We start from the raw sequence: 60948 nt of genomic DNA, 5'->3' as shown, positions 1-60948 counted from the left end.
AGCTGTTCAGATAATAAAAGTCTCTTGGGGTTGCTGTCTGCATGCACTGGAACTCTCTTCCTGAATCCCTCTAAAGGATGACATATGGGCAGGCATCCAGTTGGGGACAGACATAAGGCAGAATTGTTTCAATGAACCTTCAAACTTTGTTAAATTGCTATTTCATTATGTATTGAACAATTATGCAGTTAAACATTATGTGGTAAAGTATATAAATTGGAACTGTTCAGTGGGTTTGTGGTCGTTTTTAATTCCAATTATGTTCTTACTGCTTCAGTGGTGAATTGTTTTGGTATTAGATTGCTATATTTTATACTATGTATAAAAGTTGTTGAATTAAACTGTAACACTGTGCTGAGTGCCTTTGGTCAGAGGAATGACATATAAATGGAAATAATTGTTAAGCATACACTCGATGATCAGTGGCATAAAATACATTTTACACACACACACAATATAATTAATGAAGCTTCCTGTCAGATGCATGCACATTTGCTTTAAAAAAATCTGTACCATTGAAATGGATACTATAGCAATTTCTACATTAAATGATCCTAGTTGTTTATACTAGGACATTGTTCTTTTGTTTTTGTTTGAATCCCAGTTTCTACTGGTAGGTAAGCAGGAGTGGAGGAGAACGGTTGGCCTTGCAGATGCGTTATCCTGCAATTGCCACCAGCCCCACTAAAGCTGGGCAATAGAGGTTGGAGCTGTAGACAGCCTGTCGTCCAAAATTCTAAACAACCAGATGTCTTGCCCTCACCCTTCATATACAGAATCTAATTCATTTTCATGTGCTGTCAATTTCAGACTTCCATAGGTGGCTGCATTGGCTGTCAGTCATGGGCATCTCTCTGTCTTACTGCTGTTCCTATTAGCTGTCTTCACCTGCTCTTCATCTGCCTTTGCTGAACAAACAGGCAGATAGCATGATGAGCAGGAACAGTAGGAATCTTCACACAGCTCTAACATTCAGGACATAATGTGTCCAGGGCCCTAAACAAAGAGACAAGCAAGTAGTCATTGTTCACCCTGGTAAGGAGAGAGCAATGAAGGTGAGTCACATGTAACACAACCAGCACCACATCTGAGTGTGTCACATGGCTGTGACATGGCTGTGCTTGATCAACTGGAGCCACATCCAAAAAATATTAAACTTTTAAAAATGTTTTAAAAGCCTTCACAGATTTCTCCACTATGCTTAGTGCCTGAGTAATTCATAGATCTTTTTGACAGTGTTAGTGGGATAGGTTAAAAATGGGAATCAAGCACCATTGATTTATGTTTGAACTTTAGCCATCCTGGTATCTTAAAATGGTTGAAAGGCGTAAGTAGGGTGCTACCCCTTCCATCTCAACCACAGGCCAGTGGTTGATAGTTTTTTCCCGTCTTTGTTGGCCACTCTTAGTCCTAATAATTTAAGGAATAGCACTGTAGGAAATAGTAGCAAAAATAATGTCTGCATATACACATGGATGCCATCATGACCAACCAGAGTGACCATTTGGCCAGATCGGTGAACTAGAAGTCTAAAAATTAAAATAAAATAAATACATCCTGCCCTTTGTTCCATGAGTAAGAGCAAATGTAATAGATTGGACTGAAAAACAGGCTAGGAAGTTCCGGACTCAAATCACCTTTCATTTATGAATGAGATAAGTGTCTTTCAGCAAAATGCTGCCTTTCAGCCTCAGCCTTCTTTTATTGGTCTGTAATATGGGGATAATAGCAATGGCATGTTGTGGAGGTTTGTTTTAATGATTAATTAGATAATGGATATAAATTACAGTAGTCTCCTTAAAGGCCTAAAGGTAATTTGTTGACTGCTCCTTACATTTCTCGCCTGCTTCTGATGGAGAAAAGCCTTTTAAAGCATAACGTTCTGGATAGATTTGCCATCAGGAGGCACCTGTTTTAGACAGCAACTGGGGCCTAAAATGTTACTAAGGGAGGGAGAGAGATAATTATATACATAATTATATGCTGCATTTCTCCTCACAGAGGACCTAAGGCCACTCACAACAACTAAAATGATAAAACAAACAATATCATATTTCAAACAATTAAACATATATTACATACAAGATTGAAAACCAAGGTTAGGCCAGTTTTGTTAGGAACTTCAAGCAGGATGATCTTTGCAATACTCTTGAGTTCCTTCCATTTACTGGTCTTAAATGAAGACAACTTCAGTTGTTCTACTTGCACATGGATCATTGCATAAGAAGAGTAACAATCAGGGTGCTTCTGCAAGGAATGATCCAGTATGTGCTTACATCAACAGGGGTCCTATTGTCCATGGGCATGCTCTGCAGTCTGACAGATTCAGCAGAACTAAGCATAATTGCATAATTATGCTCCACAGATAGTCAGAAGGATTCTAGTTGTATTCGCAAAGGCTTTCACGGCCGGGATCTAACAGTTGTTGTGGGTTTTTCGGGATCTTTGGCCATATTCTGAAGGTTGTTCTTCCTAACATTTCACCAGTCTTTGTGGGCGGCATCTTCAGAGGACTGGAGTAAGAGCAGAGCACAGACAGAGTTCTGACTCCTGTCCTCTGAAGATGCCAGCCACAGAGATTGGCGAAACGTTAGGAAGAACAACCTTCAGAACATGGCCAAAGAGCCCAAAAAACCCACAACAGCCATTTGATTCTAGTTGTGTTTAGCAGCAGGTTGCAGCTCTATAGAGTACAGGATTGTGATTCAAAGAGATCTACTGTAGATTAGACACAATGGAACACTGGGTCACAACTTACAAGGTGCAAAAGTGAAGGTAAATGTTGGGTCTTTCATTTAGGTCCATGAGAGGTGGAAGAAAAAGTGCAGGATGAAAAGAGATCTAGCTTAGTAACAATACATGTAAAAAGGACCTAAATGTTTTCATTAGGAAAAAGTGGATTGCAAAATCAATAAGGTTCTCCAGTGCTGCATAGCACTTAGGAAAGCAAATCCAATCATGGGTTGCATTTTAGAAAATTACAGCATCCAAAACATAGGAAGTCATAGTTCCACTATATTCTGCACAACTGGAGATATCAATGGGTTAAAAAGCACTTCTAGGCAAGAGCACCAAAGAAGGCAAAGAATTGCCAAAGCAGGTCATGTGAGGAGAAGCAGAAACACCTTGGGATCCTTTTGCCTAGAATAAAGAAGATAAATAGAAGACATAATTAGAGTCTTCAAATATTTGAAAGACTGTCCTGTCAAAGACGGAGAGGACGTAGTCTCTGTTGCTCCAGAAGGCATGAGTGAAAACTGCAAGAAAGAACACTTTCTCCAATGTAAGAAGAAGATTCCTGAGAGCAGAGCTGTTCAGCAGTAGAAAAGAATGACTTGAACGTTGGTGAATTCTTCTTGGTGGAGGTATAGAAGTATAAATCAGATGACGGTCCGTCAGGGATACGGCAGTGAGTATGAGGTTAGGCTAGAGCATCTCAAAGGTCCAAGTTCTTACAATTTTCTTATAATAATATTTGTTCTTGCTTGCCTAAGACGTACTACAGCCCTGGATTTCTTCCTCCCCTCCAGGGCCCAAACAATTTCTATTGAGAACTGCCAAGTCCTTGGGTGCTGGTTAAAGTCTCATAGAACTGCTAGGTTTCTCTGTGTTTCCAGGCAGGGAGAAAATGTTAGAGTGAATCATGTTGGAGGAGGAGAGCGAAGAAGAAAAAAACTGTTTGTTTATGTCTGAGAGGTGTCTTTGAAGCCTGAATGCCTGTCACCACCCATTCCAAGCTGCCCCCAGGATTCACTGGCTCAATGCAAAGATGGTTCTATATGTGCTGCTTTTGTTCCGGTGTGGCATGCCAGAAAACAAGGAGCAGGAAGAAAGGACTTGGGAGTGTGTTGGCATGGGGTGCAGTGGGATAACTGACATCACAGGAGCCAACTCCTTAGTCAGAAGTTTTGGCCCTAAGATCTCAGGAACTCCTGCTAGAGTTGGTCAACTTATATCTATTCCAATACCAAGATATTCTGCCATCTGAAGTGAACAAGATGGTGTGCTTTTCCATTCCATATATAAAAGACAGCTGAGGGACTGGTCATGTGTTAAGGCAAGTGCCTATTTTGAGACATGCAAATCTTTTAGTGCCATGTACCTGAGAATCAGATGTGACAACAAAGCTGTGCTTTCTCTTATTTAACCAAATAGAAACCAAAAGCAAACTACATGTTCCAGATGGGGATGGAGACAAGTTCCTTTTGGAATAAATGAGACATTCCCTTTCTCATACGGGCACACTGCTTCCTGATAGAAGATCAGCATATTTTCTAGTGAGGTCTTGAACCGACAGCTGGATCTTTCTTCAATGTGGTCAATGGGACAATGTCCCTCATTACACATGAATAACAGCAGGCCAGCTTAGGATAGACATAACAAGCAGCGTAATACACAGCTATTTCCACCAGTATTTCTCAGCATCTGCCTCCTGAAGCAACTGCCTTGTTTTGCCCAGTGATTTGGTAATTAAATTGATTATTTCTTGGTGTTCAGTCTTTCAGCCAGTTTTGATCTTATCTTACCTTGAAAATGTTTCAAATTATTTAAAACTGCCACACCTAAACCTTGATGCCATACTCTTAGCGGTGGCCTGGAGTGTATTTGCTTTTATTAAAACTAGTGCACCAGCTACATCCGTTTCTTGAGAGATATTATCTGGCCACTGTATAAGTAACATGGCCCTAGTTATTTCCCAACTGGATTACTGTAATGCGCTCTATGTGGGGCTGCTGATGGAAAGTGTCAGGAAGCTTCAATGGGTCCAAAATGCAGCAGCCAGAGCTGACTAGGGCTGGTTACAGGGATCACATAACTTCCCTGTTACAGCAGCTCCACTGTTTGCTGATCAGTTACCAGGCACAATTTAAAGTGTTGGTTTTATATCCCTAAAAAGCCCTAAATGGCCTTGGTTGAAACTATTTCAGAGACCGTATCTTCCATTATGAGCTGGCTTGGGTGTTAAGATCATCAGGAGAGGCCTTGCTCTCAGTCCCGCCACCTTCATAGGTACATCTGATGGAGACCCAGGAGAGTCTTCTCTGTTGTTGCTCCCAGACTTCAGAATTCCCTCCCACAGGAGGCCAGAGTGGCCCCATCTTTGCTCTCCTTCCTCAAACAGGCAAAGACCTTTCCCTTCATGCAAGCCTTCCCTCAGAAACCAGCTACTGGTGTGTGATTTTTATACAGAATGTTATGCATTACTGCTTTGACTGGCTTTTTAGCATTATTTGTGTTCTCCATTACTTAGGGAGACATTTTTAAAATTTTTGTATACTTATTGATCTTTGCCTTAATATTGCCTGTTAATGATGTAAGATTCCTCCTTATTCATTATTTGTCGTTTTTAAATATCATTTTTAATTATGTTAACCACCATTGTATAATCATTGTTTTCAACTTTAAATATTGTCTTTCATTGTTATAAGCTGCCTTGAGTCCTTTTCAAGGAGAAAGGCAGGGAATAAATAAACAAACAAACAAACAAACAAACATTTCTACTGATTGTACTATGCACCAAGATCTATCAGTATAGGGGAACTTTGAAAGTATAACTTATAAGGAAATAGATAAATAATAGTGGGGTTTACCGTGATCCTGCTTCCCATACTAGCCATCCAGATATTCCTGGGAAATCTACAGGCAAGATATGCAAGAGCCTTCCTCCACTGTTTTCCAACCACTAGCTGGTATTCAGTGCTGTGCTTACTCTGCAACATGCATTCTAATAGACAGATTTCACTTTCTTGGGCTCCATGATCACTGCAGATGGTGACAGCAGCCACGAAATTAAAAGACGCCTCCTTCTTGTGAGGAAAGCGATGGCAAACCTTTACAGCATCTTAAAAAGCAGAGACATCACCTTGCCAACAAAAGTCCACATAGTCAAATGGTTTTTCCTGTAGTGATGTATGGAAGTGAGAGCTGGACCATAAAGAGAGCAGACCGCCAAAGAATTGATGCTTTTGAATTGTGGTGATGGAGGAGGCTCTTGAGAGTCCCCTGGACTGCAAGGAGAACAAATCTATCCATTCTAAATGAAATCAACCCTGAGTGCTCACTGGAAGGACAGATCCTGAAGCTGAGGCTCCAATACTTTGGCCATCTCATGAGAAAAGAAGACTCCCTGGAAAAGACCCTGATGTTAGGAAAGTGTGAAGGCAAGAGGAGAAGGGGACGACAGAGGATGAGATGGTTGGACAGTGTCAGCAAAGCTACCAACATGAATTTGACCCAACTCTGGGAGGCAGTGGAAGACAGGAGGGCCTGGCATGCGCTTGTCCATGGGGTTATGAAGAGTCGGACACAACTAAATGACTAAACAACAACAACCCAGATTGAAAGGAAAAACAGAGTCCATTTGCCCTGGCTCCTACAAAGCTAGGGATGTTGTTCTTCAGCTCCTGAGTATATCCTGCCATAATACTCATGAAAGCACCAGCACCACTCGAAATGTACAGATCCTTGCAGGAAGCAGTGTTCTTAGCATCAAATTTATCTTGAGCTCCATAAGCCATGTGGGCTGGTCTGATAACAGCCATTAGTAGACTCATCTTTTCACATTCTAATCCCCACTGAAAACAATCTCTGTTTGTGTCTCCACAATCCCATGTATGCTGTGAACCCCACAAGTTAATCATGCATTGTGCCAACATTGAACAGCTTGTATCACAGAAGTATTGACCCCTTTAACAGCAAATTCCTATGCATGTGTAATTGGTTTTGTGAATGGAATCGAAAAGTTCTTCTGAACTTAATGGGATCCATTACAAGGCATGGAGCTATTGAGACTGCAGTCTGTACTCTGTTGATATCAGCGAACAAGATTTTGCAAAAAAATAAAAATAAAAATAAAAATGTATGAAATAAACTGATTGGCCTCTTTCACTTACTGGAGATTAAGTGCTTTTTACTTGAAACTACCAAAATATTATTAAAATCATTTCAGTCAGTTTCCATTTGAACTGCTAGCACATGAGTCTCCCATCCATAATTCCATGGGCTCCAGGTTGAGAGAATGAGCAAGAACAGGCTTTATTGTAATGGAGAAACCAACATAACATGAACACTGTCTTAAACTCCCACTGGGAGCTTCCTTGGAGGTAGAGCTCCCTGCAGTAACCCCCTCCCCCATGAATGTCCTTTCAAAAGGGTCCCCTGTTAAAGCCACAGGGTGCCCTTAGAGTCCTGGTCTCTGAAAGAGGGAGGGGAGGAGGAGTTCCAGTCCTGGTTGGAAACTTTTCAAGGATAGCTAGTAGAACTGGGTGGGTGATATTGGGGCCAGCTTCTCTGCTGCTCCTGGAGCCCCCTCTGTCTCTCACACAGGCACTTTTGTCACCAGCACTGCAGCTGGGTCAGAGTGGGCACTACTGCTTCTGTTGGACAATGTGGCACCAAGGCCATGTCAGACGGTTCTCTTGTCCATGGCCACTTCCTTACCCAACATGGTGAGTTTGGGGACTTCAGCCTCGGATCTCTCTTCCCAAGCACTCTCCACCTCAGCTGAGGCACAGAACCAGGGATCCCCAGCCTCAATGGCCTCTCCTCATGTCTCCTCTTCCTTTGAAGTCTTTGTCTCTCCTTCTCCCTCAATTTCCCTGAAGGAAGCCCCTAGGTTCTCCCAGTTTCCTCCTTTATCCCGGCCTCTGCTTCCCCTTCTCCCACACAGGTGGCCCTCATCAGCCAGCTCCTTGCTGCCACCTCTTGTCCCTCCCCCTTGTCTACTTGTACCCCAGGAGCTATGGCCTCAGATGGGCCACCCAGGGCACCAGTAGTGAACCCCCTCTCGCAACACTGTTAAAATGTCCTCACGAATCACAACTTCAAAGTTCCAAACAGCTGTTGGGATGACCTGTCCCTGGAGAACCAACCCGAGGTGCCAATCCTTAAAGGATTCACAGCCAGGAAGGGTTTTTCCCTCACCCCTGTTTGCAGATTTTCTCCTCTCAGTCCTAATTTTCCACTCCTGGAGAATTCCTGTCCCTACTAGAAATCACATACAGTAGCCAGAGCACAAGCCTCATTTGTACTATCAGAGGGGGGAGAATTAATGCACATATTAAATAAATATTAGCAACCATGTCATTTTTAATTTTGTATACAGTAAAAGTATACAAAGGAGACAAAGACTCTTAGAAGATAATGTGTCCTTTGATAGCAAGCCAGTTCAAAGTTTTAATACCCTGAATTATTAGGAAGGAAAAGGAGGAAGGAATCAAGCAACCAAGGAAGCTGGCTGTACGGTCCATGTGCAAAATCCAAAACTAGTAACACTTTTACTAGACCACTAAACTACACTAAAAAGTGAGTTTTCAAGTTCCATAAAGGTGCTACCCAACCTTTAATTTGCTTTCAGTACTGTTACAGTGGTGCCTCGCTAGATGATGATAATCCGTTCCACTGAAATTGCTGTTTAGCGAAATCATTGTCTAGCGAAAAGCATTTCCCCATTGGAATGCATTGAAACCTGTTTAATGCATTCCAATGGGGAAGAATCATCATTGTCTAGCGAAGATCGGCCATAGGAAAGCCGCTTTGCGAACCACCGATCAGCTGTTTAAATCGCTGTCTTGCGAAGCTTAGGTCCCGAAAACACCTGTTTTGCAAGCGCGGAGGAAGCTGTCAAAATCGTCGTCTAGTGAAAATTGGTTTGCGAAGCAGGGACCAAATATTGTCCAGCGGAATTCCCCCCTAGGAATCACTGTTTTGCGAATTGGTTTTAGCGATTGCAAAAAGTCAATGTCTAGCGAAATAACTATCATGCGGGGTAAGTGTCTAGTGAGGCACCACTGTATTTTAAATACTCCTTTAAAAACAAATCCTTTCCAATCAAGTGCCCAATGCAGGATCTTTCACTTCCTCCTCTCTCACTCTTAGGGGTATTAGTCAAGCCTTCTGCAGTTCTCGTTTTGACAATCCATTATCAGCTTGTGTTGCTGGATCTATTCTAGCACATGCACACCCGGCAGAGAAACAGACTGAGATGGAATGAGTAAGCAAACAATATTTTCCATGGGATTAAAAGCCAATATCAGAACTCTGTATTCAGCCATAAAGAACAAAATAAGGCAGTGGCAATTTGCCTGGTAAGAGTAAGGCGACAGAAGATGATTACTGATTGGCCCTTTGCACTGGTCAGTAGTGATTTTTCCTGAAAAATTCATAACAACAAATGGTGATCTGAAAGCAAGGTTGCAATCTTTATGCTGGTAGGGTCACCAGCTGCATCGCTTGTCAGATGGATTTGGACTACAAGGTTCCCAACTGCCAGCATCTACACCAGTGGGAGCATCAGGGGCAGCCCAAACATTGGGCAAGGTGAGGCAGCAGGCTGACATGAAGGGGCAGCAAGTTGTCAGTTACATAATGTATTATGACTTGATTCTTGTACTCCATTGAAATAGGGAAGTGCTTGTGGGGTTTTATGCTCCAGCCATCAGATTTATTTGGCTCGTCCAGAATGCTATGAAACCTGACTTCACGAGTGAGGGACATAACCAGCTTTTCTGCCTCAAACAGCAAAATAGCTGAAGTTGGAACCCAAAGCATGGCTTCCTTTCTTAAACTCTTAGTGAAAAAAGAACATTTCAGCTTCTCTACATTTAGGGTGTGCTCAGGAATTCTGCTTGGTTTCATGGAAATCTTCATGGGGGGAAAAGAAGTACTGTACTTTAAAAACTGAGGTGTAATGGGGAAAATGTCAGTGTGAATTCAGTGGCACTTTATTGTCAAAACAAATGGTACAAAAAAGGTCTACAGTAATTAAAGAAAAATGCAGATCTCTGGACAGATTATTACCTTTGATAGGAAAAACAAATCAAAAATAATGGTCCTCATCTTAGTACCACGCAGAGTTTGGAAAAGTTACTTTTAGAATTAAACTCCCAGAACTCCACAGCCAGTCATGGCTGACTATATGTTTCTATGTCAGGGTGGCAAAATTTAATGTTTCCATGCTGTAGTACCACCTTGATAGTGGTAGTCATTCTTTCTTCTCTCTTAATCCCAAATGGAAACAATACCTGCAAATTGCAACTAGTGAGTGCCTAGAAGTCTCATTGGTTTCAAAAGGACTCGAGCAAATCCAATTTCAACCAACTTTGAAGTCTGAAAATATTGGGAAGAGATCCACAGAAATAAAGAGGAGTTCCATTAATTTATTTGTTTTATCTGAGGTAGACACTTGGTCCCAAATTGATTTATACATTTGGAGAGGGCACAGTCTATTTTTAACCCTAGGTCAACTACCTCCTACCCACCCCCTCCCCCTATTAAAAGCATTCTATTAAAAACATAACACATCCCCCCCTCCCAATGGACTCAAAATATTTCTAAGTGAAGAGCATCCCTCCACGAGTCATTGAACATTACATTGCTTATTTTTTAAAAAAGCAATAACGTTGGAATACAAAAATAGAGCCTCTTTTATGTTTTTTAAAAAACACAGAACAAACAATTATAAACAACTAGGTCAAGTTTTCTTTTCCTTCCCCTCCTCTTCTTCCATTCCCCTTTTAATTATCACAGGTAAGTCTCTAGTCATTGTCCATCATTTAAGTCTCTACACACCGTCCTCCAAGGAAGGGAAAGGAGGGCAGGAGTGGCACTAGTAGGGAGTGGGCAGGCAGGTCAAGGGGTTGGTTTAGGGCTAGAGTTCCGAGTCCTTTTACTCCTCCGGTTGAAAGGGTAATTGAGAAATTCAAAGCGTCTGTGAGGCTCTGTCGTTTGGTGGCCCTTGGGCAGCCTCTTCATGAAGTGCACCTCGCGTTGATGCTGACGGGTCTTGGACCCCTTGCGGGGGCGCCCCTTTCGAGTGAAGGCCATGTACCATCCTTCATACTTGGCATTCTGCAATGCTGTGTAGTTGTTCTCTAACACAATTTCTGTAAAGACACAGTCCTTGCCTTTGCCATTGCTCTGCAGATTGGAACAAGAGGAGAGAAGAAAATGTGTTTTAAAATGGGATATGTAGACAATTTGTAAGATCAAACTTAACACAGATATTTAAGATATGCCAACATAATTACATGTTGGCACATCTTAAATATGCCTATCTCTTTTTCCATGGGTTGCAATCCATTAACAGTCAAGAAATCAAATTCAAAGTTTGTAGGAATATGACTTAACACTAGGGAACATATTTACTAGCAGCGTAACATAACAGTCCAATATAAGATGAGATATGTAAGTCCCATTTGGCTTTCTGAACATTCTGTTCAACAAAAAAATCTTTCCAGAAATCTCTGATTCCATCGAAGCTGAGAAAGACATCTCATCTGGTACCTGTTCCTCCACACACTGCATAGCCCACATCTGTCTAGTTTCTCTGGCTGTTTATCAGCTGATAATGTTGTGTCAGGCTGGAGTAGGTTTTACTGTCCTAATGAGTAGATCTGAAGTGATAGAGAAGATAGCACCTCCTGAAGGTGCAAAATATCCTTAGCATTTATGAGAAAACCTGCCAGACGTGGGATATTGCTAATAAGTGTCACTTTGTTTGAATGCAGCCCAGCTCATTAGAGATTCAAATAGGAGTCCATCTTCAACTCCATCCTGCCACTTTGCACCAGCTAGCAAAGTCACAGGGAATCCAAGAGGAAATGTGAACTCCTAAGTTCCCACTTTCTACCACAATAAAGAGTGTAAGACAAACTACTAAGTGGATGTGGCAACAAATACTGTAGCAAAGAATATTGTTGGTTTAAATGAAAATGTCCCCTTGGAAGCATGGCATGGATCCATTCAGGAAGCAACAGAGAAGCCTAGGATCAGCCACTGTTATGGTATAATGAAGATATTTTACATTCCTAAGTGGATACCTGAAGTACAAGGCCATCCATTCTCATCAGTAGCTGAGGAATGAAAACAAAACCAGCTTATATTTAAACAGACATCAACACAGAATCAGCCCATTCCACTGTCCCCTACTGGTTCTGATTCTGAACAAACCAAAGATTTACCACTCAATGTAAAATCAAAAGAAATGAGAAGGCAACTGGATGAAAAAGATTGCTCGGTTTATGGAAGGCAATATAACTAATTATTCACTGGTAACCCGGTAATTCTAGAGAAAACAGCAGCAATTTGCTGCTCAGTATGAATACAATTCATCTGATTTTAGAAACTAAGGGTGGCCAGGCCTGGTTAGGACTTGGATAGGAAACTACCAGGGATCTACAGGTGGGACCAGGACAGAATCCTGCCTGAAACATGAAAAGACATTGCCACTGAATATTCAAATGACAGATAGGCCAATGGTCTGACTCATATAAAACTTCCTGTGTTATTATGTAAAACAAGATGAATGTTTCCACATATACAGAGAATCTTAGACTGAGTCAGGCTATTCATCCATATAACTCAGTATTATCTCTAGCAACCTTCCCAAGCTAGCACTCTCTGGATGCATGGAATGCAATGGCTGCTGGTCATGTTGACTGGGAATAATGGGATCTAATGCTCAACATACAGTGGACCCTTGACTTACAGACGGCTTGACTTACAGACTTTTTGATTTACAGACTTCTCTGGCCGCAAAATTTAGGTTTGACTTGCAGACTGAGATTTGACTTACAGACCAGAAAAAAAACAAAATGGAACAAAAACGGCCTGTTACAGGATTAATCGGTTTTCAATGCACTGTAGGTCAATGGAGACTTGACTTACAGACTTTTTGACTTGAGAACTGCCTTCCAATACGTATTAAGTTCTCAAGTCAAGACCCCACTGTATTGAGGAGGTGCCAGGTTGCCTGCAAAATATCTCCCATTGAACTATGCCCTTTCCCCTCCTTTGTGAGTTGGCTTTCTCCAAGGGAGGTAAGTGAATATTTTGTGCAGTTGTGCTACAGATTTAAAAGTCTACAAACCTGGTGCAAGTTTCAACTCACAGAATGAAATGAACGCTACGCGTGCATCTGTCTAGGCTATTGGGGGCGGGTGGGTAACAGCACGCCTTTTTTTGGTGTTAGGAGGAAGACTGTAGGGGTTGATAAAGAAATGTGGAAAGTGCAGTCAAAACATGACACAAAGGTCTGTCTCGTTTCCGACACAAGTGAGTGCTATCCAAGACTTTAAAGTATCTTAACACAGAAAATAGGGTTAATGCAGTAAAAGACTGCCCTCGTCTCAGAGGCAGAAATGCAGTGCACGAAATGCACACAGGCTCAGCGTAATTCTTCCTCTTCTAAAACTAAAAGGTTGTTCAGATACACTAAAGACACATCGTACTAGGAGAACAGAAGGCAGGGCACTAACCAAGAGAACTATACGTTTACCAGGACAGATTTTGCAGGAGAAACAATGACCTCACACGCCGGGGGTTAAAGGGTCACGAGAGGCACCCAGCGTTATAGCCCCACAATGGAAATTATGCTTCTGCTTTGCTGACAAACATGGGCAGCACTTGGGAGTCTCTTCTGGAGTGGAGAAGGAACACACTCCTCCTTATGAAAAACAGCTGCTACTCAGCCCCTGGATGTTAGCAAAGCACAGGAAGGAGAGAGACCTGCATATGGCATAGAAAGTAAGCAAATGTGCATAGATCTGCTCATTTAGTTCAGCTCCTCTTAGGGTGAGGAGTGGGGGGCATCCTTGATCAAGAACTCCTACTTTAAGGAGACTTTGGAAGCTGGAGAATGATTGGAGGGAACAGTGCTGGCGAACAGGATTCAAACCTTTTTGACCTACCTTGTCAGATTTCAAAACTGCCTATTGCCCTGATATACTAGAACTGGGAAGCTGGTATAGGGGAAAGAGTTACACCTCTCCTGAGTGCCAATTTATTTATCTATATAAGTGATGTTTCATTAGATCTCTATCCAGAATTTTGTTCCACCAGCACAAGGCAGTGTACATGGCTCTTGCCTCCCCATTTTATCCTTTCAACAGCCCTCCGAGGTTGCTCAAGCTGAAGGTATATGAATAGCCCAAGGTCACCCAGTAAGCTTCATGACTGAGGAGGGATTTGAACCCAGTCCTCCTGAGTCCTAGTAGTCCAGCTCCCTAACTATTAAACCACACTGGCCACACATTTGCCACTGTGGGGCCATTGGGGTGAAAGAGGTGACTGTCCTGAGCAGCAGACGTAGCTCATCATGATAGGGAAAAAGTAATTTTAAGAGGTTAGTAATTTAACTTACTGTTTTGGTATTTTTACTCCCAAAAAGATGCATCTGCAGGATTTTCTGCAGGAGTCAATTCAATTCTGCATTCTAAGATAAGAGGGACAAAATACTAGAGGTTCTGCCCTGAATCCTATTCTTGCCCCCATCTATTCTGGCTGCTTTTACAGGTTAGAAATACAACAGGAGATCCTGAGCGCTGATCAGCTGTTTCATGTCTAGCTTGAGTTGTTGTCCTAAGGTGGATCAAGGACCACAACTTAGAAATTTTACTTCTTTGGGTCACAGTATCAGAGTCCGTCTAGCTAGAACTTGCTAGGGAATTCTGCATGTTGTGGTCTCCCCCCCAAAAAGGGGGGAGGGTAATATATCTAAGCTCTACCAAGGACCTATATGAGACATGGACCATTGTCTCCTCCTGAACAATGGAATCCCAACATGGCTCTCCTGTTCTCATCATCCCCATCCCAGGTTCTGACATTTCACCAAAAACCGCCTAGAACATTTCAATTTCTTTTTTGTAGATATTATTACTCAGTACTCACCACTCTGCTATTCTGATGGTGTCCACCCTAAGATACTTCATATTACTGTATTAGAAGCAGGTGTAAGGACCATGTGACCCTCCAGATATTGCTGGACCTGCATTATCCATCTGCCAACTAACCATTACAGGTAGCTGCTGGGGAGGTTTGCAGTTCTGGAGAGCCAACATTCCCCATCCCTCTACTAAGGCTAAACTAAAGCCCATTATTATACTCTGTAAAGTCAAGCATGCCTTGTTTCTCTTGGCGGCAAAGAAACTTGCAGGATTTTGCAGTGTCCATTGGCAAGAAACCACTGATCTATGACTTGTCAAAGACAGTTTATACAAAATGTGTAAAATCAAATTCCAAAACTGTATTCTGTTTGCCTGGAAGTAGAAAACAGTGCGCTTTGAATGTTCTTTAGCTGACAGAAAATTCCCCAAGCAGTATGTCAGGGAGAGGGCTAATAGTGAAACTGTAAAAATGGACTAAATCTAGCACTAGCGATGCATAGAACCCCTGAAATGAATGATTTTTTTTATCACAATTAAGTCCTATTTCTTTCAATTCCCATACTGTAGGTACAACAAACATTGGATTCAGCTCTGTGTTTACTCTGATACATGTGTCATTATGTTTAGAAAAACTTAAGATTCCCTAGAAAGGCTGCTTAGGATCTCAGCCTTAGGTGCTGGACATTTTTTTTAATGTAATGGGAAGGAAAATAATCCCCTTAATGCCATGTCTGGGATCATTCTGATAGTCCTAGTGCTGCTAAGAACGGCATATAATAACCCATAGAGGAATATATTTTAACCAATAACATGTTCAGGGATTAGTAGGGTAGTATTAAGACAATACCTTGAGACAATATCCCACCCCACCCCACCCCAATTTAAAACAGCCTTTTAAAATAGTTTAAATGCTGGTTGGAACCTTCCAAAAGGTTGGAAGGCTCCAAACAACTGAACATTGAAGGCTGAACTATGTGACAGACAAAGCAAATGTTTGTGGACAGCTGTATTTATGCAAGGTGGAAGTGGTAAGGAGATTTTCCACATGAGTTTCCTATGTTTCTCACTCACTCACAACATCCCCCTCAGTATATAGCATCAGTGTACAATTAACAACATGCAAACCTGCATGGCAGTAAGTGGGAGAGTTTATTATGTGTGTGTTCTGGTATCCTTAATGTCACAGTACTAAGCATTTGCGGCAGCCTCACAACCAACATTGTTTTTGAATATTTTAGTGGCCTAATAATAGTATTACCCATCCTTGCTTTTGGATAATATATACTGTGTGACCTCAATAGGTGGAATGAGAGTGTGTGGTGGTCATTGCCCAGAATTTCTATTAGGGATCATATATTTTCCCCACATAGGAGACAAGAAGAGGGCCTCTGCCCCCAAAATCTTATGCCATATAAAACTTATTAATTTTCAAGATGCCACAAGACTCTTAGTTTTAAAGATGACAGATTTCAAAATTCTCTCTTTCTTCCTTTTGCTACAGGCCATCCTGGCTGGTGGATTCAGGGAGCAGTGGTCCAAAAAGAGGATTTTTCCAAGCAGATAGTGCTAAGAACATTCCACAGATTTATACCCACTATGATAAAAGGCTACTACTGCATAGGAAATGGGAGAAAGGAGTTAGCTGATTGAATGATTCATTGATTGATCAATTGTATTTATGTTTTCACTCCTTCAGTTTTGGAATTATTTATTTCTTTGTCTATATTCTTTAGTATCTTATGTTCCTTTGAGAAGCATGCAAAATATTCTGTGCATGTTTAACTTAGAAACAAACCTGATATGGTTCAATGGCTGCAGTCTTTGATACGCTGCCAGAGTAGAGGCAGGAAGACACAGAGCACCTGAGATCCTAGTTCAGCCAATATAGCAGGGTTGGCCCAAGGTGCTTTGCTGCTGGAGGCGTATCAACAAATGGTGCTTCCGCTCATTTGTTAAGGTGCACAGCATCCAAGGCTAGCCAAGCTGTTTTCCAACACGAGACAGAAAACCCATATGCACCTCTCCCCAACTCTAGGAGCTGTTTGGAAAATTTACCTTTGTGACTACAGTTACCAGCATTCCTGAGCCAGAATGGTGGATTGTGGGGAATATATTTCAAGCAACAGAAGCCTCCAAAATCTGCCCTAAATGTGCTGCCTGAAGCAGTTGCATGAGCTCCATATAATCGTATGGCTGCTCCTGGCCAGTATCTGTGCTGGAGTTTGCAGTGGGGAGAAGTGTCATGGCAAATTGTGCATATATTGTGAATATTCCTTTAATCTACTAATATAATCCTTCCAGTTTTTGAGTTATTAAAGCAAAAACTGTCCACAGTATTAAAGTTTTCTTTCCTTACAATAACAACAAGAAAGCTTTCATTACATGCTTTCTTACCAATAAAGGTAGCAATCAGTATTCCAGTCCAAAGCCTGGCAGAGTCTGCTGTAGGAGGCTGGCACTGAAAAATCACACTGTGAGAGTGTCTCACTCTAAAACTTCTCCCCATCTTTAGAGCTGTTTGGATTTTGCTGCATGTACAGCTTTAATTGTCTAGTGGTGGAAGTTGCCATGAGCAAATGGCAAGCACGTTATATGAAAAACATGCAACGTGAAGGTAAGGGTGTGAATGGGCTAACTTATGGCTCAGCTTGTATCCCCTTCTGCCCTCTCATCATCAGCTTTCACTCTTGCAAGAGGTTTGCTCTGCTCCTCCTTGTCTCACAACAAACCAGCTGAGCTACACTCAGCATGCCCAAGGAGCTGTGCAAACCTAATTTTCTTATCTTCTCACCTTGCCAATCAGCTTTCCTTTCTTGTTCATGCAGATATAGAAGCCAGTTTCAGCCCCCTTGATCCTTACCCGGCTCCCGAAAGTGTCGGTCTCCACAATGAGTTTGGCTGGAGAGAAGATCGCAACAAAAGAAGAGATGAGAATTAGTACTGTTTATTGAGCAGTGGCTGATCAGGCTTTTTTCAGAAGCACCAAAAAAAGGGGGGCGGGCAGGTGGGGAGACAAAGAATTGGGTAATGAAATAATAATTAACAATAAATAAGAGAAGGCAAGACATGCTACAGTACAATGCTACAGGAAGGAATTATTCACTTAAATAATAATTATTATTTAAAATAGTTCTGGGAATATGTATTCTCATTGGGGGCACAAAAAGTTTCCTGCTCTAAGGCTAATCTAACATATTCAGAAACCCTAAATATCACATAATAAACTGTTCCTGCCAATGCAGGCCTAGTTTTATTTGAGAAAATATTATCTCCAGTACCAGGACAAAGTGGATCAGGAAACTGAGATATAAAGGGCAGTCTAAAAAGAAATGAAGTCCTCTACCTCCAAGCTAGTGATGTTGAAAATTACAATGCCTAAATCGTTACATTAGGAAATTGCCCCAAATTTTCTTGTTTTCCGTTTTCTTGCCTATCCTGTTTTCCTTTTGTGTCATGTCTTTTTGGATTGCAAGTTAAGGCCAAGAAATGTTTTGTCTCTCCAACGGCTATATGAGCAACTGCAATAACTATGGCAGTTACAGAAACAGCACACGTAATCAATCAATCAATCTTACAAGGGCATCACAGCAGATTTCCAAGAGGAAACACTGTCTTCCTGAATTAGTAGCTCAAGCCTTGTACAGCCAAAAGGGAAACATGCTGTGTACAGGAGTGGCAGTGGTGGTCTGTGCAAAAGAACAAAAGAAACCCAACCAAGTTCAGGTTTGGGAGTCTTACAAGCTTTCTGATGAAGAGCAAAAATTTGAAACCAAGAGCATGCAACATAGTTGGATAGCTTTGAGCAAGAGGTAGCTTCTGGTCCCTGCCCATCTCTTTCTTGCATCATCTGATCCAATCATCACCTCTCCTTACCTTTAAACATCACAGCATACTAACTTTTTTTTTTAAAAAAATCAAGAATCCCTATAAATTGATGGAGAGGGGAATTACATTAAATTTAATGAATGGGTGTTTGCTTTTATTTGAGAGTGAAGATACACTTGCAATCCAATTTGTCTTACAGTACATCTTCATGGATTGCTGCCTTGTCGTGGCGAAGGGGCTTGAGTAACTCAGAGAAACTATGGGCTATGCCGTGCAGGGACACCCAAGACGGACAGGACATAGTGGAGAGTTCCGACTAAACGCAATCCACCTGGAGTAGGAAATGGCAAGCCACTCCAGTATCTTTGCCAAGAACGCCCCATGATCAGAAACAAAAGGCTAAAAGATATGACGCTGGAAGATGGGCCCCTCAGGTCGGAAGGCGTCCAACATGCTACTGAGGAAGAGCGAAGGACAAGTACAAGTAGCTCCAGAGCTAATGAAGTGGTTGGGCCAAAGCCGAAAGGACGCTCAGCTGTGGACGTGCCTGGAAGTGAAAGGAAAATCCAATGCTGCAAAGAAAAATACTGCATAGGAACCTGGAATGTAAGATCTATGAACATTGGGAAGCTGGAGGTGGTCAAACAGGAGATGGCAAGAATAAACATCGACATCCTGGGCATCAGTGAACTAAAATGGACAGGAATGGGCGAATTCAGCTCAGATGATTATCATATCTACTATTGTGGACAAGAATCCCGTAGAAGGAATGGAGTAGCCCTCATAGTCAACAAAAGAGTGGGAAAAGCTGTAATGGGATACAATCTCAAAAATGATAGAATGATGTCAATACGAATCCAAGGCAGACCATTCAACATCACAATAATCCAAGTTTATGCACCAACCAGCATTGCTGAGGAGACTGAAATTGAACAATTCTATGAAGATTTACAACACCTTCTAGAACTGACACCAAAGAAAGATGTTCTTCTCATTCTAGGGGACTGGAATGCTAAAGTAGGGAGCCAAGAGATAAAAGGAACAACAGGGAAGTTTGGCCTTGGAGTTCAGAACGAAGCAGGACAAAGGCTAATAGAGTTTTGTCAAGAGAATAAGCTGGTCATCACAAACACTCTTTTCCAACAACACAAGAGGCGACTCTATACATGGAAATCACCAGATGGGCAATATCGAAATCAGATTGATTATATTCTCTGCAGCCAAAGATGGAGAAGCTCTATACAGTCAGCAAAAACAAGACCTGGAGCTGACTGCGGTTCTGATCATCAGCTTCTCATAGCAAAATTCAAGCTTAGACTGAAGAGATTAGGAAAAACCACTGGGCCACTCAGGTATAATCTAAACCAAATCCCTTATGAATACACAGTGGAAGTAAAGAACAGATTTAAGGAACTAGATTTGGTGGACAGAGTGCCTGAAGAACTTTGGATAGAGGCTCGTAACATTGTCCAGGAGGCAGCAACGAAAACCATCCCAAAGAAAAGGAAATGCAAGAAAGCAAAGTGGCTGTCCAACGAGGCCTTAGAAATAGCAGAGAGGAGAAGGGAAGCAAAATGCAAGGGAGATAGGGAAAGTTACAGAAACTTGAATTCAGACTTCCAAAGAATAGCAAGGAGAGACAAGAGGGCCTTCTTAAATGAACAATGCAAAGAAATAGAGGAAGATAACAGAAAAGGAAAGACCAGAGATCTGTTCAGGAAAATTGGACATATTAGAGGAACATTTTGCGCAAAGATGAACATGATAAAAGACAAAAATGGGAGGGACCTAACAGAAGCAGAAGACGTCAAGAAGAGGTGGCAAGAATACACAGAGGAATTATATCAGAAAGATGTGGATATCCCGGACAACCCAGACAATGTAGTTGCTGACCTTGAGCCAGACGTCCTGGAGAGCGAAGTCAAGTGGGCCTTAGAAAGCCTGGCTAACAACAAGGCCAGTGGAGGTGATGGCATTCCAGTTGAACTATTTAAAATCTTGAAAGATGATGCTGTTAAGGTGCTACATTCAATATGCCAGCAAGTTTGGAAAACTCAACAGTGGCCAGAGGATTGGAAAAGATCAGTCTACATCCCAATCCCAAAGAAAGGCAGTGCCAAAGAATGCTCCAACTACCGTACAATTGCACTCATTTCACACGCTAGCAAGGTTATGCTCAAAATCCTACAAGGTAGGCTTCAGCAGTATGTGGACCGAGAACTCCCAGAAGTACAAGCTGGATTCCGAAGAGGCAGAGGAACTCGAGACCAAATTGCTAACTTGCGCTGGATTATGGAGAAAGCCAGAGAGTTCCAGAAAAATATCTACTTCTGCTTCATTGACTATGCGAAAGCCTTTGACTGTGTGGACCACAGCAAACTATGGCAAGTTCTTAAAGAAATGGGAGTGCCTGACCACTTTATCTGTCTCCTGAGAAACCTATATGTGGGACAGGAAGCAACAGTTAGAACTGGTCATGGAACAACTGAGTGGTTCAAAATTGGGAAAGGAGTACGGCAAGGCTGTATATTGTCCCCCAGCTTATTTAACTTATATGCAGAATACATCATGCGGAAGGCTGGACTGGAAGAAACCCAAGCCGGAATTAAGATTGCCGGAAGAAATATCAACAACCTCCGATATGCAGATGATACCACTCTGATGGCAGAAAGTGAGGAGGAATTAAAGAACCTTGTAATGAGAGTGAAAGAGGAGAGTGCAAAAAACGGTCTGAAACTCAACATCAAAAAAACTAAGATCATGGCCACTGGTCCCATCACCTCCTGGGAAATAGAAGGGGAAGATATGGAGGCAGTGTCAGATTTTATCTTCCTGGGCTCCATGATCACTGCAGATGGAGACAGCAGCCCTGAAATTAAAAGGCGCCTTCTTCTTGGGAGGAAAGCGATGACAAATCTGGACAGCATCTTGAAAAGCAGAGACATCACCTTGCCAACAAAAGTCCGAATAGTCAAAGCTATGGTTTTTCCTGTCGTGATGTATGGAAGTGAGAGCTGGACCATAAAGAAAGCAGACCGCCGAAGAATTGATGCCTTTGAATTGTGGTGCTGGAGGAGGCTCTTGAGAATCCCCTGGACTGCAAGGAGAACAAACCTATCAGTTCTAAAGGAAATCAACCCTGAGTGCTCACTGGAAGGACAGATCCTGAAGCTGAGGCTCCAGTACTTTGGCCATCTAATGAGAAGAAAAGACTCCCTGGAAAAGACCCTGATGTTGGGAAAGTGTGATGGCAAGAGGAGAAGGGGACGACCGAGGATGAGATGGCTGGACAGTGTCTGCGAAGCAACCAACATGAACCTGACACAACTCCGGGAGGCAGTAGAAGACAGGAGGGCCTGGCAGGCTCTGGTCCATGGGGTCACGAAGAGTCGGACACGACTAAACGACTAAACACACACACAGGGAACAACTTGTATACTGAACTAAAGCAAAGATATCTAGTTTCAAATACCACACAGGAAGCAAAGGCATGTAGAAAGATGTTTTGCAGGGACTGGAGGACCACTTTACAGATTTTTGTTTTGAATATTTTTCCCCGCTGACATGGACAAAAGTTAAGAGCCTGTAGACAGCACAAATGGCAACATGAGGTGCCTAGAGCTGATGTACAAGGGAGGAGTCACTATATGTAAAAATACAAACACAGAGAGCAAACAACTGTGCTTCCATTCAAATGTTATGTGCAAGAAACAAAACTTCTAAATGCGAGTAAGACCCAAAATCACAGCTATTTTCAACCAGTGGCCAAAATGGTGAGTATCACAGCAGGTCCTGTCACTATATGGAGCAATCGATCATGAAAGGGCAGCAAATAATTGTTTTATTTTGATAGCATTCTTTTTATTATTTTATTTTGTAAAGGAACATTGAGAAGAGGATTTTCAACTCTGCTGCCTTTGGTACTCTCTCTCTCACTCTCTTACACACTCTGTGTGTGTGTGTGTGTGTGTGTGTGTGTGTGTGTGTGTGAGAGAGAGAGAGAGAGAGAGAGAGAGAGAGAGAGAGAGAGAGAGAGAGAGAGAGAGAGAGAGAGAGAGAGAGAGAGAGAGAGAGAGATTTTCTTTTTCTGCTTCAGACAGTAACACATCTTGGCGGCCCTCTCCATGTTTCCTCTCTTGGCACTTCAAGAGACTAGAAGCAAGGGACGGGTTGCAGTTTACTCTGAAAGAGTCTCATAGTCCCCAAATAATGGAAAAAGAACTGGACCTATAACTAAAACACGAAAGCCCCAGACTGTGGTACTGTTCCAAACTCAGAAGAACACATTTAATGAAGAGCCTTAAGAACTCTTTGTTTAAAAGGAAGCAGTATGATTTGGGTGGAAGCAGGAGAATCCTTGTCTAATTTGGCACTGTTCCATATGGCCCCTTTGCTCTCCTTGCCTCTGAGCCATACAGAGGGCAGGAAGACCTGCAAGACAGCTTTAGTTCCCTCTCTTTCTCCTCCACCTCCTCTCTCTCTCTCTCTCTCTTTCCCTTCACTGATGCTGACTTTGCAGCTGGTAAAGGAAGCCATGAAGGGTAAGACTGGGCCCTTAATGCATTTCACCTTTGTGAGAGTTGAGAGGGCATATTGATTTAGTCTCAGTTTTTTTAAATAGAGGAATTGATTGATTTGCAAAGCAGCTATGCAAATTACAGATCAATGGCTTCTCCCCCTCTTCTTGCTGAAGGAACCCCAAAGAATTGAAGGCAACCAGCCTTAAAGGGCCACCGCATGCATCCTGGGCCTTTCCTCTGTCCATGAAATAGACAAAGGAATCTGAGAAACTGACCTCCGTGCAGGAGCCTTGATGCTGTCCTTCTTTAGGACCCAAGTTGTCCAAGCCATCTATAAAAGACTGAAAACCTGTTTTTGGTCCTTGTGACTTTAGGATGTGGATGTATTTGTGTTCCTAAACTAGGAACGGTTGCCTTTTCCCCTCAGGATGTCTGGCCCATCACAAAGCTTGCTTCCTTTTACCAAAACAGTGTAATCCATTATAGACATTTAAATTCTAATAATAATGGTGCATTGCTAAGTCAATTATGAGTCATGGTGATCCTTCCAGGGTTTTCTAGGTACAGAATACCCAGAAGTGGCTTGCAGCTCCCTTCTTCTGGAAGCTCATTGGGACTGTGACACTGGCCCAAGGCCATACAGGCTGGCTTTTCTACAAGACACCACAGGGAATTGGACTTTTGACCACTGGTCATGGTGCTTCATCTCACTGAGCTACCCAGCCAGCTATTAATATGGTAACCCTATAACCACTGCAGTACAGAGACTTAAGGACACAGTACAGCAGCTGATCATTCTGTTCAAGTCCAGCCTCACAGACACACTTATAAAGCAAGGTTGGTAGTAACTTTAAGGGCAAAAATGATTCACCCCAATATCGGAGTCTGGCTGTATTTCTGGAGAGGGGGGAAATTCAGTTCTTCTCAGTCCCATACCTATTTTGCTTTTTAAATTGCCATTTACCAGCCCCACTTTTTACCCTGTTGGAGCAGGCCTAGCATTAAGCAAAGGTATTTGTTGCCGTCATCCCCATGATGTCTGCTGGGTGAAGTCTGCAGACTGAGCTGGAAGCCTTCTTATACAGGGAAATTGTACAGGATAGCCTAGGTACAACAAGTGGTGTGATAACAGAGGATGGGATGGACAGGATAAAAAGCAGATAAGCTGTGGACAAAACAAGAGTGAGGATAAGCTGGAATGAAGTGGGGGGGAAAGGCAAATGCCTGGGGGAACTATGGGAGGGGATGAGATTTCATATGCAAACCATTTAAGAGTTCACTATTTGAAGATATATAGGTAGCACGTACTTAGATATAGTAGGATAGCTACCATATATTACAATTCATAAGCAATATAAATGTTATGTCATGTTATGTCACATTATGGAGCTCAGCACTTTGGTTTCAGGTCATGTCCTCACAACAAGTTGATCGGATTCAACAATGGAAGAGATCCAGTTACACAGTGTCACTGGAAAGAATGACATGTTATTGGAGCTGCTGTGGGGCCCAACTCAGCTCAGAAGATCTCTATCTTAAAGTCTCCAGGTGCAGGCAGTATTTGCAAAGGCTTCAATCAATGCATGGAGCAGTGAGCCTGTGTCTCTTTCCTAGAGTCCAGAGATCAAGACCAACTGTGCCTGAAGAGTATGGAATGAAACATTTGGGGACTAGGAGGCCATAAGGAAGAGCTCACATGGATGTTTGCACACCAGTGTGATACCTTCTCACATTATTTGTGGTTTGCAGTACTCATCCCTCTAAGCATGGGGTGCTCTACTATGTGCACCTGCAAGCATTCCCAAGAAAGATGGGAAGAAACTATGAAGACTGCAGAGAAGTTGTTCTGGAGTGTCACCTTTGTTCCTGGTGGAGTCCCTCTTCATTCAAATGCAAGACCTATTTCATTGACTTCTCATTGTATTAGTACAGCAAACAAAAACACAAATTGCTCAGCCCCACTTTTCATCTTCAGCCAATCAAGATGCAGCTAAACAGGGAAGCTATCCAGAGTTGATTCAAGTCAGTCTGAAGTTTCCTAGGGCAGTTAAGTCACTGTTGTAATTCACACAGAATCTTTAATTACCCCAGGCAATATTGGAGCAAGAGTCCACATCACAACAATTCTCACCAGGATAACAGGTCACTCACATGGGTTTGCTATTAATACCTGGTCATAGCATCTGGGGAAAAGAATAGCTTTGCAACAGGGAGAAGACATGCTGCTCCCTACTGTCACCTCTTCATGAAAGGCACTCAGAAAAAACTGCTTCTTTGAATGATTGATCCTTCCAAGAACCTCCCAGCAATGACTGGTGACAAGGCTGATAGAGGGATTCTGGGAATTGAAATCCCCCAAAGAAACTTCTTGTTGAATGATGGAGGTGGGGACTTTTGATTTGTGGGGATGATGGCATCATGTGCATCTACTCCCTGCTTTTCCTGTTTCTTCTTAGCAAACCAGCCATATTCATGGTAGTTAGGGAGGAAATTGATTTTTTTTCCAGAACAATATGTTGTTGCAAGCTGTCCCTATTGCAGCGCAAACTATTTTGAGATGGCTTGGTCTTAAACTGGCTTTTAAGGTCAATTAGCTTTACAAAATATCTGCTTCTGATAAACACTGCGAGATCTGATATGATATGGGTCAACAGAGAGACTTTCATTTTTTAAGCTTTCCTTATAAGTGCAGCCATAGGGACTAATATGCTGAGTGTCTGCAATTTGGAATTTATTACTATACCACTGCTCAAATCAGAAATGCACATTAGGAGACAAATATGGGTTTCTACATCTCACAGTTGCCCCAAAATACTGATGGAGGGAGTGTATTTATTTATTTATTTATTTATTTATTTATTTATTTATTTATTTATTTATTTATTTGTTTGTTTGTTTGTTTGTTTGTTTGTTTATTGCTTGCTTGCTTGCTTTAATCTGAATAGCACTCCTATTAGTGCCAAAGAACTACTACTCTGGGCGGTTTACAATAAAATATTGTACAGGGTAACCAGCACAGAGTGAAAAGAAGGAATTGTGGGGGCTTATTGCTGGCTGGCTATGGATCACTTCTGATTTATGGTGACTCTTTTCAGAATTCTCCAAGTGGAGAATACTCAGGAGTGGTTCACCATTCCCTTCTTCTGGAGGCAACCTAGGACTGTGCAGCTTGCCCAGGAGCCACACAAACTGGTTCTTCTCCCTGGAGGCACAGTGGGGAAGAATTCCCAACCTCTGGCTCTGCAGCCAGACACTGTACTAAACTCACTGAGTTAGCCATTCATTACTTATTCCCTGCAAATGTCACATATTCCCCCACAGCTATTTCAGATAAATTTTCCCCAGTTCATCTCCAATTGAAAGTATTGGGGGAAAGACGTGTGTGTGTGTGTGCGTGTGTGTGTGTGTGGAGAGAGAAAAGATGATAGCCAGTGTGATATAATGGATAGTGTTGGATTCCAGACACCTGCAGGGCCATGGAAACTCACTGGATATATCATACACTTTGAAAACTCAGTTAATGTTGTCATAAGTCTGAAGTGATTTGATAATCTGTAAAAACAACAATGAAGGATGGAGAAAAAGTCACTTATTTGCAAGGCGAGTACAAATAGATGGCAGTAGGGTAAAACCTATTTCTCATCCTGCCACCTCCCATCCTCGCACCACCTGCCCATGCATTTATATTGCCTTAGCAAATGTTGGTTCAGAAATGCACATTTGCAGTGGTAACACATAGTTCTCCCCTATCATAACATTCCTCATCTGAAATGTTATCTCTTGTGAATAATGTTAATGTGGGTTTAAAAAAAAGAGAGAGAGAACGGTCTTTAAACAGAAGATACATTTTTAGGCAAACGAAAGATTATTCATTTGAGCTTCCTATACGAGAAACAAATCAATGATTGAACTATCAGTAGGCAAAGCATAAAAACTTGCTACCAAGGAAGAAGACATCTGATAAAACAGATAAAACAGATAAGGGATCTTTTCCTGCTTTGTCTTGGTACTAGGTTGTAGTCCAAAAGCACAAATCTGCACAGCAGTGCATTCATACTATGCACTGTATGAAAGAAGGCTTATTTTGGGTTTGGCTGGATGACCTTGTATTCAAATATTGTAAGGCGGGGGCAAACCTTCAGTATGTTCACTTTGTCATACAACACATATTTTCATAGATAGTCTCTCACGGCTTCTCTTATTTAGGCTCACTCCAGTTAGACCCAGTTATGGTACAACTGTGAACAGGACTGATTAAGTCAGCACACCTGTAAGCTTCATTGAACTCAATGGGTCTACTCTAGTTGGGACTAACAACTGGATTTAGCCCCCCAAACAAAATGTCTTGGTATTAATCAGTTTTAGTCCTTACGTGAGCCTGTTTGTGGCAAACTGAGCACCAGTGTTCAGGTCACCACATGGCTCAGCCATCTCATGCATGACGACATTAGCATCCAGCCTGCCTCATGCATTATCAATGATGTGTATACATGAGGTGGGGGGTGATGGCTGGGATGGTTGAGGGGAAAGGCCTGTCATTATCTGATAGCCATCTAGGACACACATCCCCATTTCAGACAGCAGCACACGAAATCAAAATGAAATTTGCTGCTAAGCAGGGAAGAAATACATTGCATGCTGTTCCATGTGCACTAGAAAACACGTGATATTCTAAATGAAGAAGGGGTTCTTTAAGGCAAAATGTTTTTATCCCAAGCAGGCAGAAAAGAAAAGCAAGCATGTTATGAACTGATTGTCTGAAACAGTCCTAAAGGAGACTTTTAATTTATCTATGCAAAGGATTTATAAATCACTTTTCTGCCCACCAACCTCTCTCCCAAACCAGTGTGCAATAAAAAAAAATCACAAGATGAAGCCTGAACAAAAGCAAAATATTATTTAAAAACACACTCAAGACCTTTTTTAAAGCCAGCATTCCAACAAAACAAGTTTTCCATGTTTGTCAGACACTGGTGACGGATGGAAATCAGCCTGATGTTCACAAGGAAGAAGCACCTCAATCAGGGTGCTACTCTGGAAAAAAGCCCTCTTGTATATTAACTCAGGATTGTGGGAAACACATTTTATATCTGCTTCAGGCTTGATTCAGCAGTGCACCTTCTCCATCCACCAGCACACACTTCAAAAAGGGCTGCAATTTACCATTGTCTCATTTATAAAATCCTTTATACTATGCCCCTTGGCTCTCAACTAGCATTTCCAGCCCTTGACTTTGGCTATGGCCCTTCATCCAGGAGTTTTGTTTCCTTGGCAAAGGGACAGGATGCACCCTATCTAAATAAGGGTGTACACAATCTTTTGAATGCCTGGGTTGCAAAGTCAGTGCTTAAAGGGCCACTACATTGTCCAGTTAGTGCTTCCCAATTACTATAATTCTTTGTCAATAGTTAGAGAAGAGGGCGATAACCTTTATGAAACCATGCTCTTGCCCTTTTGCCCTATCCATCTTGCCTTGCAAAGGCAGGAACTTGTTTATTCAATTCCCACCGTGCCTTTTGGGTCTACAGTTGACTAACTAGCCTGTGCCATGCCTGGCTTTTGGCTTTGAGCCCACTGATGAATAATGAAATCCAAGATTCAACAGTTACCAAAAAGAGGATAAGAGTAAGATCTGAAACCTGCAGCTACATAAGCCTAAGAGTTGTATGTCATACAAATGATCAGAGGCAAGTTAAGACATTTCGAGGATACGCTGTTCCCCCACTCACCACACAACAAAGCAGTAGCCCTGGAATCAACTTTCAGAGAGATTACAGAGGCCAGTGATCTCTTCTCTGAATAAGAACTGGGATGAGAACCTGGATGTCAGGAGGCATATAGATAGCTACTTGCCGTTAATTCCTTTTTGCAAGTAATGTAGGTATAATTACGTGGCACTTGGATTGTAGTTTAAATATCTTCTTTTTGTAGTGCATTAATTTTTTTTAGCTACTTTCATGGTTTCAGAGATGTGGCTTGATAAATGATGGAAGAAGAATACCCCCATGGTACAGTATTGTGCTTTGACTTGTGCTGTTGCCGCTTGCTCTTTTGTGGGTGTTGAGGCCACAGCAAGATGGACAGCTGGAGACCATTTTAACAATAGCTTATGAAGTTCAGGGTTTAAACAAAGAACTACGTACTTGAGTTATTATTGAGAAATCTGGAAGAAAGTAGTTACTTTTCGAAACTGTTTCTTTAATGGTAACTACTTCTTGGGTCCTCGGCATGATAAAGGTAGCTTTTAATTAAAAAAAAGTAAGCTCTGGTTGGAGTAGTAAGCATTCAACAGACATAACTGTAGACAGTCGTGGCTGTATATCTCAATGGCTGAGGTATCTGGCTGAGGAGCCAGAAGTTGGGAGTTCAATTCCCCACTGTTTCCTATGAGTAGAGCTAGCCTCTGTGGCCTTGAGCAACCCACACAGTCTCAGGGAGCCCCTAGAAGAAGGGACTGGTAAACCACTTCTGAGTACCTGGAAAGCCCTGAAAAGGGTCGCCGTAAGTCAGAATTGACTTGACAGCATATGTTGATGATAAATATTAACAGTACCGAGGGGTTTAAAGAAAGCTAAGCCTGACTAATTGAATCCTAAAGCAATCTGCCCTCCGGATTCAGCCCAGAAATAGAGAGATATGGAAGTCCTAAGGTTTCCACACAGAAACACAGGCAGCTGCTTATCCAGAATCAGTGCATTCTTCTTCTCTCAGTTTAGTGAAAGCACAGCAGCAGTTCTCAGACCAAAGGCCTATTTTAGTCCAGCAACCTGTTTTCCACAGTGATCAATCAAATGCCAGAAAACGAGATAGACTTCCGAGACTACCTTCTTGTTCTTGCCTTTGACTTGCTGATAATTCAGAAGCACGTCACCTTTTAATTTGGAGGTAGCATGCCATCTCCATAGCTGGTAGTCATGGATAGCCTTATCGTTCATGAATTTATTTTAATATACTTTTAAAGCCATCTAGCTAGGTATCCAGCTTCACAACTTGTGGTAATCAGTTCCCAGAGCCTGGAAACAATGGCTTATAAGTAGACATGTGCAGATTTGTGGTTTAGTAGAGTACAATTCCCAGAATTCTCTGGACAGTTATACTGCCTAAGGAATTCTGGAAGCTGCAGCCCAAAAGCACAAATTTGCACACCTGCGGACAAATAATGATGCTACTTACTTTTTGCAATGATAGCTTGTTTCAGAATAACAAATTTACAGAACTTTTGGGAGAGGGAGTAAGAAGTCATGTTTATTCATAGCTTTCAAAATATTTCAGGGAGGAGAACTTTTCTGCTTATATGTTTTGTTATTAATTTACAGATTTAAAAAAATACAAAGTAACCCTTCAAACATAATGACTAATGCATTATTTTAAAATATAAAGTAACTTTAAAGAATACTGTTTCAAACTTGTTTAACTAGGCACTGTACGAAAGAAGGCTTACTTTGGGTTTGGCTGGATGACCTTGTATGCAAAGGAGGGGGCAAACCGTTGGTATGTTCACATTGTCATACAATGCAAATTCCCATAGATGTCTCTCAAGACTTCTCTTATTTAGGCTCACTCCAGTTAGACCCAGTTATGGTACAACTGTGAACAGGATTGATTCAGTCAGCACATCTGTAAGCTTTATTGAACTTAATGGGTCTACTCTAGTTGGGAGGGATTAACGATTGGATTTAGCTCCTCAAATGAAAAGTCTCAAAACAGTTCTAATTCTTCTCATAGAGGGACTTCCTGAGATTATTTGAGATAGTCCCCAAACTCCCAAATAAGCATGTTGTGCCTGCAGAAAACCCAGGCCTACAGAATACTCCTTCCTTTTTTCTGCCTCTCAGCATTCGTAACACCACAAGACTTTGTGTATAGAAGAGGAAGAGGAATGCCATCACTATCCAGGAGCTCACCTTTAGTAATGAGTTCACATGAATTTGGAAATTGTACTGTTTTGGACTACATTGCCCAGAATCCCCTAACCAACATAACTAATTAGCATACTACATGAGGAGTACGAGGGGTGTAGTACAAAACAGTATATCCAGCTCAGGTTGTCACAGACTCTGGTAACAGAGCTACGCAGCTTATGCTTTTAGATGAGTTCAGGAGCCTTTACACAACACTTTCAGCTGTTGGTACCCCAAACTCTAGAAGACCATCTCTCTCTCTCTCTCTCTCCCCCCATGCATGTTGAGCTATTTATGAATTACAACATCACAACACATCTTCCGATCCATTACAACCCCTTTAATTTTAGCACTTCTTCTGCCTATAAAATATTAACATCTGTCTTTTTTTAAAAAAACCTCCTGCCAAACAGCAATTGGACCCCCGACTCCCCTTCATTGAGCCACATAGACAAGGTCCTCTTATTTATCTGTCTTTGGGGGACACGAGCAAGGGAGGTCGATCAAGAGAGCAGTAAAAGGTTTAAAGAGCATCAATTTTCATGCTTTCCCTCTGCTGACTGATGGAGAGACACCAAAAAGCAGCCCTGCACAGAGGCAGAACAACACATGCTTTCCCCTCACACACACTCTCTTTCCACCTTTTCAAAGGGTCTTCCTGATTTATTGCCTGTTGGTGGGCTTTGCACTGCCACACAAGCCTCTTTGGTGACCAGCCTCCAGCACTGAATCACTGCTGCTTGCTTGGCAGCCTCCATGGGTCTGAAGCTCTGCTCGGGACCAGAGACACAGGTTAACAGTGGGCCAGAACTGGCAAACAGGAAAGAGAACCTGCCTCCAGAAAAGTATACTAGTGTAAGGTGCATCAAGGTGACACAGATACAGAGTTTACAGATGTGGTCTACAACCCCCAGAATCATATTATTCTAGCAGAGAGATATGGGGGGGTATAGTCCCACATTTTCAAGCCCCTCAAAATATATGACAGCAGCTTGCCTCCACTAACAAACTTATATCCTGAATCTCCCAAAAGGTACAACTATCATAAACCTCCAAAACAACTTTCTTCTCATGCAGAGAAAGGCTGTTCTAATCCGGATTAGGCCACTAAACAATTATCTGAGCTGGACCACACCTTAGAATTCATGGGGCTTTAGTCCTAATTAGAAAACTGAGTCAGATATTGACAAACAAGACAGATAACTAAGAAAAATGGACCTGACGTTAAGTCAGCCATAAACATGTCACAGCAGAGAAAGCGATCATTGGTGAAAATAAATCACTTTTTTTAAAAAAAATTAACATGCACATGCTAAATCAATTTTTTTTTAAAAAAGCGAAAACAAAAATGTGAAATTTTAATATAAGATGTTAATGGTGTGAAACGTTTATTTTGTTTGGTGTAGTGGGGGGGGAGTATAACATTTTCAACTCTATTCTTTCACTTCAGTGACAGATTTATCCCAGTAAAATTATGTTTCATGCTCAAGCTTTGAAGGGAAAGTGGCTACGTAGATGCAGAAAAAATGCAGCGAGGCACACTTGATCCCCTAACTGGACTGCGAAGAGGAGAAAGTATTCAGGAAATGTTAAAAAAGGTGAAAGTAAGAAGAGTTTTAATAGCTCTTCCAGACATGGGGGTCTCTCCAGAGATTCATATAGAACAATCCTGAACCTCTATTTTAACATTTACAGACTTGCAACTCTTTTAAAACTTTACATCTGAAAAACTGCTTGTGTTCTCTTTCTGTTTTAGATCATTGCTCAGTTTGCTTCTTAGCTCTTCAAATGCTTAACCTTTTTATTATGTTTTAATAGAGGTCTTTTCTTTTTCAAGCCGCTCCCCTCATCTCACTCATGGCTTTAAATAACATTGTTATTTAAATCTAAAGTAACCTCTCTTTTTATATCAGGCATTTAAAAGGGAGAGGGAAACAAGAAGAACCTCCTTTAAATTATGGCTAGTTCATGGCCAGGATATTTTGCTTGAAAGGTTAAAATATACGTATATACACGTGGAATCTCCCCAACTATTAAAACTCATCATGGAATCTTCAGCCAGGCCAAAACCTGTGAAAGGTGGTGTATTTCTGGCATAGTGGTTCTAAGGGAAGAAGGGGAATTACGGCTTATGTAGAAGACGAGGAATTCTAACTGGGAGGTGTCCAAATATGAACATGTAGCCCAAAAATCACATTATTTTGAACCAACAAATGGAAAGCAAAACAAGAGCAAGCATATAAAGCAAAGCAAAGCATCTAATCTAAGTTATACACCATCTCATGCACATGGATGAAGTTACAGAGAAGAAGCCCAAAGTCTCTTTATTGTACCCGTGGTTTACTAACATCTCTCCCCTTTGTACCCCATCGAAAGGGCAGTGAACACATCAAATAAAAGTGTGCGAAATGCTCACACTGCCCAGGGTTTCCCTCTCACACCCCTTTCCCTGAAAGAGAGCAATCCGCAACCAGATCCTATCATACATCCCAAGGGGTTTCTGTTGCTAGACCTTGGAAAAGTTACTTTCTGGGACTGACTACCAGATTCCCTTCCTCACACAAGGGATTGTTTGAGATGAAGCCCAGGATAATTACCTATCCCATGCTGTACCCAGGTTGCACTCAGAACATAGCTGAGAAGACACTTGGCCTAAGGGTTTGCAAAACTCTTAAGTCTCTATATCTGGTGGAGAAAACATCTCCTTTTCCTTGTTTCTATACGCCTGAGATTCTGGAGCTGTAGTGCAGCAACAAACTAGCCAGCCAACCCTTCTAAACAGCTAAGGAATCTCTTCTTCTTCCTCCTCACCCCTGCACAAAACGGACATTTAAAAAAAAATGCAATTCACGCTATCAATGGAGTGGTGGTGAGAGATCAGGTGTAACTCCCCCACCCCACCCTGTGATAAGGAGAGCTATCCTCCTGATCCCCAGAGGAAAAGCAATGTACTATTATTACAAATATTGATCACCACATTCTTCCATCACAGACCCCTGCCTTCAAAATGCTTGTAATGATTTCTGGCTAACAAAGGGGACGGAAATCATCAATTACTGTGCTGCATGCACCCCCTCCTCCCACAGCCCTGCTGCTGCACATGGAAAGCCTTACCGTGTGCATCTCCATCCTCTGCCATGGCATTGATTTTCTTGTTGTCCAGAATTTGCACGTGCTTCCCACTGGTCCGACTGTACAGCTGATAGGTGCGGACGAGGCGGCGGCTTAGCTGGTCGGTCACCAGGCTCTGCTCCCTCACATGCTGTGTAAAATTAGGTGGGGACTGAACAGTTACCTTTAGGAAATTAAAAAATATACAACACACCATTATAATCTCTACTCCTCCGAGAAAGGCTATCTTGGCACGTTCCTGGTGTGTTTTGAAAGTGTACCAGATTAGTGCAGTTTAGAGCCAGGAATGTCCCTCTGGGGTCAATATAAAGAAACCCTGGCATTCTAGCTAGGACTGAGAAAGTACAAGGCTGCCCAGGCACTTATTTTTAGGAAGCACATTATGGGATAAAGGAAACCCAAGGTTGTCCTCAGCCTCCGGGCTTAGGGCTCCTTTTATAACCCAATTTCAAAAAGACCTCTCTAAAGGCAGACAGAGTGAAACCACGCACAGTGGACTCAGATCAGGCATGGCCCCAACCTTGTCTGTACCCCTTAAAGCTTGGGCAGATTCAGCAGGAATTGCTGGGATTGTGTTAGATCACCATGGGGCAAAGAGGAGCAGAAACAAAGTTGCTTCGTCAGTCATATTCCTCTGATTCAAAGCTCTCCCATAAATACAAGAGTTATAAGGCACATCTCTGGTCAGACCACACTCCCAGCAGTTTCAAGGATTGTCCCTGTTTCTGTGGTATCTGCTTTCACGCTATTTGAACTGGCCAATTTCAAAGTTTTGCCCCATGGGTTCGTAGCCTCCTCCCCATCCCATGGATCAGAGTAACTGGTGGTCAAAGCTGTTGGGGGGGGGGAGAGAAGCAGCCATATTTTACCCTCCTTAAACAGGGATCAGTTGTGTCAGCAGCAGAGGCAGTTCGGAATTGTCTTTCCAGCTAATATTTATGAGCCCTTCCATGCACAGAGGCTGGCTACGGGTTTCCCACCCACCCACATTTCAGGCTAATCGCAAGCCTGCGAGCAGTAGATTCACTTATGGAATGGTTTGAACTGCCTCACTGCAAGCATACAATGATTTTGCCACAACCCAAATCTGTTTCTCTCCTCTTGCAGCCTAGTCTTAGGAGAATTCTTCCACTCACCTCCCCCCTCCCTCGCCTTACCTCTCCGATTCCTCTTTTAAGTCTGAAGGGGTTTAGTTTGCCCTCGACATTTATAAAGATGTATTCTGAGCAAATGTTGAGAAGATTTGTTCCTTTCAATCTTGTGGGGTGGCAGGGCATGAAATAACTCACCCCCACCATGTCAAACGCTAAGATCCTTCCATATAAATGGGAAAACAAACTCCTCCCCCCCCCCAAAAAAAAGCTGGAGTTTATAGAGGATTTCCCTTGACAATTTAGCTCTCTTTTCCTTTGTGTGTGCCTGCATGTGAGTGTGCACACCGGCATTTCCTATAGACAGTTCTTTTGATAATATCTCTGGATCCCCTTGTTAGGTCTGATGAGAGGACCATGTGGACAAAATCCTACCGTTCTGTTCTTTGATTTCCATTGGATACCAACAGATATTACAACATGGCTTTTACACAGTTCCCTCACATTCAGAATGATCTTTGTTACTCAGGCTTACAGAATTAGGGAATGATTGTATTTTAACTCAAAACCTTACACCTGTTCTCTGTCTCTCTCTCTCTCTTTCTCTCGTGAGGGAATTTTTTCTGCATGCATTTGTCTTTTGCTCTCTGGATTTGCAATCAATACTGCAGCAGAAGGGTTGGAGATTCCACAGTAACAAGACTGGCATTTAATATAATGGCATTCCTAATTTCTAGTAAACAAAACTATAAAACTGAGGTCTTGAATATAATTTAATTGTTCTTGAAATCAGCATCTCCTGAATATTCTTAAACCTCATTTTTTCTACCAGCTGAACAAAAGTGCTTACAATTTTAAAATGCACATTGGTTTGGGAAGTATTTCAGAAGAGTTTTAAATCAGCACCATTGTATATCTTGGCTTCTACATCAGTATATCCAGCATTTCTCTGGTATCTGCAACCATAATTTTCTGCAAATTTTGCATATAGTACTTCCCCAACCTTTTGCACTTCATTCTCTGCTGCGGATCTCTGATTGCTCAAACACTTCCGATCAGACTGGTTACCTATACTTTTCATAACACTGTTCCGATTATCACTCCTCTCTCTCAGCTTTATAAGATTAGGCTCTAAACGACCAAAAAAAAAAACCCTAAAAAAGATATTTGGAAAAAGTAATAAAGCAGTTCCTTACCTGTGCCTGCAAGCAGAAAGCAAACAAGTGCAGTAGCCTAGGATAATGGGAAAGGGAGGGAAAGGAGGGGAAAAAACACAAAGTAGATGGTGAGATGATTTTGCCTTTGAAATGGAGCAGAAATAAAGATGGAAAATGAAGGGAGCTTTTTTTTCCGGGGCGGGGAAAAGCAAACCGGGACACCCAAACAAATAAGCAGCAGGGGCTACTTACAAATAGCTAAATATGGAAGAGAAGAGGTTCATCCTGAGCGGGTTTACACGGTAACTTGATCGGTCACCGGAGCAGAAAGTGGCGCTGGAGGCTCCGGGTCGGCGCGGGGTTTGCGCCGCCTCGCCTTTTGTTGACTTTCACGGGCGGGATGCGGGGCCGCGGGCGGCTCTCCCCGTCGCGCGTGTCTCGCCTTTCCCCCGGAGCGGCTCCTCAGGGCGCGGGGGCGCTTCTGCGCGGCCAGCCCATGGCCTTCCGGGGAGCCCCGCAGCCGCCTCGGGGGACGCGGAGGGGAGCCGAGAGGCGGCTGGGCTCCGGGGCCCCCACGCCGGCGGTGGCCGGAACGGAGACGGGGCTAGGAAGCCGGGGTGGGGGGTTCGCCTCGCCTCGCCTCGCCCGGCCGGCTGGCTGTCCGACGGGGCGCTTCCCCGGCAGGAAAGGAGAAGCTCCGGCGGCAAGCTGGGACGGCAGAGACGGGAGAAGCCCGAGTCCTCCTGGGGGCGGCTGCTCCCCAGGCTGCGCTGACAGCTCCAGGCGCGGGGCGAGGCGGCGGGCGAGGCGCGGATCGGGCAGCGGTTGGAGCCTCACGCCGCCTGGTCGCGGGCAGCGCTGGCGCTTGGCAGGGCGGGCGGGCGGGTGTGTGCGCGCCTCGCTCGCAACGCCCGAAGGGCAGTGCAGTCCGGCCAGGCCTAGCCCAGCCCAGCCCAGGTCCCTCCTCTTGGGCGCTGCTCGCCAATGTGCCAGCCCCTTCTCATCTGTCCGGGAAGGGCCCTCGACCACCCTGTCCCCCCCACCCCATCCCCCCACCCCGCCCTATCCGCCCGCCCGCCCCGCCTTACACTCGCCCTCCTACGGCATCGGCAGGCAGCGCTGGAAGGTATCCCGCCTGCCAAAGATGCGCCTTCTGGGGATACACACGCACGTCGCTGGGCAGGGACGAGCGTGTGAATAGGCGGCTGCCTTCGAACACCCACACCCACACACCCACACCCACACACGTGTGCAGGTGTACCTGCGTTAGCGCGGCGTCGCCTTGCAGAGACGAATCCGCGAGTGGTGCCAAGTCAGTTCACTGGGGTGCCAAAAAAAGAGAGAGGCGTCTTTGAAAGAACCGGGACACCCGGAGGCTCCCCTGGCCCACTTCTGGGCGCCTGGGGGGGGGAACGCCGCCAGCCAAGGTGTCGAGACGCCCGGAAAGAGGCGCCCGATGGAACACCAGGCTGGGGGTGGGGGTGGGGGTGGGGGTGGGGTGGGTCGCGCAGGGAGCCGGCGTGACTCGCGGCCCTTCGAAGCCCTCAAGTCGCTGTGCGGTTCGTCCCAGCACCTGCCCGCCCGCCCCGCCAGCACGCAGGAAGGTGTGCAACTTCTGAGCATCCCAGAAAGCTGGTGATCAAAGGGTGGACTCCGTGTCGCGGTAGGCTTTCACACAAACCACGAGAAAGCCTTGCGTATTTCCCGCGTGTATGAACAGTACGTTATTTCTACAAGGCAAACACACACGTTGGTAGGCTCCTTGCCCTTCTTCCAGGGGAACCCGGGACTGCATGGATGAAATGGGGAAGGCTAAAGGGAGGGAGCCTTTAAGAAGGGAGGAAGTCTTAAGATAAATGGAGACCTCGGGAGAAATGGACGACCAGCTTTAACAATGAAATAGACCCAGGGCATATACTTGGTGTGCGGAAAATTGTGATGCAGCACGAGCATGAACAGATGAATTTTATATCCCACTTTGCTAGAAAGACTGCTCAAAGCAGCAAATAAACCACTTTAAACATCATCCTGTGCCGTCAAGTCAATTCTGACTTATGGCAACCCTTTTTGAGGTGTTCCAGGTAAAAGATACTTACTCAGAAGTGCTTCGCCATTTCCTTCCTCTGAGGGGCCTCCTGGGACTGTGCAGCTTGCCCAAGGCCACACAGGCTGGCTCTACTGGCGGGGGGGGGGGGAGTCAAACCCCTGACCTCTTTCTAAAACACTGAGCTGTACAACCAGCAAACTTCTTTAGCCAACACTTCTAAGTCATTCAAGTGTTTAACGCAAGATATGCTTTCTTGGTAACTTGGCAGGCAGGTACATGCAGGAGCAACTGAGAATGCTTTGTTAATTGTGAAGGTAGGTGACAGAGGCAGGGGGTAATGCAGTGAGTGCAAAGCACATAAAGGCTTTGAGTGGCTGCCTTAGCCACAAAGGTCTCTTGGGGGCCACAGCTGGTGCTTAGCCCTAGGACTTTGTCTTTCTGACTCTGTAGGCCAAACCATTCAGTCCCGGCATGTCTCTGTTCAGGCACAAACTTCCTTTCTACAGGGAGATAGCTGCTTGTCTCCAGCTGGAGCCCTACCATCAGAGCTTGGAGCAATTACTTGGTTCACCAACAACTTCCACAATGCCCAGGTAGTACTAATTAATTGGGGGGGGGGTGGCAGTTGTCATCCAAAAAAGTAAATCTCCATAGTTCTGCCTAGCAGACAGGAACCATTTGAACGGGAAGACATAACAGGACAAAAACTAAATCCTCCATGTCATGAAGGCCTCCAGAGCTGATGAGGGTGAAGGGAGTCCAAGGGAGAAAATGCTACTGAAAACCACCTGGAATCCAGGTGGACAATTCTACTGAGCAATTCAGAAACAGTGTGCTTCTTCCTTCATGGGTTCGTTGTGCAGGACTGACTCAAGTCATTGTTATTGCCTGAGGAATAGCAATGGTGCTTTCCCCACCCCTGCTCAACACCATCCAAATTATTTAGGTCAACAGAGCAGGAAATCCTAGAAGCATCTCTCCTCAATCGTGGTGGTAGAAATGGAGTAACACCACTGGAAGTATGGGGAGTTTGCTGCCCTTTCACAACACCCAACAGTTGCTCCTTGAGGGAACTACCTTGCCCTGCCTAAGGCTAGGGGTAGTCCTTGCCATTATGGCTTGAAATGACTGATAACAAAAGAGTAGGAGTGGGGGAGAGTAAAGTTCTTTTTCCTGACAATGCATGATTAATTGGTGGATTTCATTGCCACAAATGCAGTGATAATGGCAGCTGATGAGATAGGTCTTATCAATATTGAGCATAACAACTACATGGGACTTCCAGAGGCAGGAGCAGTGTATGTTTCTGAACAGCAGAGCCTGGAGGCAAAGAGCGAGGGACACCTGCTGTCTTCACGCCCTAGATTGGAGCATCCTGAAGACTTTCAGATTGCTGCACAAAGGAAGCCCAGACATTTGGCATTTGGAAAAGCTACTTGTGGGACTATATCTATATCTCAACTTCTCAAAGTTTTAGACTACCTGTTTGAGCAGCAGGTGGTGCTTCTTAAGTAATCGAGGCAGCAGGGAAAGAAGGGGGAAAACATGTTTCCAAATTCTGATACATTGATAAAACACAATGAAATTCAAATAAAGGGAAATAAACAGCAAAATAAACAGCTGCTGCAGAGCTATGAGTATGGACGAGACAGGATCAGCTTCTACTCAAGCTTTATTTTAGGTCCATGAAAAATGGAGATTCTCAGATGCTCAAGCAAAGAATTATACTCCTTTACATCCACCCCATAGGAGAGCAACCATGTCATAGTTTAATGTACTCCTCTTGCATTTAAATCATAGTCCTGTCAACAAGGCAGGGACACCAGAGATTGCCCCATATCAACTGCCTGGTTGCTAGAGGCACAAACAGTTGTCACAGACCAGTCCAAAAAGCAACACAGTGTTTGTGAGGTTATCTTGGCAGGATAATTGATGCTGGCGTAGTCCCTTTCAGAAGCAATCCTGTTAGCATAGACACAAGAAAGGACTATGTCAGAAAGCACTGGCTAGCTAAGCCTATGTTTTGTCAGGATAATCCCCAAAACAGCATCTAATAAGAATTCAGGAACTCATAGAATGGTACAATTCAGAGAGAATTCATTTGGAATGAATTTTAGAACAGCTCTTTGGACAACTGGTACTCTCAAAAATGACACCGGCAGGCCTGCCCATTCCATTGGGCAGGGGAGCCCCAAGACATTTTCATATCTGAGGCAAAGGATAAAATGGCACCTCTCCTACTCCTAGTTACACTATTGAAAGGCTAGCATCTTTTATCACATCTGGCAGCAGCTGAGCATTCAGCTCCTTCTAAAACTTTGGGGCTGCTTCCTAGCATCTATTAGCTGAGGCAACTGCCTTATATGTCCTAATGGGAGGGCCAGCTCTGCCATTGGGCAGGATGAGGCAACTGCTTAAAGTAATACATCCTGACCCCTTACTCGGGTCTGTCTTAAGACATTTTGCTTTCTGAGGTGGAGAACAAATGGCTCCATTCACTATGCCAAGCTGAGCAGATACCAACCCAGACAAGTTATTTTGACACCTGGAACAATCAATCAATCAATCAATCAATCAATCCCATGTGTTCATCTCCTTGACTGCATAAATGCCACAATAATGTTCAAAGAACTAACAATCTGCTACTTTGTTTTTTGCAACACTCCATCTCTGCTGCTCCAGGCACTTTGTCTAAGGGTAGAGAAGGCCCTGTTACCAACCATTCCCCTCTGTTGGAAAGCAGAGTTGTCTGTATGTCACACCCTGTGTCTTGTACTCAAACACGAAGTTGCAGCCTTCAGCTCCTGATCACAAATTCCAGCTGCCTGCCCAATTTGCTTCTGTACATGGAATGGGGGGCGGGGGGCGGATAGGCAGGAGAGGAACCTTCTCTTCCTTTGCCTCAAGCGGCAAAAACATCTTAGGCTAAGTGCTGAGTTGAACTTAAACTATTATGCATAGAGGTGTCTTTGTGGATTGCAGCAGGCAGTGTAAGCTCACCACAGCAAGTGAGAGACATTTAAAGGATTAGAGTAAAAGAACAGGACCTTCAGATGAGGAAAAACATGGCTCTAAACAAATAAATAACCCACAGTGTCCATTATCTTCACTAAGTCCCATTATCCGCTTACCTTTTCCTCTCTCCCTCCCAAATTCAAGCAAACTAAGTCAGCTGCAGAGGGAGGGGGGGAAATAATACTGCAGTGCCGCAAACAACCTATGAAACCATGATGGTGCCCCCACAGTAATTTTCTCTCTTGTCTCCTGCTCTCTGGAGTTGAGCTCAAGGGACAGAAACCAGGCCAGCAAGAGGGGTGGAAGCCCTAGAAGGTTTCACATGCAGCACACTTTCTGTTTGAGAGGTAACTCTATCTGCCCACAGATAAGACCAAATGTTGCAGCTTCACTAACTCCAATTAGAATCAGAAGGGTTGGAGATGGGTAGAAACGTTGGAGGTACTCTTGCATGTAAATATGGGTTTACTAGTGACTTCAAACAAACAAACAAACAAACACAAACAAACAAACGCCAGCCCAGATCTACATCTCAGAGAGGGAAAAGATTACTTTTAGGGAATGCAACCCTCAGAATACTCCAACCAGCATGACCACTGGTTAGGCTAGCTGGAATAGTTTTGCTCCAACAAGTAAATTTTCCTATTTTGGGTTCTATTCTCTATTTATCCTTGTCTTATGTGATTTACCATCAAGTCACATCAGATACATAGTAACTCTAATGGGTTTTCAACCTATGTGAGATATTTAAGGTTTCACCATTGCTACACCTCAGTGAGATTCCGGGGTCAACCTGGGATTTGAACCCAGGTCTCCTGAATCCCAGCTTGTCTGCCTGTCCATTACACCACACTGGTTTTCTATCCAATCCTAAATTAATTCAGAATTTATATAAACTCATTTATCTTCTCCATCTACCTTTTTGCCAGCTTCTACAACACCACAAGATCTGTGTGCCACGTTGAAGACTAACATATTTATTGTGCTTAAGCTGCAGCCCACAAAAATTAGGCCACAATAAATCTGTTGGTCTTTAAGGTGCCCCAAAATTGGTGTTTTCTCTTTGTAACACTCTGTAAAGTATTCCCTCCAAGCTGAGTGTGACTATCTGAATGCCTTGTGTGTTACCCAAATGATGATTCTTTGTTTTCAGAGCCAAACTCTTTCTGAAAATAAATTTGAGATATTGGGGAGGGAAGAACTACTGGAAAGAACTAAAATTGTAATAATTTTTGTTTGCAAAGCATATAGACATGAAGATAGAGTTTTGCAAAATTCAGTGTTATTGATTTAAAAACCAACCCCTGTCAAGTCAGCTCGGGCATTGAGTCCATCCAAAGTGTTTTGTTGTCTATAATGATCCCTGAAACTCCAGAGAAGATGACTTACCAGCTGGATGCTGTCTCTGTTGCTCCTTAAGAGTTAGGAGTAGGCTTGGACCCCAGTTTAAAAAAAAATGATAAATTTATTTAAACCTCCATTAGGGCTGGGATAGGATAGGAGAGGACCCTTCTGCTTAAAAAATGTAAAGTAATGTTGGATCCCTAACTTTTTCATTCCAATTTATAGGAGGATAAACCTTTTTAAAATGAATTTTCTCTCTGGAGAAAGATGCAGTAGAGCAGTGGTTCTTAACCTTTGTTACTTGGATGTTTTTGAACTGCAACTCCCAGAAACCCCAGCCAGCACAGTTGGTGGTGAAGGCTTCTGGGAGTCGCAGTCCAAAACTCCTGAGTAACCCAAGGTTAAGAACCAATGTAGTAGAGAAGCACCATTTATTGAAAACCTGGTAATGATATTAGAACATCTTCTCCAATAGGGTCTTCTACTCCATTTCTGAATTGGTTTCACTACACACCACTTAACTGGCTTTGCTTGGTGCCCCACTTATTGAACTTCCAGGCAGATGACTAAAATCATCTTTTTGCTTCCAAGAGGTTTTGAGAATTTGTGTGCATATATGCACATGTCTAAGTGCAGCCTTATTTATTTCTTCTCCTTCTATTTCAGGGGTTGGATTTACCCCACCCACCCCCACACACACATATTAGTCAGGAAGGCTTCTCAGTGGTGGCACCATAATTGTGGAATGCTCTCTCCAGCGAGGCTTGCTTGTCACCAGGTGAAGGCTTTTATTATTTTTCAAGGCTCTCCAATCCTGAAATAAAATAGATGTACTACACTTTAGATCTCACCCAATTCTTACTTGTTGCTGTGTTGGCGTTATGCTGTAATCATATTATAGATCATTGAAATATCTTTTTTTAAAGAAAAAATTATAATATTATGCACGGCTTAGTATGCTCCAGATATTTTACAAACAAATCCAGTATCCCAGCTACAGCACAGCAGACTATAATGTGCCTCATTTCATCAACCCTTACAGGCATTAAAATTCACTGCGTCTGCTCTATGTGGAACTACAATATGAATTTAACCCTTCTTCTCAATGACTTTCACTAATCAAGCCAGATGACTGTTGTCAGGGATAATGGGAGTTGCAGTCTGAGACATCCAGAAGGCACCATGTTGGAGAAGACAGAAATGTGATTACCCAAGCCTCCAGTGCCATATTGTGGGAAGCAGGTTATAATGATGACCACATCTGGAGCTTTTTAAGTATGAATTCTTGGTCTTGGCATCAACCCTGTAAACACTACAAAGTTTACATGGGTTAACTATAGAATGATTTCCTTCTTTTGTTATAGGATAAGTATTTTTAAAACTCTACTTTGTGACACAAAAAGAATAATCACCTTTACCTTGAGGACAAGGTTTAGTAATTGCATATGAAAGAAGCAATCACCTAGAATTATTGCCTTAAAAAAGGAAAACAAAGGACATCCACAGCCCAGTTCTCCCAGAGAGCATAATCCTATGCCCCTCTACTCAGAAGTAAATCCCATTGAGTGCAGTGAGGTCTGGTCTCGGGTAACTGCCCAAGGCCTGATGTGCTTTTGAAATATATTGCTTATCTGATCTTGAAAGCAGTGGTTTGCTTTGTATGGCAAATCTCTGTAGAGTAAAACAGAAAGAAAATTAAAAGGAAACTACTGTACAGTACACAAGCTTTTAGTCTGCTGGAAAGCAAATGAAATATAAGAAAGAGGGAGATATCCCACAACTAAAACAAGAATCACCCCTTCCTAGATATGGGGGTTCTTCTAGTAATAGTTCAACATACATATCAGAAAGAAATATAAACAGTGAGCGAGAGGGAAAAATCAAATTCAGACAGATATATTGTTATTCTAATTATTTATTATGTAGCTGATAGTCTTTATCCATCATTTATTCTGTCTCTTCTGCAGCCATACAGATAACTATGTATCAGTCAATTATTCTATCTACCTTACAACCATGTATATAATTGTGACAAAATTTTCTGATGGTCTTTTTTCTTTTTTGCATCTAGCCAACCTGATAGTATGTCCATTTCTGCGGTTTCAAGGATTTTATCTCTCGCTTCATCTATTTGCGGTGTTCTAGGTTCCTTCCAGTGTTTCGCAAAAACTATTCTTGCTGCTGTTATAATATGAATAGTTAAAATATGATTTTTCAGAGTATATCTAGCTAGTATATTTAATAGGAATAGTTCTGGTACCATTGGTATTGAAGTTTCTAATATCTCTTGTAGCATCTGATTCACTTTACTCCAGTATCTTTATTAAAGATACAGGAAGGGGCTTTCAAGGGGATCCAGACAACACCCAATTAACTGTTTTGATTTTGCAAAGCCCACCACCATATTGTTGTGGGATATCTGCATAAAATTAAAGAAACTTCAGTTCCCTCTTTGGCTGCTGTCTGTGCCCACTTGCCTAGACGTCTGTCCCATTGAACTTGTATGAGACGTAGTCTGAGTCAAGGTTCAGAAAATTGAGCTACATAACATGAAAAACAAAGGCTAACTTTTTTTGCAGTTCCCAACTTTGCAGTTCCCCACACTTGGCCACTTTCAGTGCTCCCAAGTCAGCTCGCCCCGTTCAGCAACATGGACCAGTGCTGCTCTGGGAGCAAATGTTACCCTTCACTAACAAACACAAGATTGTCAGGGCAGTTCTTAACACTAAGGAAGAGATTCTCTCTCCCCAGCACATATTTTTAAAAAGGGAGAGGGTAGCTTACCTTTCATGAGGATCTGCAGGTTAAAATCGCTGAATAGGTGAATGGCAGCATGCTTATGGGTGAAGGAATGAAAATCAAGTAATGGCAAGCTACCCCTGCAGAAGGAGGGAGGGAGACAGAGTGGTTAATCTATCTAGCTATCTCAGATGAGGTGTGGGGCCCTTCACACCTGTACAAAAAGCACAAACACAGTGGGGTCAGAAGGAGGGGGTGCAAAGCAGAGGGAGGCCTTCTGTGATCAGGATGGACATTAACTCTTCTGTTTGACAGATAAATGCTCCAGCAAAGAATGTTCCCACCACTCCTACCCCAGTCCAGAATGAGTGACAGCTGCTAATTCAGTGTAAATGGCCAGTGATTGCTCAGGATGCCCTCACCCAAAGGCACACACAAGGCCTTATCTTATCAGAGCCAGTAATTGCAATTGCTATTTTGTTTCCTCAAATCAGCAGTGTTTTTTTGCCACCAGAACAGCTCCTGTCAGCCTGAGCCATGAGTGACAGATTATAAAGGCCCTGTGCTTGCCCCCCCCATCTGATGCACTGTACAGTATGCGTGTGCATATACACACGTGGTCAACAAGGAGAGCAGCACCTCCTTCAACGTTGCTTTCTTCTTTCCTTCTCCACCCTAAATAAACTCTGATTCACACTATCCCATTAGTTCCACCACCCAAAAAAAAAAATTAAGAAATTGATAACTGAACATGTTTGTCAGAGGCAGGGTGATGGCCACATTAGTCTGCTACAGAATAAACAAATAAATAATTTGCATCAAATAACTCATGTGCGTAAAATTGAATCTGGCCAGGAAATCCCTGTCTAACCCCCCCCCCCTTCAGCAAAGCCTATTTCTTCAAGACCCTCCCACCCATAACATTTCCTTTGGGGCCGTGGCAGTTGTCATGACATGCATCTATGCTTCAGCATTTACTAGTATTACCACTGCTGACAAAACCCACAGGAGAAGGTTAAGCAAAGAGGGCTAGATGGCAGAGGCAACCCTCAAACAATGAGTTGCTCAGGAGCATCCCAGGAGCTGCTGCCCTAAGTCTAGACTGACGAAAGCCAGACATCACTTGTTCTTCTTGTGGATTTAGGGCTTTGCTCCTGGTAAGTCATGATGTCCTCACTATCTGGCCCTTCAACCCTGAACTGAACACATTTTGCAGGGCACTGACCATGCTGGGAGGGGATGGGATTCACCCCCACCCCCCAAAAATGAATGTTTCTTGCCTCTGTGAAAATATAGAATTTCAGATTATAACTCCCAGAATCCCCAGCCAGCATGGTCACTAGCCTCTTGGAGTTTAAAAAGAGAGAGAGAGAATGAGAGAGAGAGAGATGTTTCCAAGCTCTGCCCCTCTCTGCTGTGACTCCTGGGCTTTTGGGTCTCATCACAAAGTCCTGGTTAGCCTCCACTAGCTGAAATTAATACAAGAAGGTGTTTCACTAACTACTAAGGTATCTTATTAGATGGAAAGTGTTCCAATTCATATTTGTGACACACAGAAACAACAAAGAAGATGTGAACACAAATTTAGAGATACAAAGTAGAGGTGCAGAATCAGGCCCTACAGATGCTGCTGGACTTCACCTTCTATCAGGCCAGTCAACAAAGCCCATGGAAATGGATTATCGGAGCTGGAGTCCAGCAGTATTTGGGGAATTGCAGTTTCCCTATCACTCTGCCCAAGTTAATTTGTAATTCTTGGCCAGTGTTGTGGCCTCGTAATATAGGTATGTTGAACCTTCACTCTATTTTGTGCTTCCTTGACAAGTTATAAGGACTTTCCATGTTCTCTGTTTCCTTCAGCATGTGTATATGAATTCTTATACATGCACTTCCTGAGCATACAGATCGTTGTTTACAGTGGACCCTCAACTTACAAAATTAATCCATATTGGAACGGTGGCTGCAGGTCGAAAAGTCTGTAGGTCAAGGCTATATTGACCTACAATGCATTGAAAACTGATTAATCCATAACCGGCCATTTTTTTCCATTTTGGTTTTCTTTTCCGGTCTGTAGGTCAATTCTCCGGCTGCAAGTCGAACCTAAATTGTGCAGCCAGAGAAGTCTGTAACTCGAAAAGTCTGTAAGTGGAGCTGTCTGTAAGTCGAAGGTCTACTGTATATGGGATGTAAATTCACATTAATTATTGTAAGTGATTTGCTGAAAACCCTGAATTTTTGCAGGCAAACCATTCAATATAAATCTGGGAAAGTCAGCCTTCAAATTAAGACTGCCCACTTCCTTCCTTTGCACATCTCCTATGTTTTTAACAGGCTTGTGTCACACCGTACCTCACAGGTGATGATTGGTCAGACATGGAGATGGGCTTCACATAGTGAATTTCTGCTCTTCTACCAAAAGCACAGGAATATGACAAAAATGGTTGGTTCTGTTTTATCTGACTTACTGCAGTTTAGCTCAGTTGCCAGCAACCGTCTCTTCTCTTCCAACTCCCTGTTTCTTCTATCAGGCTCTGAAGAAAAGGGCCAGCCCTATTAGGAGGCAGCGTTAGGAAGAAATGGGAGGGGGGCAGGGGCAGTAGTGGCACCTTCCTCTTGGGAAATCCTCTGGAGCAATCTCTCCGTTGTTGTTGCTTAGTCGTTTAGTCGTGTCTGACTCTTCGTGACGCCATGGACCAGAGCACACCAGGCCCTCCTGTCTTCCGCTGCCTCCCGGAGTTGGGTCAAATTCATGTTGGTCGCTTCGATGACACTGTCCAGCCATCTCGTCCTCTGTCATCCCCTTCTCCCCTTCTTTTCTCATGAGATGGCCAAAATATTGGGGCCTCAGCTTCAGGATCTGTCCTTCCAGTGAGCACTCAGGGTTGATTTCCTTCAAAATGGATAGGTTTGATCTCCTTGCAGTCCAGGGGACTCTCAAGAGCCTCCTTCAGCACCACAATTCAGAAGCATCAGTTCTTCGGCAGTCAGCTTTCTTTATGGTCCAGCTCTCACTTCCATACATCCCTACAGGAAAAACCATAGCTTTGACTATGTGTACTTTTGTTGGCAAGGTGATGTCTCTGCTTTTTAAGATGCTGCCTAGGTTTGTTGTTGCTTTCCTCCCAAGAAGCAGGAGTCTTTTAATTTTGTGGCTGCTGTCCCCATCTGCAGTGATCATGGAGCCCAAGAAAATAAAATCTGTCACTGCTTCCATAAGAATCTCTCCTTAGCCACACCCATTGGTTGAAAGAAAGAGCTCTTGATCCCATAAGGCCTGCATTGCCTACACTAGTCTATAGACCTCAGTTCCAGAAGACACTGTCATGTCATCAGTTCTGAAGCAAAGAAGCTGTACCAGTTCACTTCTTTACACCATGTGGTGGTGGTGGAATACCCTTTTGTCAATTGCCTCAGACAGAATAATATATTGGGTCAATCCTGCTGGAGAGAAAAGGGGCAGTAGTTCCTTGAGACACAGTCTAACAAATATACTACTACATGTTACCCCACAACTAGCTTCAGTCAGAACTTCTGGAGCTTGGAAAAATATAATAACAATAACAATAACAATAACAATAACAATAACAATAACAATAACAATAACAACAACAACAACAACAACAACAACAACAACAACAATAATAATAATAATAATAATAATAATAATAATAATAATAATAATAATAATAATAATAATAATAATAATAATAATAATAATAATAATAATAAGGTCGCCAGAATGTTCCAGTCAGAATGGCTAGGATACACAGAAGACAGACATTTTGGCATTTAAAGTCTAACTGCTATATTTCAAAGTAAGCCTTTGTGGAACATTGTCTACTGTACTTCTTTGTCTGAAGGAGTGGACTATGCTCCATGAACGTTTATATTAAAATATAGCAGTTAGTCTTTACAGTGTCATAACACCCTTTTTTTGGTTCATGTTTTGTTTTTTATTTCTTGTTGAAATGTTTGCACAGATTAACATGGCTACAATTTTTAAAAAACTAGGATATACAGGGAATTTTAGTCACCCCCCCTCAAAAAAAAAAAAAAACGTTTACAAGCTTTGAAAACTCTCAGATGCACAACTTGCTAGATTCTCTGGAAAGAAACAGTCCCTAAGAATCACATTCCTGCCTTAATTATCTTGATGAATTGACATGCAAGAAGACTTTTCAAGAAACATTGCTGTATTTATTTAATTTAAACAGCTACATTATCATAGGTGGTACTAAACCTTTAGAGACCCTTGGCAGATGAGATAATTTTACAGACCAAAGTGTGGAAGAATAATAATTTTGGGGTTATAATTCCAAGAATTTCTCAGCCAGAGGCTCTGCACCACCCTCGTCTTTGATATGCAAGCCGTTCTTGTAAATTCAGCCTATGACCACAAGGTGGTACTCGTATCACTCTATAAAATGACAGCATGCAAACTCCAAGGATGAGCTGAAAAAAATAGACTAGGTACCCCACTCACCCCTGCCGTAAACCTGCTTGCTTTGCCAGTTCATTTAGAAAACCATTAGTACTGTTTCTACACTATAGTTTGTCCAGAGCCAATTTGTATCCATTTGTTCTTTCAAGTCATTTCCTTTAAGTTAAGTAATAACTTTGTTTTTTTCTCACACGTTCTTCTTTCAGCATATCTACATAGCTTAGATGTAAGTCATAGAAGTCCTCCATCTCCAAGTCTCCAGGTGAATTGTTTCCTTGACCAAACCCTCACTTTCAGTTCTTATACTCTTAAAAAGTAAGGAGGAGCTATTAGTCGGAACATCAGAAAGGTAGTTTAGTTTCCTCTCGTTGCATCACTTCTGATGCATAAATTAGGACTCTTCCAGATGGAACATTTGTTCCCCATTATGTATCCAATGTGTTGCGGATGTTATTCATAGTTTTCCCTCTACTCATAAAGTTTGTCTCGGTAACAACCGTCACAGAACACATGCCTTCCTATGTGTTTTTTGTCTCTCCTAAGGGCATGGTTTATTTTGTTCTGAGGTTTGTTTTGGAAGAGTGGGGTGGCACTTTCTTTTAGTGTTTATTACCACATCAAGAGTTTCCTGGTTCGAAGCTTTCAATTTGTTTAAAATTAGCAGGGAAACAAACAAAACAAGGTTTAGAAGAGAAACTATAAGAAGTGAATTTCCCATATATTTATAGAAACATTCCTAGTGAAGAAAAATGGGTTTCTGAAAAATTGTTATTAAAATGGAAAATTGATCCTGGATCCTGGTAAATTCACCAAGCCTTTGGGACAAACTGAAAGAGTTGTGGAAGTTTTCTGTCTGGAAAAGTGCTAGACTACACTTCCTTTTCTGTTATAATATATCCCGTTTCTCGCCATCTTTGGGAAAAAAATTTATTCTATCTTTTAATTTATGTAAATTATTATTTGTGATGAGGTTTGTTATATGTTTATTTTTTAAGTGCATGTTGTAAGCCGCCTAGAGTGGTCACAATTGACTAGATAGGCGGGGTATAAATGAAATAAATTAAATAAATAAATAAATAAATAAAAATTATTACAGATAGAAAACTACATTACTTATAACCCATTACTTCCAAGCTCTGCAAATAAGCGAAGAAACAAAATGGTACCTGCCGTTTTTTTAAAAAGGACCCCAATCATACAAGGTTCCTGGATCTTTATTATAGATCTGCTTTTCTATAAAAACCCAAAGGTGCAACAATTAAGCTAGGTGGACTTGATTGAACGATGGCTGTGCTTGGAGCTCCTGGAAATTCTCCTCCCATCTCAAACAATGAAATTCCTTCCCTATTTCAAGTTCCTCAATTGCTAGGAACTTCAAAACATGGTAGCTCATTTGTTCGGCTATGATGATCCTGGGTGAGAATAAGAAAGAACTGGCCAACTGCATCCAGAAATAGGCCTCAGGATTTTTCTGCATTGGTGTGAAGAAGTAGAGGCAAACATTATTAATCTACTGGGCAGTGGGATTGCTTCTGGGAGTATCACCATGAAGGATGGCTTTCAAGAGTGTAACCTCAGTGTTTTGCCAACTCTTAGGGTCAGTAGCATGCCCAGTGTTGTGGCAAGTGCCCCTAAGGCTGTGTGATGACAGCTGCCCAAACCTACGGGTAATCAAACAAACATGTCTAGAGTTACAGCTTCTCCAGTTCAGAAGTCTGCCTGAATCACCCTCCGCTCTGCATGTGATGACATACATATACCCAAACACTGTGACTCTAAGGGACCAAACACCATACAAAGTCTTCAGTTGCTATAAATATGGCCGACACTGAAAAGGCTGGAAACAGGTTTCAAATGCTCAAACTTCAAAAGTGCAGCAAACCACTTCTAACCTGCGCCAGGATGGGTCTGGAGGAAGTGAGAATTTGGTCATTCTTTCTTGCTTTTCTGTGCCACAGTAGCTCCAGGAGTGTGTGTCAGGGTGCAGTTTGGTTATGTGCAAATGTCAGTAACGTCTCAAAAGTCTTTTATTTCCTCTTGAGTGTATACTGCTTGTTTACACAGTAAAATAGAGATACTGCTGGGTTTGAGAGACTTCTACCTGGCCCTCTGCCCAAATTGTTCTGCCTGTTTTTCACATCTGTGCCATTTTTAATATATATATAAAAAATCAAGTCTTTTCAACCCATCACTTTTTAATTCCAGGCATGTTCGTGTATAAAGCAGACACGCATGATACTTCCAACGGATCTATGAGATGGGTGCAAAGTTTGCTACCTTTCCTTCATGGAACAAAATCTGGCATCTGTTGTTTAGGATCTGAATTCAATTGTTAGCTCCAGTCATAATTTTTGCTGTCTTTGTACGCTTGCAGAGTTGCCCAAGGAATACAGCAGCAGCAGAAGCACCACCACCAGCAGGACTGCTGTTGACTAAGGTCTAAATTCAGTTGTTAGCCCCAGCCAGAATAAACCCTACAGAATCTACTGGGCTTGCCTAAGCGTGGGATAACCCCAACTCATTCATTGTGTCTACTAAAATTAGAACTAACAATTGGAATTAGTTTTAAAAGCAAACAAACAAGACTATGAAAATGGAAATAGCAAGAGAAAGCTGGGTTAGAAGAAGGAGGGGTTCTGGGAGAGAAGTTAGAAAGCGAAGGATGGAGAGAGATACAGGGCTGGATCTGCCCATCTTCTTCCCTATGACTGGCAGTCCCTCATCTCGTCTAGTCGTTTAGTCATGTCCGACTCTTCGTGACCCCATGGACCAGGCCCTCCTATCTTCCACTGCCTCCCGGAGTTGTGTCAAATTCATGTTGGCAGTCCCTACAGATGTGTATTTAATCAGCAAGTGAGAATGCATTAAGAATTCCAAGAGTTGCTTCACTGTTTCAATAAGAATTAGCTTCATGGTAGACCTGAACACTGTAGCTTCCTTGTAGCCCCAAAGGAACACAAACTCTATGTGTACCAACACCTGGCTAAAAAATGTCAGATTCAGATCCTTATCAGGAGAGGGAATTATTTGAGAGAGGAAACTACAGTAAGCTATAAATTGAGGCAAGAGCATGGAAATGTTAAGTTTTTATAACACTGCCAACAGCTACACCATCTGGGGATTCTGGGAGACTTTTCCAAACTCTGCTAGAAGCTAAAAGCCAATCATATTCATAGTTTGCATTCTTTGTCAGAAGAGGAAGCATTGCCTTAAGGGCAAACCTCTTTGCTCGGCTAAATCTAGAGACAAACTTGGGAGGCATGCAAAGGCTGACACAACTTAAGACACTTCCTTTGACTCACACGAAATGTGGGCATGAACTAAGTTAGGGATAGCTCCTTGTTGGGACATACAACTGCCAGAAATGGCCAGGAGGATTCAGAGAGTTGTCATGCCAAAGGTAGCTCATACAGCTCTGAGACACATGGCAAGTGCCCCTTGTAAAGCTGGCTGCACTTGGCATTCAAAATTGTTATCGGGGGCAACCCAGGGAGGGATCTGTCAAGGGCTTGCCCTCCTAGTTCTGCTGCTGGTGCTGTGTTCCTTGGTGACTCTGTCTGTTCACTGGGCTTTGCCAAGCATGCAAAGAAAGCAAAAAGAAAGGACATCCTCTTCTGCTTGTCACTGGGTGACTGGGCAATAGAATGGGCAGCCAGTAGTGAAGATGGCTAAAAGTAAACAAGGCCCAGTATGGCTTGTTGACCAGTTTTGTGACCCATCACCTGAAAAAGGGAAAAGCCCTGCTGAAATGTCTCACATGTTGATGTGTTTAAAAATCATACCAGCACTACTTCTATTCTCTCCAAACCCATCACGTTGCCCCAGGGAGCTGCCTCCATGCACACCTATCACACTGTAAATTTGCATGTGTGACTCCTGTTTGGGGGAGCTGAAAACAAATCATAAGGTCCTCCTGCAAAAAGCCATCAGTGAATAATAAAACTGTTTTTCATAGCTTTGCTAAATGCTGATAGAGAGACTCATGTCAGATGAGGCTGTTACTTTCTGGGTGCGGCTCAACATTAATTTTCAGCAAGGCAAAAAGGGGAAAGGTAATGTGGGAAGCAGTCCACCATGGGAAATCATAGATCTCACCTAGTGTTGCAGCATCCTGCCTTGCTATGATGATCAGAATTTGAAGACGAAGATGGTGAGGACTTAGATAAGAGTCTTTTGCTGTTTTTGGACCGCAGTCACTAGAATCCCCCAGCCATTATGGCCACTATTATTGGCAAAGAACAGAATAGAAAAAGAAAACTAGGCAATGTCCTCGCAGGTGGTTGATGCTGTCCTTGGAAACCACAGCTCTTAGGTTTTCCTCCTGATAATCCATGAGCATAAGTAACCGAAGGCTGCTCCCATGGATGAGTGCAGCTGCCCTCAGGCCAGGTTTGTGCTGTGGGTACAAACAAGAAAGCTATTCCCATGGAACTTGCCCTGGAAGGCTGGGCAAGGGGTGGGGGGTGGGGGAGGGCTCCCAGCCTGGGAGAAAGGAGATGTTAATTGTGAGACAGTCTTGCCTGAGGCAAGCTAAAGCCACCCAGCTGTGGCAGAAGGGCTGTTGTTGTTGTTACTCAAAGGCTGCACTAAAATGGTGGTTTCTCTCAATGGACATGGCGGGGGGGGGGCAATGCGTGTGTGGGGAACTCTGAAGGTGTTGTTCCCACTATCTAGAAGCTGTCCTTGCCTTAAATACGAATTGTCCCACTCTGCCACTGTCTTGCCTTTTGGCTCCCTACAGAAGAGACGCCTAGGTGAAGAAGCAGGACTAGTGGCCCAAGTCATTTTGTTGCCCAAAACAAAAGACAAGAGCACACAATTCTCTCCCCGGCCCCCCCATACAGATAAGGTAGCTGGGCCAGCAGCAGAACCTTCCTTCAGCGCTGGCCATGGGATCCTATTCTCTAGCACACCTGAGAGCATCAGGCTAGTTTATAGGAGGCCAGGATGGGTCCTGCACCATGCGCCATGCTGTCCTCCAACAGAGACAAGTAGGGGGACAGTACGTGTAGTGCCCATACAGTTCACTAGGGAAAAAGCAGGACACAAGTTTAACGTTGGATAAAAATTGGCTAAAAAAATAAGTGTGTTTGAAACAGCCAGGAAGCTGACATTGCTGTCCCTCAGCAGCAGCACTCTCTGGAAGTTGCTACACTTTGCTTAATGGTAGAGCCAGCGCTAGGAGGAAAATGACCACCACACTGGGGAAATGCCATGATGACTACCTTCTCAGTGGTTTAGAATGTAAATTGGGAAAGTGGCTGAACATGATGAGCATCTGTTCTTAAATTCCTACCATTTCGGCCCTTGGAAAGTAGGTGGAACCTTTCCCTTTAAAACTGCATTGCTCCAGGCCAAACTGGGACTCGCCTGCCTGCCTTTGAGCTCATTCTCCCCTGTTGCAAACACATTCTGTTGTCTTCTCACCCCTGCAAGTTAGAGAGGTGACCACAACCCACCATGTGCCTGGTGATCGTTATGCCTTCAGGCACTGTTTTCAAGGCCTTTTGCAGCACCTTAACTGGACAGTTTTTGAGATTAGCCACTCAGAGCCCTTGCACATCAAATATTTCAATAAAATAACAGAAGCCATTTGCATAACATAGGAGCAACTTATGTGGACTCATTGGTTGACAATGTCATCATGAAGGCTTGCTCGTGCTTACAAGGATTTTAAAGGATTAAACGTATCCATCTGGGATAGGCAACACCTTTTCAGTATTATGAAGCTGAATGAATGCCAAAGGCTTGCCTAGGCCTTCCATAAAAGTGTGTCAGCAAGGAACAACACATTGTCAGTTAACTGCTACTGCTAGGAGTCCTCTGGCTGGAAACACCACTGCAGGCATCTGGATTTCAATTGGAAGCCTTTGCAGGAAACTGAACACCTATCATCCAGATGCAGCATTTGTTCCTTCCCTCTCTGTGCTGCTGGATGCCAAATAAGTACAGCTCTTACTGGGATTTCTGTTCACTCATTTCTAAAAAGGTAAAGGTTTCCCCTTGACAATTTTAGTCAGTCGTGTTCGACTCTAGGGGGCGGTGCTCATCCCCGTTTCCAAGCCGTAAAACCAGCGTTTGTCCGAATACAGTTTCCGTGGTCACGTGGCCAGCGCGGCTATACCTGGAATGCTGTTTACCTTCCCACTGAGATGGTCCCTATTTATCTACTCGCATTTACATGCTTTCGAACTGCTAGGTTGGGGAGGAGCTGGGACAAAGCAACGGGAACTCACTCCGTCGGGTGGATTCGATCTTACGACTGCTGGTCTTCTGACCCTGCAGCACACAAAAGGCTTCTGCGGTTTAGCCCACAACGCCACTATGTCTCACCACTCATTTCTAGCTCTTCTCTAAATCAGTATCTTTTAAAGGAATGGATACGTTATTTCAAAAATCTCAAAGAAATACCTTTTTTAAAAAGCCCAGGAAGTCCGGGGGGGGGGCGATATGTGACATTATTTCACCACTGTAGGAACCCAACCGAGACTTCCATTGTCTAGATATTGGAAGAAATCCTGATACTGTATTAGCAGCGTCCAATCAGAGACTTATAAGGGAACATGTGCTTGATATGGATACGCCTGACAGTGAAGCACAAATGATGGATGGAGTTTCCACATTTATAATTCTGTATGCATCCTGTTTTCACAAGAGAAGGAAATTTGTGAAAAGGGAAAAACAAACTAATACTGACAACAAGCTACAAGTATCAAATAAACTGGCAAAGATAAACCCTCCAATTGACCTTTAAGTATGGCAGGACAGATTTTGAGATAACTTAGCCCCCTCCTTTCCACAGTCTAGGGAAAATCCTTCTCTCCCTTTCTCACAGAACCAGCCTCTTGCATTGCATGTGGTCAGATCAAAGCCAGGTAGTGTTCCCCGCCAGAAATGCATGGAATTTGACCATCCAATCAGAATGAGGGGCAAGGTCTGTGCCTACTGATTAATGATCAATTCTTGCCTCTTCCCAGATGGCTGTATTTGACATACAATGTTACCATAAAATATACATTAACAATATGTTTCAGAAAAGTAAATACGTAATGGAAAAATTGTAGGAAAAAATTGTTTAGTTATTTGACATACACCCTGTATTTCTCCCAGGAGAGAGCCTCATGGCAAAACTAAAAGCAAATGGAGGTTAAAAACTGGCTCTTACAAATGTTAAAAAGAGTTTTGCAGAGAGCAAGAAGAATTTAGAAATAAGAGCATCACATGTGTGTGTGAATTATCCGACTTTCCCCCATCAGGCAAAGTCCCTTTGCCCTTGTTCTCACACTGAGTTGTTCTTGGGCTCTCCTTGCTAACTAATAGAGCCAGAAATCCCCAGGCATGCACTCGCTTACATATCTCCTTGGCTTTATCTATTCTGACTAAGGAGTTTGGGATTTAATATGGGAGTAACCTACCTTTGCCTGCAGCCTTTCAAGGTTGGGGAATTTGTGCTGCATGTCCCAAATGCTGACAAACTCATCCCTTCCTGCATCAATTCTTCATACCCTTGGCCAAAAAGGAGAGTCCTACCATTCCTACTGCAAAATTCGGGAGCTGGGCTCTTGTTCTACCTGTCTTGTCAAAGCATAATCTCCAATCTTTTAAAAGGACAGAGGTTTAGGGCAGGTTCCCCAGATTGCTTGATTCCAGCTATAAGAGCCCAGCATGTACTTTATTCTGGCTACCATTGCATCCTCACTGAATATCAATACTATTTTAAAAAAAGCAAAAATCATCACTACCGGAATCCATACAGCAGCTCCCCAAAGTCAAAGGAGACAAATCCCTTCCAATGACCCATTAAATCCTCCATGGGTTGGTTGCCTTTACTGTCTATGTGAGCTCTCACCAAGTTCTCTGTGCTCATAGTACATTTACTTTGGTTCTCTTTTCTGTTTTTCTTAAGTCTCAGCAAAAAGGGAGCATACACACAACACCTTTCTACCTTGCCCCTCTTTGCCTGGGAAAAACAAATGAACAGCCCCTTGTCCTGAAAGGTTTTACTCAAAGAAACCTGGTGCAAGCAAGTCCTCCTCTCTTCTTAGACAAGTTTGTTTGCAAAAGGCATTTGATTCATTTTGATAGCAGCATCCCAAGAACCCTTTGCCTCTGCATGACCTTCTAATCCTGTTCTTCTCTCTAGTTGTGGCCCATATGTGCCAAATCCCTCTCTCTCACACACCTGTTGACAACACTTTCCCAGTTAGAGCAGTGAAAGACGTGGGAGATGATCTCCATCATTCACAGCAATTTATGTTTTTAATACAATTTGCACCAGTACCGTACTGTTGTCATTATTGGACAAGCAGAATGATGGCATGTGCTTCCCCCAGATACTTATACCTAGGTCCTCTTCCCTTCAAGAATTTTAGCAAAGGCTTGAATCGGGAGGGCTTTGGGTTCTGGCCATGCTAACAAGACTGCCATCTGTTGGCTGAACACAGAACCTGGTTTCACAAAATCCTTCCAGGTGTTCAAGAAAGGGCAAAGGTTGTATTCTTCAGCTTGTTGGCCTCCATTTCTTCAGAAAGCCAGCTGTTCCCGACACTCCCCCAAATCAACCATTACACAAGGAGTTGAAGCCATCTCCTACTTGGATGAGGCCACAGCTGTCTCTAAAAGCTATGTACAACTGAACACATCTACCCAGAGGACTACAGCAAGCCATCATGAACTGCTAGTTATTTAATGGTGGATTTATATTCGAGTAGAAGGGATAAATTCATGTCCGCTGCAGTTTCTGAAAGCTTGGGGTTCTGGTACCTATAGGCAGCAATGAGCAGTGAAGCAATCTCTTTGCAAAGAATATCTGCATGTGAGAACCTGAAAGAGTTAGCTGTACAAGTCCCAGAATTAGAGATGGGCATGACCCGCTTCGTGCCACATCATGGCAAGATGTTGGCATGTTTCCTTCCTCTACCCTCTCTGGCTGGCTTCCCCACTCACCAGCAGGGGCACGCTGCCCGGCTCCTGCTCTTTGCACAACCACCCAGTTGCAGCAGGAGCACTTTCCTTCTCACCTCCTCCAAGCAGCGTTGCAGCAATCCCCTCCCCACCTCCTCACCCGAGTGAGCTGCTGCTGGAGGAAGTGGGGAAAGGCGGTCTGGGCTCCTGTTGCAGCTGGACAGCTGTGCTAAGAGCAGGAGGTGAGCAGTGCTTGCCAGCTGGTGAGGGGGGGGGAGCAGCTGGGAGGGAAGGGAAGGCACGACTTGTGATGATGCAGCACAAAGCAAGTCTTGCCCGTCTCTACCCAGAATCCTCAGCCAGAATGCTGGTCTGAAAAACTAACGTCTCCAAGTTGCGTTCCTTTCCCCTAACTGGGGTGAAGGAGTCATTCTGCCTTAAAGGGGATCTCAAGGAGGGCGAAGCCCTAATTCAGAGGCTTTGCTGTGCATGTGGAGGAGCTGGGGATTCCACCCTGACCCACCTGCCTCTTCCTGAGAGAAAGGATAGCAAGGTGTGTGCAAGTGCATCCCGCTGCATGCAGTTACTCAGCCAGGGACCCTGGCTTTCTGGAGCTCCGGTCTCATGGAAACGGCGAGTGAGCGTTTTCCTCCCTCACAGATCTTCTCTGGAGAAGACAAGGGCATATTAACCATGCACCCTTCACCGTATCTGCAGACCTCTCATTAGAACATACCTGAAGGAGGCTTCAGTGAGCAGCCCAGAAGAATTTGAGAAAAATGACATGGAACCTTAGTAATTAATTCTACTGGCATAAAACTCCTAGTATCGTACTTAACTCCTCACATATAACTAATGTACCTATCAGTTTTCATGTATTTCCATCCACTTACTAATTTTATGTTCTATGTATCCTTTATCAATTGGGTACAAACGAAGAAAAATATAAACAAAGAGAGGGAGATTTCCAATCATTTAAAATCAAAGACAAACCCTTTGGAATCAGAAACCAGCGATGCTGGCATCAGTACCTCTTGGGGATGCTGCTCCTTCCACAGGAAAGGGGGAGGGGAGGGGGGAGAGAGAGATCAATCACATGCACATCATCTCTGGGAGCAGCAGCTGCTCCTTCCCAAACTGTTAACAGGTTAGGGGGGGGGGAGGGAAGAATGTAAAGTTCTGTATGTAGAAACTGCAGCAACATTATTCTAGAGTTACTCTGAAGATTTCACCTCCTGTTGAAAACAAAACAGAAAAACAAAAAAACGAGCACCCCACGTAATATTAGAAACATTTTTATTTCTAAACAGGTCACACTGTTAAAAAGGTGGCCTCAGAAACATACACTTTGCTTTCGCTGTCACAGCAGGAAGTTGTAACAATGTTTTTTAAAAAGGCCTACATAATAAAGATTTTTCTCAGTCGGTTAACACAATAAGAAAATAACATCTATATTTCTATATAAAAAAGTAAACTCTGCTTGGTAGTTTTCTAAGCACCCTGAAAAGATGATCAGCAGAGCAACCATCACTTTTCCCAGGATGAAAGGGAACGGTGTTCTCAAAAACATGGCTTCTAGGTTTCTGCTGATTCCTCAAACACCAGTTTCAACTCAAAATCAAGAGCACCTGTTACAGTCAAAAGTCATCAGTTACAGACTGAGAACACAAGCAAAATTTTCAATAAAGTCATCTGCCAAACCATGACCACTCCATTTCAGGAAAAATGACATTTGCAGGACCTGGCAGGAAGAAAGAAGAGTTATTTTCCTGTACTCTAGTTCTTTTGAGTGGTCATCTGTGAATTCACACTAAGGGGTCGTGCGGTGCCTGAGCAGATGTCCTTGGAATCTTCCAGAGCCTAGAAAGCTAATAGCCTCAACCTGACAACCAGTGCCTATTCCTCCATTCAATGGCTATTTCTCTGTTCCCATGTCCACGGCTGAGTCAAACACAATGCATGGCAAAAGGGAGGTTGTGTGATGAAATTACTGCTTGACCAACTGATGCATCACTCCTGTCTCAGATGTCCAGTTTATACAGTAATGCTTGAGGAACAACAACATGAGCTGAGACCATGTAGCTGCCTTACAAATGGCCATCATCTATACTCTTTTCATGGAGTAGAGGAAGCTAGGACTCTGGTGGAATGACTCAGGCAAAGGTTCAT

General features: G+C 43.1%; 2 protein-coding genes across 6 annotated transcripts in view; both read right to left on the bottom strand.

Moving 5' to 3' along the window:
* Window positions 1–6283: 6283 nt before the first annotated feature.
* On the bottom strand, window positions 6284–37051 carry FGF8 (fibroblast growth factor 8). 3 transcript variants are annotated; one of them, XM_020790842.3, is made up of 5 exons: window positions 36542–37051; window positions 36329–36365; window positions 34024–34204; window positions 17455–17561; window positions 6284–10917 (listed from the first exon to the last, which is right to left on the bottom strand). In XM_020790842.3, the coding sequence occupies exons 1-5, from the start codon at window positions 36571–36573 to the stop codon at window positions 10630–10632; spliced, it is 645 nt and encodes a 214-aa protein (XP_020646501.1). In that variant the 5' UTR covers window positions 36574–37051; the 3' UTR covers window positions 6284–10629. The 3 variants fall into 3 exon arrangements, with proteins under 3 accessions (XP_020646501.1, XP_020646502.1, XP_020646500.2); XM_020790843.3 differs by having other exon boundaries at window positions 34024–34171; window positions 36542–37027; XM_020790841.3 differs by lacking the exons at window positions 36329–36365; window positions 36542–37051 and adding an exon at window positions 35199–36313.
* Window positions 37052–60058: 23007 nt separating this feature from the next.
* NPM3 (nucleophosmin/nucleoplasmin 3) overlaps window positions 60059–60948 on the bottom strand; it is an 8480-nt gene continuing 7590 nt past the window's right edge. For 2 of the 3 annotated variants that reach the window (XR_002300313.3, XM_020790865.3), the window contains one exon: window positions 60059–60520. The gene's annotated coding sequence lies outside the window, so the exon portion shown is untranslated. The remainder of the gene's footprint in view (window positions 60521–60948) is intronic. The other variant, XM_020790866.3, reaches the window with a different exon arrangement.

The sequence above is a fragment of the Pogona vitticeps genome, chromosome 3 (assembly GCF_051106095.1).
Source record: "Pogona vitticeps strain Pit_001003342236 chromosome 3, PviZW2.1, whole genome shotgun sequence".
NCBI lineage: Eukaryota > Metazoa > Chordata > Lepidosauria > Squamata > Agamidae > Pogona > Pogona vitticeps.
This window is presented reverse-complemented; position numbering and strand designations above follow the sequence as displayed.

What these genes read in the sequence shown, in the direction of transcription:
- FGF8 (XM_020790841.3), bottom strand. Translation starts at nt 35,486, where the DNA reads ATGCCGGTGTGCACACTCACATGCAGGCACACACAAAGGAAAAGAGAG. An exon ending in TTAAAAGAGGAATCGGAGAG is followed by an intron (nt 34,205 to 35,198) that starts GTAAGGCGAGGG and finishes AATTTCCTAAAG; the next exon opens with GTAACTGTTCAGTCCCCACC. An exon ending in AAGGAAAGCTGATTGGCAAG is followed by an intron (nt 10,918 to 17,454) that starts GTGAGAAGATAA and finishes TCCAATCTGCAG; the next exon opens with AGCAATGGCAAAGGCAAGGA.